We start from the raw sequence: 56,779 nt of genomic DNA, 5'->3' as shown, positions 1-56,779 counted from the left end.
ATGCCCCCTTGGACACCTCTCTTTTGGAGGTTTTTGGGCATCTCCAAATGGGCAGGACTGTACGTCTCTTGGTTGGCTTTGGAGAGCCCTGGTACTCCCCCGCAAGAGTTGGGCGTGGGAGGGCTCTTGGCTTCAGCTGCTGTCCCTGTTACCCAGTTTTATAGATAAGCAGAGGTTAACCCTTGAAGCTCCAGCCTGCTCAGGGCCTCTGCTCGTCTGATAGAGTGGTCTAGTGATCTGGAGTGGAACAGGTTAATGGATGGATAAACTTTAAGCAAAGCTTTTGCCAGCTGTTTCCAACTCAGCCAGTCATGCAGTGTTTCTTATGTCACAAATACATTTTTATTCTGTGTTATACACAAATTCACACAGAGCTGAGCAATAGGGAATGTAAAGTATACATTGTTGTGCCAAGGGACACTTGTTCATCGGGCGTTACTGATTTCACCTGTGACTTTATGATTGGTGGACGACCACTGAAAATGGGCAGAAAATGGCCTCATAAGTTTCTGCTACTTTATATCCTAAAGTAAACTATTTGAGTAATACATTTTTACAAAAAAATCCAAGTTCCAGCCGCAAAGGGAACAGTTTCTGCTTAAAAAGGCACAGTGAAATCCCAAAAGGTGCTGTACACCTCAGTGTAACAGCTGCTGCACGTGGCACATCTGTCTCATATTGACACAAAACCCAGTTCTGTCCCAGAAGGTTAGTCAGACATATCTGGCTTCAAAACTGTGCTCAAGAGATTTAGATGAAGGACTGGAAGTCTTGCAAATTACTAAAAAAAAAATAACTATAGAGAGGGGAAAATATGCATACTTGAAGCAAAAATGATGCATCAATGAATTATGATTATTTTACAATTTCATTGAAACCCTTTAACCACTTAAATATTAGAGTGGCATTAATTTATTTTAATTCATAACTTTTTTTTAACTTTGCAACAATAAACTTCTGTTGAGCTTTCAAGTGCAGCAGCAGCTCCCACTGAGGACAACGCCCGTGTCCATTATCTCGCCCAGCAGCCAGGATCCACCCAGTGTGATTAACTCTGCTCTAGTCTAGACCTCAGTGTCCCCACACGAACATGTTAACTACCGTCACTTCTAACACTAGGACGAGACACTCGCTACCCTCCCCATAGTAACAAAACATCGCCCCCTGTTGAACATTTCCACAACTGCAAGTTAAAAGCTGGTAAGACTATTTGTCAAGGCATCGAAAATGTAAAATTGAAAATCCAAATGTCCGAAATGCTCTCTGCCCCTCCCTCTCTTAAAAAACGTATGTATTATTATTATTGTTTTTATTATTATTATTATTATTATTATTATTATTATTATTATTATTATTATTATTATTATTATTATTATTATTATTATTATTATTATTATTATTATTATTAAGTTTATTTCAGTCATATATACCTTTCAAGGCAACAAGGAAGAGACGTTTTTTTTTTTTTACAATTTGACTGAAAAAGTTTTTAGGCAGAAGCAGAGGTTATTAATGCCCGCCTACTACACAACTTAAGCATGGTGTTAAGTGTGAAGAAAAAAAAGAGCAAAAAACACACAAAAAACAAACATATATTATATACATACACTGTACATACACTTGCATACATACATGTACACACATAGATGCATATACATACACATACATATCTTTTTTTTCCCCTTTTTTCAACTACAGCCATAACTCCCAAATATAAATACACATAATGATTTTTTAAACATAACAAAGGAAGTACATTGCTTAAGTTTGAGATCAACACTATTCCACAGCTTGACCCCTTTAAAAGAAATACATCTTCTTTTAACTTCTTTTATCGCTTTTGGTAACAAAAATCTGCATCCATTCTCAGACGCTATGAAAAACTTCTGCACACTGTCTGGGAGTGTTTTATTTTTTGCTTTTAACATGATTTGCATTGTTTTATAATAAATCAAGTCTCTAAACTTCAGAATATGAGAATTCACTTTTTTTTTATTATTATTATTATTATTATTATTATTATTATTATTACTACTACTACTGTTTAATATGATTATGATTATGATTATGATTATTATTATTATTATTATTATTATTTTTATTATTATTTTTATTATTATTATTATTGACTATGTGGATTTTTGTTTGCCTTACTTTTCTCTCCCTTCCCACAAATTATTGGTTTTAAAAATGAAGGCATAATTCTGACAAAAGTTGCTTCTTAAAGTTAGTTCTGCAAAAACATTAGTTTTTCATTTTTCAGACCCTTAAAAACAGTATGGACTGTGGTGAATTGGACAAGTTCAAAGGAATAAGATTTAGTTTTAAAAAAAAAAGGAAACACAGAAGAGCATTAAGTAGAGAGTGGAGTCGGGTTTCAGGTTTCAGCTCTGTGTTAACCAGGAAGGAAGAAAGGCTGCAGGTATTCAGGTGGGAGGCTGGACGCGCGGAGATCCTGCGTGGAAATGCGCCGCTCGCGGACAGGATGAATTTATGACCTTAACATGGCTGATAAAGGGCCTTTTTTAACTTCATGTATGATTTTCTACTTATCGATCGGAGCGGCGATTTTCCAAATTCTCGAGGAGCCAAACTGGGTATCCGCCAAAGACAAATATATCCTGCAGAAGGAAAACATTTTGAGGAACTATAAGTGCTTGACAGAAGAAGATCTCAATGAGATACTAAAGGTATGTTTCATGAGACAAAATGTCCATCTGCTATAGGATATATGTTCTTTTTAACTTTCTAGGGTTGAGATTCACTGTAACTTCTTATACTGTAAATGTATGAAAGTTATGGAGCAGGAGTCAGACTTGTATCTGCTTTTTAAATGAAGTCTACACGCGTGAAAAGCGTAAAAAAGTAACAAAGTAGGTCGTGTTTGTTTTTTGGTTTTTGTGTGTTTGTTTTTTTTACAGCAGAATAACCAGTTCGTCAAGGTTCAGAAAACACAAAAGGGATATTCATTTCATATCAGAAAAACAGTCAAATGTCACACATGAGTGTGAAGGAGACATGCACGGTCATGCACATATGAATGTTTGCACGAGGTGTGTCCACCTGAGGTGTTTTTTTCTTTCTTTCTTCTTTTAAATGGCTTGCCCTTGGTTTTTGAAAACAAGAATAAGCCAAAAGCCAGAAAATAAACAAGTCTTTCATCAGTGTCATTTAGGAAAAGTAACAACAGAAGCTGCGGTCGTTTGTAAATGGTTTCCCTGAGGCTGAACTCCTGTGTTTATCCATTTCAGGTTGCGTCAGAGGCTGCGGGTCAAGGTGTGGCCATCACTGGAGACAATCACCGCAACACTTGGGACTGGTCCAACTCTGTCATCTTTGCAGCCACTATTGTCACCACCATAGGTTCAGCCCTTTAACTCAGTTGTTTTTTCTTCCCTTTTCTCTTTTAACATTGTACCTTGTCTAAACTGTAGTTTTTACTGCTAATCAAACCTCATTGCAATCAGACCTATCATATGTTGAGTTTCATTCACAGCACCTTTTGTCAGTACATGAATATTTCTTGAAGATGAAAGTGGATCAGCAATTTTATTTCTTATTTTTGGGAAACAAAGGAAGTTAAGAAGAAAAGTGATATACACTTTTGTACCGTCCAAACTTACTCCCCCCATAGTCTTGTTGTTTTATCAAAGCTTTAACTACATCTTATTTTGATATTAAAAGAAGATACAAGGACGTGGCTCTGAAACGCAAAATAAATGGAATACCAATTCATGTAATTGCGATCATTTGTATGGGACAGTGTCCTTAAAGAGAGTTACTTCTGTACTTGGTTCTGGAAAGGTCTGTGCCTTAAGATGATCCAATGTGACTGATCCTGATTTAAAAAAACAAACAAATAAAAAAATCAGATAACTGTCGAATAACTTACTGAGTAATCATGGATTTTCTGTTTGTATCTTACTAAAAAAGAAGAAAACTAAATGATGTCAATCAAACTTTGACAAAACAACAAGACTCTGATGTTGAAAAACTCCTGCACTGTTCTGTACACATAAAAGGTTTCTCCGTCTCAGTTTGGAATTCCTGTCTCCTGTTAATGATCTGTAGGTTATGGTAATGTTGCTCCCAAGACAAAAGGTGGCCGTGTGTTCTGCATCCTGTATGGTCTGTGTGGGATCCCGCTGTGTCTGGTCTGGATAAGTGAGCTGGGCTCGTTCTTCGGAGACCGGGCCAAACGTCTGTCACAGGTTCTGATACGTAAAGGTGTTTCAGTGGTAAGAACCTGACTTGAGAGGTTATAATAAAATCATGGATTACAATCCACTCAACATCTATAAGTGGGGCCCATCTGAGATATAAATGAGCTGAAAAATCAATCTGCGACAGCAGTGGTTCCATATTGGCCCAGCGTTAATTGCCCTCTTGGGTTTGCTCATGCGGCTGCTCCATGTGGGACCCACAACCTTTGGACAATCCCATATGGGGCCCCGTTTGTTAGCCTATTCATTTCTCAGATGGGTCCCACATACAAACGTTGGTGGGAAATGCACGTTTCAGTATAAAAAATCTGTTTGTGTTTGTTCTCTCTCCTTTGTCAGAAAAGGGTTCAGTTAACTTGTACAGCCTTGTTCCTTTCATGGGGGCTGCTGGTGCACTTGGTGATTCCTCCATTTGTTTTTATGTCTATGGAAGGATGGAGTTACTTGGAAGGCATCTACTTCTCTTTCATCACTCTCACTACAGTTGGCTTTGGAGACTATGTAGCGGGTACTATTCTTTTTTTTTAAGAAAGCCTTGAAAGTCAAAGGTGCCTGAATTCATAATATTACATTTACACTTCAACATCAATTGTCATTTCAGGTGTGAATCCAGATATCCAGTACCCTCGCCTGTACAGAGTGTTTGCAGAGCTCTGGATTTACATGGGCCTTGCCTGGCTCTCCCTGTTCTTCAGCTGGAACGTCCACATGGTTGTGGAAGCTCACAAAGTGCTGAAGAAAAGACGACAAAAGCACAGACACTTCTACGATGAAGAACCCGTAGAGGACATAAAAACAGAGGACGTAAAGCCAACTGTTGTTGACATCTTCGACTTCCTCTCTGAGAAGGACAAAGACTACAGCGCCGTCATCGAAGAGATTGGAATGACAGCGAGTAAAAACAAAAAGGTGGAGAACATAAATCGGTCAAAGAGCTGCAGTGACATCTTGGCCACTGACATTCAGATGCTGGATCACTCGCCACGGCAAAGGCGCAGGATGAGTATCAGCGAAGTGTTTATAAATGCAATAATTGAAACAAGTGAAGAAGAAAACGAGTTTCTTTTTGAGGAGGAAAACATTAAAGAGCTAGAACATACAACATGCGTGAAAACAGGTGACGAGGTGAACGAGAACGATTCTGCTTCCAACTCTGAAAATGATGCTATCCACTTCACTGTACCAACAAAAGATGCTACAGAGGAGGAGAGTGTGCAGCATCCTGATGGTGGGGAGACAAGGTTTACTATATCCAAGGTAGCCGAGGGCCACGTGCCATTGAATAAAGATGACAAAGGTTGACAAAGGGTAAAAGAAGATTTATTGATCCACAAAGAGAAGAGTTGAGGTGCTGTTTGTGGTGGCATTAAACCTGCAAAATAAGGAACTGTTCTCACAAAATGCCCTATTAGTTTAAACTTTCATCACATTTGTGTCAACTTTCATCTTTTTTTATTGCATTAAATTATAAAAATGTAAAATTTCTAACCAAATACAACATTTTATTGTTTTTTTTTCATATTAGCTGCACTCAGTGAGCCAATGTAAATCATCTCTTTGCAAGCAGCAAATAAAGATATTTTCATCTTGCATCTCTGCAGACTGATACAAAATTCCAACAGTCAAAAAGATATATTGTAGATACAGAGTGTAGCGATCATCTCAGGTCGCAGGACAGAGCCTTGTGGAACACCGTGCCAATAAGCAACTTTCCTTCGAAGACGGCTGCTACAGTGGAGCCCATGAGCTCACGGCCGTCGTCACCGTACTCCAAGGTCACCACTGGCCGCTCCGAGAGAATGTCCTTGATCTTCAGGACCTGCGGGAAACATTATTACATTATTTTTAGGTGCATTTTGAAAACAATTTAAATGAGTGAATCATAGTGTGAAGAAATGACAAAAACAAGACACCAACCTCAGAACCAGGTGGATTTTCAGGATCCAGCTGTTCTGTCAGTTTACTGCCATTTGGATGACACCCTAGCCACAGGTCACCTGTCTTCTGGTCCACCTCGATGTTGTCACAAAGTGATCCAACGTTCACAGACTGGTTAGAAGCATTAAATAAAGAAAAAGCAAGAGGTGACGACGATTTTCTGTTGACCAGATCTACAGATCTACAGAACAAGTGGAAGTAATGTTTATTAGCTCATGTTCTATACAGTATGAGTGGTGTTAAAAGTACAGATATTTAAGGTGTCTGGAAGATTTATAACAATTTCACGTCTCTAAGTAAACCCATTCACACCTTGGGCCATATTAAAATAGAAAAATAAAGACAGTTTTATGGAAATCTGAATAGATTTCAACTGATATGAACCTCTGAAGAAAACAGAAACATGAAAAATATTTGAGAGGTTGAATCTTTTGCGTTTGCTGTAAATGACTGACTTTGTTGTCACGTTTATCAACATTTTAAGAAATGTATGCCATAGTTTTTTTTTGAGATTGCAAATGGAGCATCTGTATCGCTCCAGGCTTACAAGACAAAAGTACACATATTGCATCAGATCTGAATGGGTTTAAGGAGTGGGAAGCTACAGCGAGGACCTTAACTTGGCATAAATACATACCGACAGTGAGAAAACCACTTGGTTATAGCTTAATCTCAGTTTGGTTGACCGATAACTATGACGGAGTATTAGGGCCAAACTAAGACAAAAAAAAAAATTGGAAATTACGAGAGTAAAGTCATAATAGTATGAGAATAAAGTCGTAAAATTAGCCTTGCAGTCGACCACTACCAGACAGCTCCTGTTCCACAAAAGACGTACATGTATGTGCACTTCCTGTTAGAGTTCTCATAAATTACGACTTTATTCTCGTAATATTACGACTTTATTCTCATAATATTACAACTTTATTCTTGTAATATTATGAATTTATTCTCATAATATTACGACTTTATTCTCATAATATTACGATTTTATTCTCATAATATTACAACTTTATTCTTGTAATATTATGACTTTATTCTCATAATATTACGACTTTATTCTCATAATATTACGACTTTATTCTTGTAATATTACGACTATATTCTCATAACATTATGATGTTATTCTCGTAATTTCCAATTTTTTTGTCTTAGTTTGGCCCTAATACTCCATCGTGGATAACACACAAGACTGAACTAAGATCTTAATAATAAATGTGAAAAAAAGAAATGCATAATTACCTTAACGTACACCAACTGTTCACCATCTCGTCTCTCAAAAACATCTACCTCGTGATCCATGATATCTGAGACATAAATATACCTGGAACACAAAAAAGAAAATTTCCATTGAAAACAAACGGATGTGCATCATGAGTGATTGCTGTTCTGAGCTGAGTATTACCGTTTGTCCGGGGATATGTTGATGCCATTTGCGGACTGAATCCCAGCAGCTGCCTCCCTGACTTCCCCGGGGCTGTAGTACACCACGTTACTCCACTGCAGACCCACCACTATGCTCAGGAATTGAAGCCCATGATTGTGAAAATACTTATCATTGGTGGCATAGAAATGCTCTGGTCCAACTGCGACAACGTCATTCACACTGAGAAACAGGACGAGGAGGAAAATATAAGCCAACACCAAATATGAACACGTACAGGTAAATATTGACGGGTTAATTATTTGATAACATACACACCTGTGCAGTAAGGGATGAGTAATAGTTTTTAAGTGTACAAGAGTGTCCTCCTCGACAAAACGAAAGATCTCCACCTGGCTTTTGTGCTCAGGGTGATTCACCACGAACAAATACACAGCATCATCTGAAAAACAAAAGCAATATTCTTATTATTGTGTATTATAAGATGTGAAGGAGGTTGTAAAGATGTTTCTATCATTATTCAATATACAAGTTCAGATGATGCTGTTGCAAGGTTATGTATAGCTGGGATTCTAGGGTCAGAAATAAAGGACATTTTTCCTTTGTGCTGCTTGAACATATAGACTAGCAAATTCGGGAAAGTGAAAAGTAAGCAGAGATGACGCTAGAAATAAAGTGAAGACTAATTTTAGACTGCATTCCTGTGAATCCCTGAAAGTATGCTGACAATCCAAACCGCCAGCCCCCACGTTATAAAGTGAGCTACCTAACAAAGGTTTCTTTTTTTATTTCGCAAAATTACAAAGAATTTTAATTGATCACACTATTCATTATAGGCTAATTGCATTGTATCTGTTTTTATTTACCCTCATTGGACTTTGTTTTAAATCATATTTTTAGAGCACACTTAATTCCCAGCTATTTAGATCCAGATGGGCACGTGAACTTTATCATATTCCCTGAGAAGTCACGTCTTACTTGAAACACCAGGAATCTGGATTTGGAATATTTGCTTTTCTTTTTAAAAGTAAATGGCTTTGTATTTATGTCAAATAACGTATGTAGTTGACCTGCTTCATCCTTGTATACGCTGATGCCATGTGGGTTGAAGGAGCTGAGCTCCAGTTCTCCTTTGATCTGCAGCTGCACTGGAGTTGGCCTTGGGTGGAGAAGATCCAACATGTACATCTTTCCTGGATCATCAGAGAACCATGGCAGCATTGGATACTTCAACCCCTTAGTGGAAAACACCACATGCGAGACGTTGGCAGGGTACAAGGAAACCTTTGAGGAAGCACTTATAGAATGAAACCAACTAACTGGCAGCTGCAAATGACAGGCAGTACTGGAGTTGAGGGGGGATGAGGGGGGATGGCATCCCCCCCTGAAATAAAAACAGTCCAAATCATCCCCCCTGTAAAACTGCCACCCCCCCTTTCCATCCCTTATGTCATTTCATCAATGAATGTGGTATTACTGCTATTTCAACATTTAGTGTCACTTATTTGACAATTTTCACCTGTTTCAAGTAAATTTTCACTTGAAATTAGTAGGAAAAATCTGCCAGTGGGACAAGATTTATCTTCTTATTACAAGCAAAAAAAGATTTTTCTACTTATTTCAAGTGAAAATCTACTTGAAACAGGTGAAAATTGTTGTTTTTTCCAGTGATGAGTATTGTTTTAAGTGTAATGAGATTTTTTTTACTAAAATTAGACATTTTAACTAGAAATAAGAGAAATATTCTTGTTAAGATTTTGAGTTTTTGCAGTGATCCATTTTACTTATCCTGTGAAGGACAGAGTCATATTGATAAGTTCAGAAAACTGTTTTTTATTGTTGTGTTTTGATGTATTTGATGTAAGCCCAGTGGATATTTAAAGCTTACAGAAGGCTGCATTTAACTGCTGCTATGTAATTCCTGCAGTATTTCTGCAGGTGTTTTGGTCACTGCTATTATTTGTAATATATTATATTATTTGTAATCAGCACAAATTATCTGTCCCCATATGATAAAATCCACCATCCCCCCTGATTTGTTCTTTACAACTCGAGTACTGATGACAGGCAATAGTTTAGCAAAGGGTAAAGGGTTAATTAAGGAAATGTAAGTAATTCAGTTTCATGCAGCGCTGGCTTGGCCTTGACCATAAAACGTAACATACTGTGCTCATGAAGGCCAGTCCATCAAGTATAGTGATGTCCTCCGCTCCGTACTCTGAACAAAGCAAAAGTAATTAAAGCCTATGACGACACTCTGATGAAGGCCGAAGTTTCCTGTTGAAACATGTCAGGTAAATGATAACCTAAAATCCTAATCTGAGATAAAAGAAAAAGCAATGTTTTATTGTAAGCCAAGAACAAAATGAACTTTATTGAATTAAAAGTAAGGCTTATTCTTTTCAGATCTTACACAAAGCAGTCTTTGTCTTGCTGACACTTGACCTGCTTGCAATTATTTGGACTTCAAACTATTTAGTTGCAGACAGGTTTAGCACACAACTGAAGTCATTCCCCCCCCCCCACAGTATTCAACCACAGCAAAAGGGAGTATTGATTGTAATGAATGCATACCAATATTCCTTAAATAATGGCACTTGAGGTGTTTCACAGGCATTTCTCTGGAGAAAAGCGACACCGCCCTGCAGAGAAAACACAGGACTGACACAGCAAGCTTTAGACTAGGTTGATTACAGAGAGTCTGGTGAAATCAACTCAAACTACACTTTATCTGTCAAATGCAGTGGAGAGCAACAACTCTGAACTTTGAACATTTACAATCATCGGTTTACCCGCGTCTGCAATCCTCAACATGTCTAACCCGCTCAGAATAATGACTACTTACTTGAGTCTGTGAAAGGCAAATCCAACTAACATCCCGAGAGCTGCAACAGCAGCTGCAAACAGTGCTTTCTTCGATGCAGCCATGTTTGGAATGACAGAGAGGCACCTGAAGGCTGCTTTAAACCTGAATTATGGTTCTGCGTTAAGTCGACGCAGAGTTACGCCGTAGGGTCGGCGTAGCCTACGGCGTAGGGTACGCGGGACGCGCACTGTACGGTGAGTGTCGCCGCGTACCCTATGCCGTAGGCTCTGCGTTGGTGTAACGCAGAACCATAAATCAGCTTTACACTCCTTTACCACAGACAGAGCTGCAGTGCTGCAGGTGATCCTGCGCACTACAAGACTCATGATGACTATCTTGAAAATAAGTTATACATTTATATTAGATTTATTTTACTACGGAAAAGTATTAGGGCCATGCAAGAGAAAAAAAATTGAGAGTGGAACATTTTTTTTTATTGTGCACTTCGAGAAAAAAGTCGTAATGTCGAGATTAATGTTGAAATACAATTTCGAGAAAAAAGTCGAAATTTCGTGAATAAAGTCGAAATTTCGCATTTTTTCTCAAAATTTTGTCTTTTTCTTAACATTTCGATTTTTTTCTCAACATTTCGACTTTTTTCTCGACATTTCGACTTTTTTTCTCAAAGTGCATAATGAAAAATCTTCCTCTATAATATTATTTTTATTTTTCTCCTGCCTGGCCCCTAATACTCTTCCGTAATTTTACTGTATATTTAAAGTATACTCTCTTTTTCTTCCCTTAGCTATAAACATTCAGTGTTGTGATCAGGCTGCATGGTCCAATTAAGATAATTTCTTAAAAATGCTAAAATTCATGGCTGTATGAATGTGAAAAACAAACCTAGTTACAATGACTCATAAATACTGGACTGCTTATGTTGCAGTTTTGTGAAAAAGATGTAAGATGAGGATATTTTTTTTAAAGAAATGTCTTGTAAATTAGATTTATTTAGTCATAATTTGTAAGAAATTCTACAAGTACACTAAATCACAACATAAACCAAACTTTCAGCTTTAATTTCATTTATTGTTTTTTTTCTTGAGAAAAAAATAAATTTCAGCAGTTTAAGCACCCCTCCCCCATGAAAAAGTTCACATTTTTTTAATTAAAATTATATAAAAAAAAAAAAAAGAAAAAAAAAAAAGGTAGGCCTATTCACACTACAATACCAGAATGTAACATTTTCCCAAGTTCTTGTAAGTTTTATTAGTGGTTCACATATGCGGGTCTTACAATTATAAGCCTGAGTACCAGGTGGTTTAATACACTGTAAAGTGTATTAAACCACCTGGTACTCAGGTGTGCCGTTGCCCCGTGGCTCAGGTAAACTCCAGCTTTCCTCCAGCTTCTCCTGCCCGTCTGTCAGCACGCTGGAGCCAGCGGAGAGGTTTTCTGATTCTCTAATCAGATTAATTTGTAACAAACAAAACCTGAGGTAACTGACACATCATTCTTCAAATCATTACCACCCCATCCAGCAGAAAAAAAAAAGGTACAACTTGATTACCATTTCTTTTCAAAATACTGAATCATTCCCTATTTCAAGTCACAGCACACGGCTTTATGGAAAACACTGCCAATGAGTAACTTTCTCCCGTAGGTAGCAGCCACGGAGGAGCCGCTGATGACTTCACCATCATCCAGATACACCTGAGTCACCACCGGCTGATCAGAATGAATGTTCTGGATTCGGATGACCTGTAGACATATACATAATCATGAAGAAGAAACAACAGTAGATGGAAGACAACACATTGATCTGATTTTCATGAAGAAGAGACAAACCTCCGATCCAGGCGGGTCTTTGGGGTCAAACATAAAAAGCTTCCGTGCGTTAGTGTGACAGCCCACCCAAAGGTCACCGGTTCCAGGGTCAACCTCGATATTATCAGAGAGCGAACCCACAGCCACAGACTGTTGAGGTGTCATAGACAAAGTTATTACTCTACTCACCACAAAGCATGTTGATTCACTTCAATTGAAATTCTGGCATTTCATCATTTCACCATTTTTACTTAAATATTGAAAATATTACAGTTTATCAATACCACAGCTTAATGGTAACACTGGTTACGTTTAGTACATATGGCAGTATGTTAAACTTGAAATAATTTTACCAAGTTAAAGATTTTGAAACAAAGCAGCGTAACAATACTTCACTTGACTGATTAGATGCTGGTTTGGCTTTTATCCCATGGAGGGAAACATTTTTCTACTGTCATTTAAAACAAGTACAAATACAAAATATGTGATGAATATCTTTATTGATAATGAACCACATGCGAACACCTTTGGAATCTCTACTGCATGGCCAAAAAAGGTTACTTCAGCTTGTTAAATGGGTTAAAACCTCTCATCAGAATGTACTGCCTCAGTCTCAGCAGGATAAATCTGTCACTCTGTTTCAGACGGGTCACATTATTGCTCAGCACCAAGCAAACAAAAAAACAAACACACGCTGATTGATGCAAATACATAAATTTGATTAAAAACTGGCAAACAAATCATTCTGAAAACTGTAAGGATAAAAGTGAACTGCCATCCTTGAGGAAGAAATCTTCTTTAGGCTTTTCCCTACGGGGAATATGATTGTCAAAAAGACATTGAAATATTGGAGGTTAATTAAGCATTTTGCAAAATCTAATCAAAATAATTCAACAGAATCAATTTTAAAGTAAGGGCATGCAACCACTCAAGACCGTCACTGATTGCATATAGGTTTCTAATAGAAATAAAATAAGCAGTCTAACCTGTTTTTATTTTTATTTATTCTTTTTTTTTTTCTTTAAATTGCATGTTAAGACAAGGAGATGGAGAAACAACATCTTGTGTTTTTTTTACATACAGCAAATTGACAACAAATAAACCTTTGAATCTTTCATGAGGTACAGTATAGGGGCCAAACCTTTCTAATCCCTTTATAAAGCACTTGGAGTTGCTTATGTGTATAAAATGTACGATGCAAATAAAGTTACATTACCTTGCATAAACAGCTGTATAGTGTTAAACAATTATCAGGGAAGCTGATTTAAGAGAAAGAAGAAAAAAAAAACATCACTATACTTGGGAGCATTAATATTTCTGTCTGGAGCAGTGCTATAAGGTCAGGTGGTCTGGTGAGTCCAGATTGACCCTGTTCCTGAGTCAGGGATGCGCCAGTGTAAGAAGAGAAGTAGATGAAAGCCCATTTTGGCTACTGCTTTATGGCCATGGTGGGGTAGGCTAGTATTTGGTCATCTGGGGATCGTATTATGATCTGCGGTACTTAGAGTTGCTCAGGTTGCTCACCGTGAGGTCAGGTGAGAATCTGAATACACTGAATTACCAGGTTTTACATTTGATTTATATTTCTTCCTCCCAGGCATATTCCAAGATGATACCATCATCAGACTGAGACGGTGAAAGAGTGGTTCAGGAAGCATTCTCGTATGGAAAAGCCGTCACAGAGGCCAGAGCCCAGCCCTCTGCATGAATGCTCTTTACGGTTCAAGATATTTGCAAAATAAGTACATTTTGCAACTCCAAACAGAAAATACAGGTGTGGCAATTAATACACCATGAAAATAATGCCATGGTAAATGGGTACTCAGTGTCTCCCAACCTGGGGTCGGGCCCCCCCTGGGGGGGCGCCAGAGATCTCTGGGGGGGCGCGAAACTTCTTTGAGAATATGCAGTTGTAAAAATTATATTTGCACATGTTAAATAAATAAAAAAAATCATAACAAACCTAATGGAATACTGTAATCCAAGTCTGTATAAATCCACTTAGAAATATAAGTTATTTATCAGGATAAAAACTTAAAAACGTATTATTATATAATTATTCAACATTCAATCATACTACTACTCAGACAGGTTGTTAAAGGAAAAATGTTAAAAAATGTTGCTCTCATATTAAAAGAGAAATTTTTCAGAAATCATTTTATGTCCTTGCAATTATTTTTTGTGCGTATTTTATACATTGGTGACACAAAAGGAAGGTGAGAAAAACAAAGTACAGGGTAAGCCAAAGAGAAATGTATAAAAAAAACATAATTAATTTTTACATTTTTACAATTAAAGGTTTGTAACGAATAACTTTACTCTTTTGCTGCTAGTACGCACGGGTCGGGGGGCCCGGCTGGACATAGACACAAGTACGGGGGGCTCCATGGAAAAAAGGTTGGGAACCACTGCTCTAATTAACGCTTATGGTAGTCTCTAAAAAGAGTTAAACCTTTTCTTTTTTTGGACAGGCATGTACAGTAATACACTAATAAAATTAACTATATGTTTTTAACTGAAACTTGGCTGAGCACGGATGGACCAGTAGCTCTTATTGAGGCCTCGCCCCAAACCATCACTTTTCATTTTCATCCAGGTCTAAATAAAGAGGCGAGGGTCCAGCAACAATCCTCTCAACATGTTTTGATTGCAAACCAATTCAATTTGATCACTAGAAATCTTTTGATTACTATTCTTTTATTTTTAGTAACCCTCCTATTCTGTGCATGGTAGTTTATCGTCCACCCAAATGATGCTCTTCTTTTATAAACACAGATTTTTCAGAGCTGCTTTCCATTATACATAATAATAACAATAAGATTATCTTAGGCAACTTTAACATTCAGGTTGACAACCAGTCAGATCAATTTGCTACGACTTTAAGTTTATTAAATTGTATGAATTTTAAACATGTGACTCAGCCCGCTCATATTAAAAAGGCCATAATTAAGACTTAATTCTATCTTATGATCTCCAAATTAATATTTTAGAAGTTTTAGATGTTGGCATATCTGACCATTCATGTATTTTCTTTTGTATTAAATGATTTGATCTTGCAAGATCATTCAGAGCATCTTGTAAGGAAATGATATCTGATGACTGAAGTGGCTCTCTCTTTCACAAAACATCTACAATTGTTTTACCTTCCTCATGTGATTTCATTGTAGATACTTTCAACAATAAATTAATATTAACTCTTGATACAGCCGCGCCATTAAAATTAAGAAAAGACCACTACTAATCAAAAAGCTAAATGAATAAGGTAAATGAATAAGAGACACTTAAAAAGAGTGTAAGAGAGCTGAGAGAAGATGGATAAAAAAAATAACGATTTATTATCAGGTATTCCTTGAAAAAATAGCGAAAATAACACAGCAGTTAAATATGTAACAAGCTCACTCCGCAAAATTAATAAGTGATAGTCTGAACAATCCTATTTTTATTCTCTACAATTCATCGTTTATTCAATCCTGATCCTATGATGTCAGCCAGTGAGCCTTACATTGTTTAATGTGAACATTTTGTAGTCCACTTCACAAATAAAATAGCTACTATTCAGTCAAACCTTATACAATATCAAAACTTTCCAGAAAGCCTTTTTTCACACGTGGAAACACTGAAGAATTTAGTCCTGGTTCATCCTGAGATGCTGATTGAAGTTATCTCTCAAACGAAGACAGCTACATCCTTGTTAGATCCTATCCCTGCATAGTTTTATATTCTTTTATTTTTGTTTTATTGACGATACACTCACAAAAGTAAATTATTCTCTCCAGGTGGATGTGGTCTCAGCTGCTTTCAATACTAGTAAACTAAATGCCTCCATACTTGAAAATTATACACCCGTCTCCAATTTAGCATTTTTAAGAAAAGTTTTAGAAAAGCTTGTTTTTAAATCAGCTTAATTATTATATGAACACTCAGTTTGTTTGAAAAATTCCAATCTGGGTGTCAGAGCAACCACTGTACAAAGACGGCACTTGTAAAAATTGTGAAAGACCTCAGGCTCAATATGAACGAAATATAATTGATACAGTAGATCACGCCATCCTTCTAAACAGACGTCACAGTTTCGTCCGCCTATCTGGAACTGTTTTTCAGTGGTCTTAAGCATCTCTTACTGGCAGAGAATGCTTTAAGTTAGATCAGTTTTCATATTCAAAGCATAAATTGATCTGTGAACTAATTTCTAGAGTCCAAGAAATCAAGTAAAACACCTTGGTCTCATTCTGGACTCAGACCTAAATTTTGATGCCTACATCAAAACTGTCACCAAAAATGCCTTTTATCGCCTGAAAAACATCTGCAGAGTCAGACCGTTTCTCTCTCTCTCTCTCTAGCCAACACAGAGATTTTGGTTCATGCTTTTATTACATACAGACTGTATTATTGTTGTGCTCTTCTTTCGGGTCTTACCAAGAAAAAATATTTCTCAATAACAGTTACTTCAAAATTCAGCAGTATGTTTACTGACAAAAACAAGAAAGAGAGCGCATATTACATAAATTTAAAGGTCTCTGCAGTGGCTACCGGTTTCCCTCAGGATTGATTTTAAGATCATTTTACTAGTTTATAAAACTCTAAATAGTTATTTAATATTTATTTATTTAATTAATAGTTAGTTCTAAATACTTATCGGTCAGGGTTGCTTACATTTCATGACCTTCCTCAGACTCAATTCTTTTTACCGTTCCTATAATCAAAACAAAAACATACTGTGAAGCCTCCTTTTACTATCAGGCCCACGTTTGTGGAGCCATCGACCAGAGGACTGAGCTGAAAGTCTTTGAAAGGCAACTCAAGACTCATCTTTTTAATTTAGCTTTTATGATTCTTAATTTTTTTTTTAAATATTATATATACACGCATATTTATGTATTTATGTGCATAAATGATGATATTGAACATATCGTTTTAACTTTTTTTACTTACATTTACTTTACATTTTTACTTTTATTAATTTGTTTATTTACATATAATTTAAATGTATTTATTTTTTATATTTAAAAAAATTATTTAAAAACATCAAATAAATAGCAAGTACATGTTTAAATTAGGATATAATAGTAATTAAGTAGATCAATTAACATTTTACACACACACACACACACACACACACACACACACACACACACACACACACACACACACACACACACACACACACACACACACACACACACACACACACACACACACACACACACACACACACACACACACACACACACACACACACACACGCTTTGAACAAAATACATCAGTGAAATTTCATAATAGTTAAATTTTACCTTTACTGAGGTCACTGTATTATCTTCTTTCCGCTCCAACACGTGCACATTGTGGTCAAATAAATCTGCCACATAAAGATGCCTATAATGAAATAGAAAAATAAATAAATAAATAGAAAATTAAAATGCAGAATACAAGCATAAATGACTAAGCACATGAACTAGAACATCATTCTTACCTTTTGTCTGGAGACATGTTGATTCCGTTAGCCATGTAATAGCCCTCAGAGACCACTTTTACTTCCTCTGGACTGTAGTACACAACATTGGTCCAAGGCAGAAGGAGAACCATCCCCAGCATTTTTAAGAGCGCATGGGAGAAGTAGCAATCATTGGTGGCATAGAAGCTTTCCCTGCTCACCGCAACAATATCATTTACACTGGAGAAAAAATACAAAATAAATGTTTGAGATGTTACCATCAACCAAATACCCTTTATCAGTCAATTCAACATTTATGTATGCTTGGTGCTATTTAGACTTGTCACCTGTGGAGCAGCTCATGTTTTATGGTTTTCAGATGAACGAGGGAGAGCGTGTCCGCCACATATTTGAACACCTCAACTTGGGTTTTGTATTGAGGATGATTGACAACGAACAGGTACACTGTATTATCTGATAAATGAGGAGAGACAAATAAAACACAAATCCAGCTGAAACTGTGATTTTTAAATAGCAGGCATGTCTATAAAGGAAAAAAAATGACTAATCTACATCAAACAATGATATTAAACTGTAAATATACAATTCGGTCTGTTTAAGGTGTAAACTAGTCTGTTGTGATTGTGTGACATAAAGATTCTAAAATCCTCTGAGTTGACAAAGTCACACCCAAGAACATTTGTAATTACACAACAATACCCCACAGGTAATCCTGCAATGTAGAGCATGTTTAATACTCAACATGCACACACAAGCCCATTTATAGCAAAATATGGAAACTGAAGAGGGTTACTATAATAAGTCACAATGTTTACTAAGATTAAAATCGCTTTTTACCAGAGGGATCAGTGTATGCACTGATGCCGTGTGGGTTGAACAAATCCAAATCAAAGTTCCTTGGCATGCGCAGCTCCACTGGTTTCAGACGAGGATCTTGCAAATCAAGGGTGAAGATTTTCCCAGGATAATCGTTTGTGGTTGGTATTTCCGGAAACTTCAGTCCCTTAAAACATAAATATGAAAATATAATATATGAAATAAGCTATAAAAAAGAAAATTGCACAATAAATTTCACCACACTTAAAAAAAAAAAAAAAAAAAAACATGGTTAGTATCATTATTTGGCAAAACCTTTTAAAGTCAGATATATATGGCATTTTTATCTGGCAGCAGATTTCTTTGTGCATAGCTGTGTGTGAGTGACTGAAGCCTTCACCAGACCTCTCTGACAGTCAGATCTAACATACTTTATTAACGCCTGAAACCCGGATTCTGTCAGAGAGGACTAAAATCCCCAATAGTGAAACAAAAATTGACCCAAATGAGCCAAATTTTTATGTAACCAAAGTTATGTATGTGACCCCGTCAGTTATCATTGCGCTTGTGCTATAAATACTGCATGGTAGACGACGTCTAATCTCAACGATCTTCTCGTGCCAAGGAGGGACCGAGTGACCTGTGTGACTGGCAGTCAATAAATGTATCCTTATTGGTCAATAGGGGCCAAACCACTATAATATTTGTTTACACAAGTTGTACATTATTATTATTACATTTATGTATTTCAAGGGGAACGCAACGTAAAAAAAAACAAAAACTTTTTTCTGTGGCTGTGACCATTAATTTGAGTCTTTAAAAGTAATTTTGAACCAAAAGAAATTCTGATATAACCCAAAATTGTCACATTGTTTTGAAGGGGACTAAAATTTCTAATTCAGTGCAATATTCAAAACTGCAGTACTGTGACATCACAGACCAAACTAGACTTAAATTATTTCAGATTTAATTCAAGGAGTTTCAAAAAATATCGCAACTGCCATTTAGGAATAATAACAATTTGGAGCAAAGTAACTTCCTTTTCAAAGGATCAAAAGTATTTGTACAAAGTGACATAACTACAAATATAACAATCATTTGTGATACTTAGATCCGGTTCAGTCCCAGGTGTTAAATCAACCAATAATTCATCCAAGTATTGACTGATTTGGACATCACAATTCTGACTTTCCTTTCTAGAGGGGCTGTGTCAGACCTTCATGGGAGCTGGCTTCAGTTGTTGGCTGTTTGTGGGGTTTTCTGTCTTCAGTAACTGAAAAGCTTGGTCTGTTTTTGGTTGAGTTTAAGCAACTGACTTGGATATTGAAGAAAATTCCCCTTCTTTGATTTCCAAAAGTCTTGAGTTGCTTTAACAGTATGCCTAGGGTCATTATCCATCTGCAGTGTGAGGTGCCGTCCGACCAGTTTTGCAGAAGTTGGCTGAATGTGAGCTAACTATAACCCTGTACACAGAATTAATCTTACTACTTCTCTTAACAGACACAACTGAGCCCATTCCCATGGCAGCCGTACATACCCATACCATAACACTGCCTCCACCATGTTTGACACATGTTGTGTTAGGCTTTGGATCACGAGCTGTTACTTTCTTACTCCAAACTTTTATCTTTTCATCACTCTGATGCAAGTTTATCTTGGTTTCATCTGTACAATTGTGGTGGAAAATGTAGCCTTGGCCACTTGGATTAAACCAACTACTGAAAGCCATGTTTAATTTAGCCTTGTACAGAGAACAGAGTGTTCAGACTGATACTTTGTCCCTAAAAGATTAGCTCTGTTTATCTGAATTGCAAGGTAGAATCATCGTTATGCTTCCTTTGTTCATTGTCATTTCTACATTGAGATGCCTGATGTATGTTCTTTACCATTTGCATGCAGATGCTTAATTAAATCTACTGAAATCCGTCTCATCTTTCAAGTCTTGTTCTTGGTAACTTAGACGCATTCAGTTTCAGTCTAGATATTCACCTAGTTGGAAAGAACATATTAAAGAGAATTTAATAGGTTTTTCCACAACAATGAATCCTATTCGAGAAAATGGAAGCCTTCTTTTTTCTTTTCTTTTTTTTCTGGCCAAGGTTAATTTGCCTGTTCTTGAACGTTATCAGTGGGTTGCAATGTGTTGTAAAGCCTCTGTATTGACATTAATAAAAGGCATCTCGATTGTAGATTTTGATAATGATACTCTTCCATCATAGTTTTCCAGGTCTTTTGATGTTGAGCTTACTAGCACCCTGTCTCTTTTTAAGGAATTAACCAAACTGTTGATTTGGCCACAACCAAGATTTGAATGATCTTTCTTGTAGATTTATGTTGTTTTCTCAATTATCTTTTCTGATGATTGTCTCCTTCACTGGCAATGAGCTCCCCTTGGACTTCATAGCTTCACAGCTGCCAAATACCAACTCAACACCTGAAAACACCTCCAGACCTTCTACCTTATATATAATATTATAAATAATGTAAAAAAAAAAAATAATAATTTTGAGCCCTTGACAATGGAGGAACGTTGCTTAAAACAGCAGAAATAGCTAAAACCACAAATATCATATTTTGTGAAACATCTTAAATAAAAGCTGAAAGCTTAACCTTTGAGCAAATCTTGAGTGTTTAAACAAAAAAATACTTTTTTCTGCTTTGGAGATTTATTCAATCATGTGGGAATAATGCTGAGTGTATCCTCCATAACGCAACAAAATTACTGAAATAACAGTATAACATCCAAATAATCTATTTACATTGGGATGCAGTTTTAGGTTTTTCCGTTCATTTACGTTTATTATTTATCGTTATATTTTATCGTCTTTCATCTTCTCGCTGTTTTAAAGCTCATTCTTTTATTTGTAAGGACTTCGACCCGTTATGTTGGTTTTTAATGGGCTCTATCAATAAATGTGACCTTTGACCCATCAAGAGTAAGTTTTTTAAATAACTATAATGATATTCTAATGAGCAAATCTGTTTTTTATTGAAGTTTAACTTGCAGAATAGCAGATTTGATTGTGTTAAAACGTACACTTTTAACACTTACAGTGCTGATAAAGGCAAGCCCATTTCCAATGATTGTTATATCCTCAGACCCATGATCTGCAAGAACAAGGTTTTCACTAATAATCATTTTTACAATGTTTTAAAGACCTTCACCACATTTCTCGTGTTCTTTCTTACCCAGATTTTTGAGTGTAACACAGTTGGGTAGATGTTTCTTCTGCACCTCTCTGAAGGCGAGGCTCCTTTTGCTGCAGTTTCAAACACAAAGTTATATTGGAGCAGGAGAAACAAACTTTCCGCTAGAAAAAAAAACCCAAATCGTCCAGACAAAACCGCATCGCTGCGAATGCAGGTGCTTTCTATATACCTCAAATTGACCATCCTTTCTCCAAGGAGAAGCGATAGTGCTGCTATTGCCAACGAGATCTTTCCAAAGGTCCCCATTTTCAGGCCGTGGAGCAGTTTTACCTCAAGATTTAATCTTCTCCAGTTTCACAGCGACAGGAATGCCACCCATGCTGCGTTTGAGACTATCGGACATACGTGAACTCATCTGTTCAAGAATGCTCTCCACCCCTCGGAAGTTGGTACATTTTTGTATTTGTGTTTTGTGTAGTAATTAAAACAAAACAACCAAAAAAAACACTCCACTTGTTTATAATTCCTTGACTTATATATATAATATGCCTGTGGAAATGGTTAATACTACAGCCTGAATTATGGTTCCGCGTTAAATCGACGCAGAGCCTACGCCGTAGGGTACGGCGTACGGTGCGCGTCGCCGCGTACCCTACGCCGTAGTCTGCGTTGGTGTAACGCGGACCATAAATCGGCCTTAATGGTGAAGTTTCCGAATGCAGCATGATTCGGAGTGCGTGTTTCTCGTTTACGACACGCAGTCCCTGCAGTGGGCAAACAAAGCAGCACAAAAAAGACCAGATCAAATGATAAAAACGTAAAATACGGTCAAGGACACATAATGGTGCACAGCAAGGATACGCAAAGTGACTACAAGGGGACAAAAGGATGACAAAAACGAAAAATATGTTGAGTCTCAAAAATGGACCACATTCACATAAGATACAAAAAGACAAACATCAAAGTGACTCTTTTTGGCTCCAAAAATTGCATCCAGTGGCCACAAAGATACACATGATTTACCTTGTGACAGAAACACTAATTTTAAAAAGGAACACAAAATATCCAACCACAAGGGCCAACTTCATGTGCTTCACTTTTTATCCGTAGGACGGCGTGTCTGAGAATCTTGACCTCGAATCTTCAGAGCGCTGTTATAGATGTTTGTACAAGGATTTTATTGAATCTAGATAATTCATTGAGTGTTTCAGCAATTCTTTTTTTGTTTTCAGCGATTGCAGTCTTTGTGGGACAGTTCTGCACAAATGCCCCCCGGCCTGTTACTGAGGCCTGTAAAATGACTTCACAGGCAAACATGCAACAGAATTGCTGTTTAGCCTCTCGATCAGAACAGCTCTTCTGCCCAATGGCAGAAGTCATTTAGTTATAAGAACAATATCAGCCTCTGTTAATCCTGCAGCACGAACAGATCAGCTGCGTCCCGGTTCATGAAAGTTGCGTAGGCCTGTGAAAGCTCAACCACTCACTTTGTAGTCTTCCTGCTCTCGAGGGGAAAAAAAAAAAAAGACACAATGTCCCCTTCACCATAGAAAGGAGAAAATTTGCAACAAAAAAGAACCGCAAGCACCAACGTTGCTCCAGCTCATCAGAATAAAGCACACACAATTAAGTGTTTAGTGCTGTGCTTTGAACTCATTCACGTTCTTGACGCAACCATTCAACAAATGGTATACTCAATAACATGTAGTACCTGCAGAACCCTGTTTAAATTGTTTATTTTTGAAGTTGTTTTCCGTAGGTGATGACTCCTCCCAACATAAAACAAAAGGTTACAAAATTGTCTATGTAATCAAAATCATGTGTAAGAGACTTCATAAAAAACAAACATGGACACATACATACACATACAGAAGTGAAAGTAACATAAAGTTGGCAAACTATTGACCCCGTGAAACTCAGCATTGGGTGCATGCAACCTGACAATAACTGTAGAATATCTACAAAAGTCCAATTAAAGAATGATAGCATCTAACAACTTCAAAACACCAACAACTCCTGCACATTACATTGTGTGCAACCGGCGAGCACTGTTATGTGGGGCAACACCAGATTCCTGACTCTTGTTTTGTGAAGTCGTGTAAAGGTTCACAGTGTAATACAGCAGGATCCCCATCAAACAGCTTCAAGCAAGACTGTATATTTGGAACATACAAAATAAATTTTATTATCCATTCTCTTTATGTCTACATCTTATTAGAATTTCTAGACAATGGCATCGTCAAATAACACACCCAAATGAATTCTAGTAAACCTGACAGGTGCAACAACGTATTTCTGTCAAGCCCAGGTGTCAAAATATAACTGAATGTGAAAAGCAATTTTAAATCTTCTTCTTTGTTATTTTTCAACATAAAAAGGGGAGCCATGGTCCTGGGCCGCAGTGAGAGCTAGGCAGGACATGGTCATGAGCACACGTTAACACAGGTGAGGAAGTGGGTTCAGGGCTGGGCCCCGGTGGCTGCAGGGACTTGTGTGGCCAGAGTATTCGGGGCAGCAATGACAGGTGAGCCGGCGATGTTAGCCAGTGGCTGCGAAGAGGACATTGAGGTGATGCCTGCAAGACACAGAAGGTTCATTACCGACGTGCAAAGATTTGTACATACAAGTCACAGCAATTAATTATATTACTCCCTCTTCAACCACAGCTAAATGCTCATCTCAGATTAGCCTGTGTTGAAAAAAATCGATTTTCCGATTCTAAATCGATTCTCATATTAATTCCTAAAAATCGATTCTTATGTCTAAAGATCGATTTTTTTTCCCCCCCCCCCTCTCTCATCATTTTCGCCAGGTGAACTTTAATCCCAGTAGTCGGACACACAGTTTGTCATGACACTTCTGAAAAATGCCAGGTGCTTCATGGCAATGTGTGTGCGTGTTGACAGAATAAATAAAATAAGCTAAAATGATTTGTTTACTGCATGAACTGTTGCAATTTTTCTTTTTTGCACTTTAAATGGATATTGAAAGGCCTGTTTGAGTTATTTATTTCTTAGTTATTTCACAATAATTATTGTGAAATTATTATTTCACTAGTTATTTTACAGTCATATAATTCAGGCAACAGCTCAAAAAACATTTTAAATAACACTAAGCCAAATCAATATCGAATTGAATCATGATAATCGATTCTGAATATTAAGAATCGTAATCGAATCGATTCTTGACATTTGAATCGATACCCAGCCCTATCTCAGATACCATACCAGAAACCATAATTTTGCACAAAAAGGTGAAGATAAAGATAAACGTGTCACTTTTTAACAAGTCTGTACCTCCGAAAAGGAAAAGATGATGAGGGGACATCTGGAGGAGGATTACTCACCGGCCATCATACTTGAGGAGCTGACTGGAGTGGAACTGGCAGCCATCCCTCCAGGAGTCGCCCCCCTTCCCTGATCTTTAACGATGGGATCTGTGAACGTAAGAGGATGTGAGCTCCTCGTAAAAACCAAATGCATTAGCTGACACATTCCCGCCGCAGTGAAACAGCACACTCAATTGTGGTTTAACACTAAACACTCAAAACACCTAATTATAAAGAAGCAAACTTACAGAAGTAGGGATGATCCATGGCCTCTCTGGCTGTGAGGCGAACTTGATGGTCATAGCGCAGCAGTTTGTCCAGGAAGTCTAGAGCCTCTGTGCTGACTAGGTGTTGGTTCTCACTGTGCACAAACCTCTCCCATCTTTTGCGAGAATGTCTACAGAAAGAGCAAGAAAATTAAACAATTCTGCCACCGGCTGTTGAAGAAACTTACTCAACGACAAAGTGGGGACATAAAAACCCCAACGAGTGGTTCATAAAAGTCAAACCAGCCTTAATGTTTTACCTTCCCAGAATGTCATTGAACCGTGGATCCAATTCAATGTTGTACTTGTCAATGTAGTCATACAGGTCCTCTGTGCCAAGTACTTTTGCAATCCGCACAAGCTGCAAGTTTACAGAAAGGTTCAACAATTAAAGCAAAAGTTATGAATATAAAAATTAACTTTTTTTTTTTTTTAACACCAACAATGCACAAATTACAATTATAACAATATTTTCACATCCATTACTATTAGTCCAAAAACTGGTCATACATTTTTAGGTGCGTGTCAATTTCATCGATTCATCATATTAATAAAAAATGTGAGAACCCTGCAAGATAAAAGGTAGCTAAAGAAGCAACATACTGGTTTCGACAATGTAGTTGGTGCCAGATGAAGGTCACCTCACATCAAACTTCTGGGCGTATGTTCAAGATAGATGTATTCACCAACCGTGACACATTCTTACACCACACATATTCCAAGATAAAAATAATCAATTCAGAAACTCAAAGGAAAAGGGAGGTGGGCGTCTTTCAGCAGATCAAGGTGCGAAAAAGCAGACAGCAGTGTGCAGTTGTTAGTTTCTCCTGTTCCTATCAGTGCACAGTTGCAATTGTTCTCAAACGGTTTCATTAAATGAAATTGAAAAGGAAGAAAAAACCAAAAAACAAGAATATCCAACACCATGGGACAGTCACTGAGACAAACTCAACCAATAAAGAAAATGAATCCAACATTCATTATATGGTCAGGGTGTAAAAAAAACCTAGGCAAGTTAAGAAATTAATTGGGAAGGATCATTTCCAAATATTTGAAAAATCATTAATTCATAGGAAATTAAATAGTTTATGCAACCACTGTCTTGATGTATAACTTTCTTTTTGTGTTTAGCACGTACAGAGAACAGTATAAAAACTGCCGTGTCATTCTTACAGCTAGGAATAATGTAAAGTCATTACAGTGGTAATGCATCACTACTACCACAAGGTAGTACCAAAGCTCTAATGTTTGTCAACTGCCATGGTTCAACAAGACAAGAACATTTCTTAAGGTTACGTTCTGACAAAGTATGTGTGGCATCTGAGCTTAGATGGGACTAAAAATACCAACGACATGTAAATCCAGGTCTGGTTCACCCTCAGCACAAACAGATAGCATATCATAAGTCTGTTGTGCATTGCTATTCAAGATTAAAACACGCCAGATGTCAACAGTGCAGGCGCTGTTGCGTACACTGTACCCTTCCTGGATCCAAGACACAAGCACTTACGGCTTTGGGACATAAAACCCATTTACTTAAGAATTGCAACACAGTGGGAAAGAGAAAATGTGACCGCAAGACTGACTTCTCGATACCACAGAAATCATGCTAGCCATCATTCAGACTCAACTGTGCTAAATGTGATACTGAAGATCCTCGAGCTGCTTCTTACTTATTAAGCCAGCTGGCTGCTCCTGCTCCATCTTTTCATTCCTGATTCTCTCTCCAAACTCCTCACAACAACCAACTTCAAATCGCTGACTATCTCATATGCAACTACACGTAAGAAAACTTGTTCAACTATCCCGTCTCCAAGCGAGAAAGGTTGGGACAGTATCCCCTTTTCATTTAATTATTTATTCAAACAGGTTAAAACAAAAAAAATCTGAATACATAAAATGTATATACCGAAAAAACAAAAAAACCCATAAGCAAATTAAAGAGACAAATCTATATGTAGATAAATATTTCCTGTTTGAAAGGGTGTAGGATGAAGTTTCAAAAAAACTTTGAAGCTTCAAAAAACCCCTCTGTGCATTCCTCTGTCTTTAACCAGCGGAACCATTTGTAAAAGTCATCAGCGCTGACTGAGATCTTGTTCACATATCTTGGTGTGGACCAGATTATATTGCATCACTTTTCAGAAAGTTTGGTCCGCGTTTACAACTGTTGCTTTCCCTCCAGCTGAAACGTTCCACCACAAGCCATGGGACAATGGTCAGTACCATCACTGGTCAATATCTGCCCCGGAGGAGTATCATGTTTCCACGATAACCACTCTAAAGCAAAGCGATAAAAGCACAAAAACACACCAACCACACACACGATGGCCTATATTTTGCTCACAACTGCTCGTGTTACTTTCTACCGCCATGTTGGTGTGCATCATCACAACTCAGTCAGGTAGAGTACAGCCTGTGCTTAGATCAGATTGAGGCTGCGGACCGAACACACCACAAACGGACTGGATCGGAGTTTGCCAAGAGCCAGATAATTCCTTCAGAGATCTCAATATTGCAGCTTTGGTGCGCATCGGAGTACGACTGCTGGGTTCACAGTGACCAAAGTATACCGGACTCTGTCCAGAGTTCTTTTTGGCCAAACCAAATAATGCCAGAGTGAAAACACCCTGAGCACCTGCAGCTCCTGCAGAACTTCCCAACAGCTATTGCCCCATATGGGCTTATGTAGCTCCGTCTTTCGCAGCACATTAACAATTCTATAATACACAACTGCAACATTATCACTAGTCCGCAGTGAACTTTCTTCCTGAACATCAGCCACCAACAGTTTCTTGATTTTATTGCCAGTCTAGTTTCCTGTCGTCTCTTCTTTAGATGTGTCAAGTTCATGAATGACTGCTCTGGTGGATTGTGTTGCTTATGTGCGATTTCACCAACTACAGTATATCTTTCTTCAAGTTACTACAACATCTGGTCAGAACATGCTTAACACTGCTTTGTTTGAGACTCAACACGCTTTAAACGATCATTCTAGGTAAGGATTACTCAAGGTAATCTCACTGGGTGGGCTACTAGGTTGTAAGCCATGCTCGCTTTAGCTTTTGAGATGCATTTAGATAAAGTACCTTAACGCTAAACTAGTGGGTTTTGCCCTTTGAGAGGTTATAAGGATTACAAGTAATGAAGTAAATCTTGCTGTGCGAGTAAAAAAGAGGGGGGGATTATTTGAAAAACTGAGATAATTAGCAATTTTATACAATCATTTTGCATGTGATTCCCATGTTTAAACTACATTTGGATTTCAGGAAAAGTATCCTACCTAATTTGATAACATAAAAGCACGAGTTTAGTTTTATATTCAATGTAATACATTTCCTGTTATGCACGCAAAGATTTCATATAAATTTGAACTCAGACAGCAAAAGGGTTTTGTACTCAATTTGAATTTAAATAAACAAATAAAACTCCACCACACTAATCCTTCATTCAGTGTTGAAAAAAAAAACCCTGGGACAACAAATCAAAGATAGAAATGAGTTAAAACATCTATCCATTTGCCTTATCTGGAATTTGTTTTGTACGAAAATTGTTGGACATTGAATGTCCCAAATTGTCAGGTGGTTTAGAATAAGGCAACTTTTGTGGACTCATTTGGAAAGAAACACTGAAGCAGACATTGAGAATTTGCAATGAGGTCAGTGCCTGGTGCGAGGAAAAACTGGTGCGGCTGTGTAAAACTAAAAATACTGCATATTGTGGAATGTGGGGAATATAAAAAGCAAAAACAGAAAAGGCTCAAACACAGCTCTCTTTTGACTACAAGTCTGATCATATGCACAACAGGTCATTAAAAATGTTAAAAACTAGACTGCTCATACCTGATCATAATTGTCATGACCATGAAAGAAAGGTTCCTTCCTGAAGATCATGCTGGCCAGCATGCAACCCAGACTCCACATGTCCAAGCTGTAGTCATACATCTACAAATAACACAAAAGGAAAAGGCTTGAACTGTTTTCCTTACTTCATTTTATAAAATAGAGAAGAAAAAAACAAACCGAGTTATCCGTACTCCAACAATGTAAATGTTTAACCTCACCTGGTAGTCTACCAGCAGTTCAGGTCCTTTGAAGTACCTGGACGCCACTCTCACGTTGTATTCTTGGTTTGGGTGGTAGAACTCTGCCAAACCCCAGTCGATTAGACGGAGCTGGAAACACAAGATCAGTGTTTCAATAACTGTAAAAAGCTGGCACAGCTGTTGTGAAAGAAGACATGATGCACATGCTAATCGGCTTGTGACAATACCTTTCTGTGTTCATGATCAATCATGACATTGTGTGGCTTGACATCTCTGTGCATTATCCCCATACTGTGGCAGTAATCCAGAGCCTTTTACGTAAAAAAAAAAGGCAACAAGATGTTAAAACTTAAACTCTGGGTCTATATTGTTCTTTCAAGTAGAACAATACTAATAAAGGCTGCTTACCTTTAAGATTTCATACATGTAGAACCGTATGTCAAAATCTGACAAAGTCTGATACAATTGCTGCCAAAGAAAAAAATTCATATTAGTCACATGAAATATATGTACATAATCAAGATTACAAAGTAAAAAAAATACCTTGAAGTCTGTGTTGTTCACATGTTCAAAGACCAGAGCAGGGGTTCGGGACTAAAAAGAAAAAAAAAAAAAAGTACGGTACATTCTGGTTGATACTTGAAAAACTTATTTCAGACCTGACATTTTCAGAGAAAATTGGAATAAAAAATTACCACAGGATCCTTGACGATATCTAACAGTGAGATGATATTTGGGCCACCCCTCAGGTTCTCCAGGATCTTTATTTCTCTCTTGATTTTCTTTTTCTTAACAGGCTGTGAAAAAGGACAGGTTAGTATATCATAGGAAATCTAAAATCAAGCGAAAGAACCATCATTTGTTTATCAACGCAGGTAATCCATTGATTATCTTCATACCTTCAGTATTTTGACGACCACTTTTTCATTGTTTGTGATGTTTATGGCTTCAAAAACTTCACTATATTTGCCTCTTCCTAATTTTCTGACGAGCTGATAGTCATCTTGATTCCTAACAAAAGAAAAAAAGGTTAATAAATACGGCATAAAAACTCAGTAAAAAATGCTAAGATGAACTACCCAACAGCAAAATAAAAAAATCAAATAAAAATCAAATAAAGCCAAAACTTTACCCCCATTCAACAACATGGGACTCGTAGTCCCAGTATTCTCGAGGCCTCTGTGTGTTTACATCAGGGTAAACTCGAGACCGGCTTGGAACAGGGCCAGACATATTCTGCAAAGGATCTTCTCTAAATTTCCTACAAAATGACAGTAAGAGACAATATTTAAAAGATATGAATGAAAATCCTAACTTACTGAGGATTGTTTTTTTCTTTTACACCAACAAAAGGTTAAATATTGTGAATATTTCCCATGTTTGTATACAAAAATATCTTTACAATTAAATCCTTAAATGCAGTTTATATAATTTTTAGGAGGACGGCACCGTACCTGGGGGGTTTACTCCAGGATAATGGTGGCAGATAGAGGGCAGGAGTGGTTGAGATGCTTCTATGGTATTAAAGCTAAAAGTGGCACACAAAACAAACATTAAAGTAAGTAAATGTTTAGACTTTTCTACAATCCTGAGCAACTACTGCACCCTTTTGATGTACAAGTGAGGGGACCCCCCCTCCCCCCTTAAACATGACATTTTGTACTGGATGTTTGAAAAAATGTTAATCACATCCTGCCACTACTCACTAAAGCATAGTTAAAAGAAAAGTAAAAAAAACAAAGACGCAATTAAACCAAACTCTAGCTCATATTGGTAGTGGTTTTCCCCTGATATGATGGCGTATAAAATGGAGAAACCTGGATGTTAAATGGGGGGAATCCACCAGTCTAATCAGGAGGTACAGGGTTCAGTGCGGTCATCACTGGCAGCTGCAACAAATACCCTCCTGTTGGGAGGAGAAGAGGGCAGAAAGTAGGCTGATTAAAATCAATAAGAGTCAATTAAGCAAACATGAGCAAAGTGTGTGAGCTAACGCACGTAATCCAATAAATCCAGTGGAGGTTAACACTCAGAAACACAACCCACGCAGGGGACCAACACGGCCTCCCTGGTGAGGAATTAAACGCAATCTCTTGACCGTTTAATACTTTTATAAAAGACAGACAGACATGTAGATAGACAGACAGACAGACGCTGTGGCGCACGGCCCGCACCCGGCCAGCGTTACACCGACGCAGAGCCTACGCCGTAGGGTACGCGGTGACGCACACCGTACCCGTAGGCTATGTGCGTCGATTTAACGCGGGACCAAAAATCACGCTGCCTAAGCGGCGCGGCTACCCAGTTAGCTCCCAGGCAGCAGAGGGAAAAGCCGGCAGGACCAAGACACAACCTCCCGCTCCCAGTGCGAGGCTGCTACGGGCTGAACTGGGTCGGTTAATGTAAAATAACACCACAACCACCAATATGGTCCCTGTTTCTACCTCTCCACACACCGGGGTTTGTGAATGGAGCTGGTTATTCCGCAGCTAACAGGAGCTAGGCTAGCAGCTACTGAGCAGACTGCTGGCGAGGCAACGCCTTGAAAAAGACTCCCACAAACGCCGCGGTCGGGCGGTAGAGGGGCGCCCAGGGCGAGCCGTCGCTTCCCCGGGGGTTCTTCACACGCAGGGCGCAAGAGACGGGCTCTTAGACGACGTCGATTTGCCGATTAAATAACGCGATTACCTCTCAGCGTTGTGGGGACGTCAATATGGCGATGCTCGGGATGAAGAGCTTAGCGAGAACAGCCTCGCCGCCAGGGGGCGCTCTCTAAGGTTTACAGCCTCCGTGGGGGGATTCAGCTTCCTCTGACACCGACGGCTCTGCTTGAAGGAGACTAGAAAAAGTGCATTTGAACACTGTTTTTCTTTGATTGAAAAAGTGTTTTTTTTTTATTGAAGAGATTTTTTTTTATTAAAAATGTTGTTTTTTTTTTGTTTTTTTTTTAATATCTTTTTATTTCACAATAATTTTCACAATTCACATTTTCACATGCATGATTTCTATTATACCCACATTCCTACCCTCCCCATAATTACCCTAGGGAGAAAAAAAACATACATTAAGGGGGAACAAAATAAAATAAATATAAAAAAATAAATAAATAAATAAATAAAAAAAATATATATATAATGGCAGCAACAGCGATATCAAACTATACATATATCCATACATACATACAAACATACATACATATAAGGCACAAGTTCGAAAATAAAGATACTCATTGGGCCCCTTTTGGAAAAATTATCCAGTTTTTTATCCAACCAAATGTTTTTTTTTTTAAGCAACTTATTTTTTGATTAAATAATAAAGACACAAATGTCCTACTCATAATATGGCCCAAACACAAAACAACACTACTTCAATCAAAAACGTTGCTTCAAACAAAAAATTTCATTTCTATCAAAGAAAACATTTCCACTCACTCATCTCATTTCCAATCAAAGAAAAACAGTGTTCAAATGCATTTTTTGAGTCTCAAATATTTTTTTGCATTCAAACGTAATGTAATGTAAAGTACAGTTTGGGAGTTTGGGAGTAGTATATAAGTAGTATATATATATATATATATATATATATATATATATATATATATATATATATATATATATATATATATATATATATATATAAATATATATACATATATATATATAATTGTGCTTTTATACGAATGTACTTTTAATCTTCATGGAACCCCAGGAAGACTAGCTGGCGTTTTGCGTCCGCTAATGGGGATCCAAAATAAAAACAAAACAAAACAAAACAAACACTTTTTTTTTATATGGCAAGTTATTTTTTCTGTTTTACTACAACTGTAGCCTACAGTCATGGCCTTTGAGGCACAAATATGTTTACAAGTTTTCTACAGACTTTCTGTTTGCACTTTTGTTATTGCACTAAAAATGTGCATTATTATTACAGTATGGATGTTCTGCTTTCTTTCTATTGTTTTATATTAATTTATACAATTTTAAGTTAAAGCAGGCTAAAAAAATTCACCACACCTGGGGTGAAAGCAATCGGGTTGGCCGGCCCTGCCGATGAGGTGTCCCTTATTTATTTTTCAGGGAGTTGGCAACCCTAGTTGCCACTCTCAACCACAACATCACAACCTGAAGTTTCTTTTTTTTGTTCAATGAATAATCTTTGAAGTTTAAACCCAATTGAGGGTACTGTGATGATACTCAGTGCTGTACTTCATTATTTGAATGTTAATCTAAAAATTGTGACGTGATTGTTGTGGGAGGGGATTGCAGTTTTGTTTCCCTCTTTTTGTCCATGTTTATTTCTGTCAAAGGTCTATGATATAATTCAAGAAAAGCTGGTTAAAACTGATAATTTGCAACTCATAACAGAGAATGTTATGAGTTGCAAATCATTTATATTTACATTTAACTTACATTTCTACAAACATCAACACCTGCAACACATTTTATAAAGTTGGTGCGAAAAAAAATGTAAAAAAGTTTGCAATGCTATTACAAAAAACAACATATATGCAAATATACCAAAAAAAGTTAGATTTGAGAGGTTCAGAAATATTAGAAGCAAGGATTAGGGCATTGGAACAGCAGCTGCATTGTAGGTGTGGCTATCATATCAGTAGTGGATAGTGATCAAGTTGAGAGCAGATTAATTATTATAAAGAAACCAAAAAATAAATACATAAACTGAAAGAAAATGGGCAAAGACATCAGTTTAGTCTTGCCTAGTTATCAGCTGAAGCAATCCATATGAGATCCCAATAACTGCATCACTGATCACACCTGACCACTCCTTTAAAACACCAGACATCTTTTCTTATCTTGTTTGCTATTTGAGTACATATACAACAAATAGTTTAAGTGTTAGAATGCTCTGGACTGACATTTGCAATTTACAAATGGATGGGTACTGGACTTTAATCCTAACGTTTTTCTAGCACACTCATTCAGAGGAATGTAGGGCTTCTTTGCACATCTCTTTAGCATGTACTTTCTGTTTCCACCGTGTAAAGTTTAACTAATGTGCACATGAAAATATGACAAATCAGATGTGCAAACATTTTAGTTCTTTTAATCACAACACTGATTTGTGGAAGAGTAGAGTAGTGCTATAGCACGCAGTGCCAGTCATCACCATTGACATGTATGAAGACCTTGAGTAATCAACATAAACAGGCATAGAGGAAGTGCAGTGCTTTGCTTTACATGCTTAATTTGACATGAGTCAGGCAGGAAAGTGGCAAATAGTAATTCCATTATCTCTTTTTGTTAAAGTAGGGGTAGGTGAAATACGTCACATATGTATGTAACCATTTTTACATATTCATATACCAAAATACAAATAGTACACAACAGGATACACAATGCAACATGTAGCTACCTTGTACTGCTGATATACACAATGAAGCAAGAAGCAATGCTGTGTGATGACATGATCCTAAATCTTATAAGGGTGAATGTCCCTATTATCTTCTGAGATGAGATATTATCTACTAGTAATTAAACAGTGCCTCATTAAAATTCTGAGGAGGAAATCACTCCACGGGCTCAGGGAGTTTTCAAATGATAGTCAGTAACAACAATTCATTGTTATATCCTTAACATGCATGTTTAAAATCTTTCAAACAAAAACAAATCAATATATATGAAAGATGAATTAACACCACCACCTTCTCTGAACCTGCATATTTAAAATTAATTGAGGAAAAGTTGAAAATGGTCCTGTTGTCTTTTGTTACAAAATGTAAAAGTCATATTTATTTTTCAAAATCAGAAAATAAACTGGAAGTGACGGATCACCCAACGTTTCAGGTTTTTCTGGATTTTCAGGGAGGGCCTTTCTTGTTTCAACAAGACGATACCAAAACCATATTCTACACTCAGTCTTGTGGTAAGGGCAGTTGTTGATTTCTCAACGCCTGGTACAGGCCATGGTTATCTCTCACCTTGACTACTGTCATGCCCTCCTGGCTAGTCTTCCAGGTTGTGATGCAAAACCTTTACAAACGGTCCAGAAGGCAGCAGAGCATATGGTTTTTAATGAACCTAAAGGGGCTCACGCCACTCCATTTGCTAATTAATCTGCATTGGCGGTCAGTGGTCACTCAAATCAGATTCAGATCACTTCTGATGTTCTACAGAGTGATATTTGGGTCAGCTCCCATCTACCTCAACACGGTCAGGTTAACACTCGAGGTTGTTTGTTGCACTCCTCACAGGAATGTTGTCCGGCAGGGCTATCCCTACCCTGGCTTCTGTTTGCCCTCTACACATCTTCATTGGGTCAAGTCAGAGGGGAAAGCATATACAGGAAATCAACAATCAGAACCAACACTAAACTTAGATGCACTACAGTGGCAGCGGTGGATGTTTGGAATAAATTAGATAGAGATTTGAAATTATATACAACTTTAACTTTATTTAAAAAAACATTGAAAAGAAGGATGATTTCCTTATATTAAATTAATGAGTGGCTTGATGTTGATTTGGGTATTTATTTAGTTGGTGATTTGCTTTGATTTTTTAAGGATGAAGGTAACATGTAGACTGCACCTTTGTTTTAAAAATCTTTTTTTATTTTTTGAGGAATGTTTGTTATCCCCACAGAGGCAATTTGTTTTATTGGCAGTCTTTCTCTTACTTTTTGCTTTTATTTAATTAATTTAATTAATCTTTTTGAGGGTAGGCAAATAATAAGCTTTGCTTCAGCCTACCCCTTTTTCGGTCTAGATGTTATTTGTTTATTTGTATACTGGAAACTTTTTTGTTAAGTTTTCTTTGAACAGTGTATTCGTTTTCTTGTTGACAGTTTTATTCTTGGTTTTTTATTTTTATTTTTTTGTGTCATGACCGAAAATAAACTAAACTAAACTAAAAAACTAAGTCCTCCACCTCATTGCACATCCTTCTCTATCTTCAGGAAGCTCTTTAAAGCATATCTTTTTCTTCTTCATCTTCTCTCCTAACTGCCTAACAGAATTAACTAAACCCACTCTCCTTTACACTTTTATATTCAAGGTGACAATTCAAGGCTGTCATTTTGATTGTATTTTCTGATTGTACTTCGTAATTGGCCTTTTTCTCTTAGAAATTGCCCTTTACCTTTGGCTTCATTATGTTCCTCTTTTTGGAAGCCGCTTTGGATTAAAACTGCTAAATACCATGAAATGGCAATAAGAGTCTGTGTGACATAATCCACATATCTCTTCCATTGAAAACACTTTCACTGTTGAGAAGCTGAAATATTCTTTATCAAGCAAGAGTGGGGAGGCATTTTGTTTTCAAAACTACAGACAGTAGTAATTCTCATACAAAATGCTTATGGTCTGTTGTTAGAAAAACACAATGTGATATAAAACAAAGGCAATCTTGCTTACACATTTTTGTAAATGTGCCAGTGTCAAATTAAAAATACATTTATTTTGAAAGATACATTTTGGTCACAACATTTGATATGTTGGTTGTTCTTAGTATTCAGAATTAAATATAGGCTTCAAATCTCTTGAAAATCACTGCTTTATGTTTTTTTATTTCAGTTTTACAGACACAGGATCTATGACTTGTTTAAAAATGAAATGATTTATAGTGCTGCCTTTTTCAGGATAAATACACAGCTACATTTGACCAATGGACAAGGGATAATAATGACAAATACCAAATACATGGTCTGTTGCATTATTTAAAAGACTGTTTTAGTCTCAGAAGAAGCCTGCGGCATTCTCCAAAGTAACTGGCTACCTGTAATCAGCACATAATGGAGTGGAAGACTCAACTCTTTTTGAGGTTGTATGTTAAGAACAATTGTTTCCATGAGCTAAAATGAATGGACCCTTGTATACTAAACAGAAACTGGGCTAATTGTTGCTCCCCTGCACACAGATCACACAGTGTTCAGCACACAGATGTAGTCTTTGACCAAAACTCAGTCTGATACATCTGGTCGGACTCTATAATTACCAGGAGCAAGGATGTGATATGGCAGCCCATAAAAGCCCAACAGCAGTCTCACTGACAGTGGACACAGTGGACAAAAGTCAGCAATGAAGTTGTAAGTTGCTCATTTGCTTCTTTGTGTTTCACAATTAAATGTAATTCAGCTCTTAGCTGTAATTAAATGTTGCAGTCAAGTTTGATTCTAATCATGATTTGTTACAGCTTCCTGCTTCGTCTGCTGCTGCTCCCATTTACAGCTGTGTTGGCAACAGCCCCAGTCAGAGGTACATTAAAGACTAATGATAACGTTTTGTTGTGATCTGTCTTTCCTTTCTTTAACATTTTTTTTCTTCTGTCTTTTCAAGCCCCAAGACAAAACGTGTTGTCATTTCTAAATGGTGAGAGCTGCGATAACTTGTTTGTGTGCGTATATTTGCAAAATTGTGCTATTTGAGGGTATAACAATGTATGTTAATTTCTATTAATACAGATGCATTTGGCACAACTACAGAAGAGCCTGCAAAAATATCAGGTATGTGATTTGAAATACACTCAAAGAGGTTTGATTTTAAAACGAAGTGGCAAATGATGTCCCATGCACACTGCCCACCTCATCAGATCCTCAAAGTGCTTTTGGTTCCCTTTCCAAGAAGCATGCCACAAGATGATAAATGAAGAACAGACCCATGGCCATATTGCAGTCTATTATTTACCATTATGTTTAGACAAGACAGTGATATGCATGTTTGACATGATCTGATTGCTCTCCACTGTGATTATCGATATGGACTTCTTCATGTCTGCAGCACAAGGAAATCCTCCAAGTCCAGTAAAAGAGCCAAATTCTGAAGGTGAATTTTTAATGATAAAAGAGCATTGATGTCAATTATACATACATTTATTAATCAATATCTATTGCTGATTGATTCATTATCTTATTCAATAAATTGTTGTTATTGCATTTGAAACTATAGCACCAAACAGCCATGGATTTTATTTGAAATAACACCAAGGGGGTTTTTACAGACTCGTCCGCAGCAACATCAGCAGAGAGTTTCCCCATAGATGGATTTCCAGGTAGATGGGTTTTATAGTTTATACAAATTAAGGTCAAATATTCCATTTTAAAAAGTAATAAAATTATATTACTATTTTTTATATTTCAGAGCCTTCAGGACCTGATAAAAATGGAGGTGAAAGCAGAGGTGAGGTACCATTTGTTTTAGTTTTTACAGGCTTTATGATCCACACAAAGCCTGTAAAGGTTCATGTGGATGTTATACTGTGTAGCAACATTTTCACCCTTCACAGATGCATCCGAAGACCTCGACAGCCATGAGATCATGGTTCCTTTTCCTTTGGGAAAAGAGCCTGCTTTATGGAGGAGGACAGCAAGAGGGAAAGGCGACACGCAGCTGGCGGATGTGACCGGCAGACCGTTCCAGGACCATGCACACCAGAAGCAAAGCCAGATTCAAGGGCAGCTCCAAGCAAACAGGGAGAAGACTGATCAGAATAGTGAGGAAGGAATGATGATCGAGGCTGAAAGTTGGAGACAAAGCAGCGATTTATCAAGACAGGCAACAGGAGTTCAAGGAATGAGTGGAGGGTTGGCCCCAGATCGAAGCAGGGAGACTCCAGATTGGGACAGTTTTGAGGACAAGGATGGCAGACTGCCTGTGATGGGCAAAATTACACACGAGGACTATGATGGTAAGAGAAAATCTTGTATCGCATAAGACACAAAATAATATTCCAGGAATAATGCACACTGTGAATGATCAAAGGTGACATCTTGCATGCTCTTACAGAAACCAGAGAACACATCAGCTCTGAATTCATTTGGTATGAACAGAGCTCCCTTCTTCAAAAGAATATTAAAAAATACTGATTAATGATGCATAGGGCTATTCAGAAAGATCTTCCATTTCTTGTGATCTTCTTTCTCCTTTTTGTTGTACTTTAACACCTCCAGAGCTCAGCATCTTATCTGTTCATCAGCCAAGAGCCGCCTGACGATCCGGGGAGGTGCGTTCCCTCGGCTTCTCAACAGTGTTTTCTGCACACATCTCTGACCTGATTTAAGAAGCAACTCAAGACATAGTCCTCAGTTCAGTTCTCAGGTTTTATCTGATTATCGGATGAATGTTGATGATCTGTTCTCAGCGAATATGTAACAGTTATTTTTCCTCTTATTATTTTTTTGCCATTTTTTCCTTGTAATGAGTCAGGGACCATCATCTGTTGACTCACTGGAAGCTGACTGACTGCTTCCAAATACACTTGCTTTCTGGAATTTTGTCAGCCAAATTTAGTGCCTAAGATAGATCTTTCTTTTTCTTTTGTAAGCTGATCATCCAACTAAATAAAATGTTTTGGTTAAAAGCTGTTTTGAGTGTATTAAAGTTTCCTCAAAGTGAGAACATGATCAGACTCTGTGAAGGGTTTTGAATCAGAAATGTCAGAAATCATTTTGAAATACTGTTTAGTTGATCATTTATTACACATTTTTACATTTTAAGACAGTTTAAGAGTAATAAAACATGAACACTTAGCAATAAACCCACTAAATAAAATATAAATCACCTTTATGCAAAATATTTACATATATACTGTGTATAATTACTCACGATTCCACTGCAGTATAAACTGCAAAGCAAGATCTGTGTTGAGGCTTTTTTGGCTTTATCTATTATCATACAGTACACTGAGTATGTAATTACAGATATAGTTAGGAACATTGCAGTTGTAGGTTCCTTTTTATAATGTCATTTCCTCATTTCCTAAAGTGTCGAAGCTCGCTGTATATATCTGACTGGACTCCATGTAACTCCTACAAAAAACAAGCAAACAAAAAAAAACAAACAGTTAAATATAGCAGCATAAATAATACCCAATTTACAAATCTTTTTGACATTTAATGTCTTTGTTTTCTAAAAAGCAGCAATAATGTACCTGGTACGGAGATTCTGTGACTTCTGTTGACATTTTTTTTGAAGATGATAAAGGTATACTCCTTCTACCTGTTTAAAATGGGAAAATCGTCCAAGTTATTTTCCACTTGTCAGATCACCAGCAGGCTCACTGTCAAGCTAGCAGAGTTACACATGCTCACCATCATGAGAGTCGCGTTCCCTCCTTCGCTTAGCAAAACAGAACACAGAGATGATGAGGAAGATGGTGAGGATAATATCGGAGGCAATAACTCCAATTACAGACCCCATGGTTATCTGGTAACAAGAATAACACTCTGGGGAAAAACAAGGGATTAAAAAAAAAAAACTCATCATCATATACCAGAGTTTCTCCGAAGCAAAACGTTTAGGAAATCTACATACCGGTACCTTGCTCTCCTTCTGAGACTGTGAAACAAAAAATAAAAAGGAATAAAAAAGGAAACATTAACTACTAGTCACTGCTAAAATTATTCTGTCAAAACCCATATGGGACTCACCAAATGATGAACTCACGATACAGACAGCACCAGACATCTTTTCAAAGTTGGTGTATCACTGAGGTGGAAGTGAGTGGGAGAGTCGTGTTGTTTCACCCAGAAAAGAGGCGCCGGAGGCCGGAGGGCAGCAGGGTTACAGGGGGACAAACATCCACAGGCAGCGTTAGTGGCGTGAAGGGCGGTTAGCGTACTGTGTGACTGTGAAGGGAGGAGGGACGAGAGGACGGAGCTCACTCATAAAAGGAGGAAGGAAACCATTTCTGTTTTTATCTTATATATTTCATATTCATCCCAGCATCGCTGGCCTCATCTGAAAAGGAAATCTCACTGTGTAGCCTACAAGTGACCTACTGGGTTTAGCCCCCATTTATTCACTGCATGACTTTATATTGTCTTGAGGTAAAATAAGAAGCTTTATATTATTGCTTTCCTCCAGCCAAATTTCTGCTAAGGTAAAAGCGATTGCATCTCAGTGTTGAGCATTTCCTTTGGCGTGTGGTTTAGCGCAGGCAGAGAGTTTACCACGGTCATTACTACCTATAAGCCTTTAACCACAGGTTTATCTCGAACAATGCTGTCGTGTCAGCAGAAGAAAAGCACACCTCCACAGTCTTTCTATTTTTCATCATCAAAGAGTTTTATACTGTTAAGAATCGTTCTAGATTCTCAGAGGATAAATCCAAAACTGCTGCACATTAAAATTTGGATCTGTTTAGCTCAATATTTAAAAAAATAATCTTCATTCATTCTTACTTTTATGATTTAAGTTTAAAACAAAAAAGAATAACTCTAAACCCTAAACCTTATCCATCCAACTTTAAATCCTTTGTTGATCATAAAACAACATAAGAAATAAAAATGTTTCCTTTTAAGTTCCACTAAGTACTCATGAAAATAGAAATGGTTTATTCTTGTATAAGTTTTGGATACAGTATCCACCAGAGGCTCCAGTAAGCCCCCGTGACTCTGAATAGGGCTGAAGTGAATATAGAAAATGAATGGATGGATGAATTTTTGGCATTCAACATTTAGATTTTTTTTTGTCATACATACAGCACCCTTTATAAATATTCTTACCTGTGCATAAAAAACAGTATGTGACCTGAAAGCTGCGATAAAAGAAGTTTTTTACTTTTGCAACACCAGTTTAGCCATTGTCTCTTATCAATATGCAGTTGAAAGGGTTATCAGATCTGATCTGGTCACCAGTGCCTGGCATTTCACTCAAATGTCAGTTTTGAACAATAACAATAAGATTATCTGATAAAAGGAAAAGAAAAACCACACAACATGAAGAATGTGCAAAGCTCGCAAGTAAGTGTTCCCTACACACACACACACACACACACACACACACACACACACACACACACACACACACACACAAAACCTAACCAGGTAACCCATTTTGTAAACATGCTGTAAATTCCGTTTGTTGATCTGCTTTTAGTTGCTGTCCAAAATTAATTATAAGATTTTGCTGATCACATTGTAGCATGAGATGGTTTGGGTTTCACATGCTCAGATTGTTGAATTGTTTCTCAAGGACAAAAGGTTTCAGAAAAGATGTGAAACGTTATTCTTGACTCAAGAATAATAATTTGCATCTTTTCTAAAATGTTTAAGAATGACCTCTTGTGCTGTTGTTGGTTTCTACACATGTATATTGCCAAGAATATACAATATTCTTGTGAATATGATCCATCCATCCATTTTCTATACCCGCTTTATCCTTTGCAGGGTCACGGGGGTCTGCTGGAGCCTATCCCAGCTCATTACAGGCGAGAGGCAGGGGTTCACCCTGGACAGGTCGCCACTCCATCTCAGGGCCACATATTCAGACAAACAACCACACACTCACACTCAGACCTACGGGCAATTTAAAATGATCAATTAACCTACTATGCATGTTTTTGGACTGCGGGAGGAAGCCGGCGTACCCGGAGGGAACCAACGCAAGCCCAGGGAGAACATGCAAACTCCACACAAAAAGACCCCCGCCAGGAGCCAGGGAGTTGAACCGGGAACCTTCTCGCTGTGAGGCAACAGTGCTGCCCTGAATATTAATAAATGTTATTTATCATATCATTTTTAAAAGTTATGTATCACATTATGCCATGTATGTTTCTTTTGAAAAGTGTTACAAGCATTATAAAGAAAAATCTCACTCTCTTAAAAGGGTTTTGTGATTTATTATTGCAGGTCTACTAAAAATGAAAGTGAAAACTTAAATTTCATTATCAACGCTTAAAAACTGGACAAAAGAAAAACAAAAAACAAAAGAAAGTGTATTCTTACATTTGACTTGACTTATATTCTTTTTCAGACAGTTTGAAACCAATATATTCTTTTTCTTGTCATATTTTATTTTATAAATTTTTTTTTACATTTCAATCCTGCAAGTTATTACAAAATAGTTGATACATGATACATGAAAGATAAAAACAACCTTGTGCATAAAACTATAAAATGATTCTCCCTTCCCCTACCCTCGGATTCAACCACACACACACACACACACACACACACACACACACACACACACACACACACACACACACACACACACACACACACACACACACACACACACACACACACACACACACACACACACACACACACGTGTGAATATACGTGTGAATTTTTTACAACATTCTGTTTTGTTTCAGATATTGCCTTTGTAGTTTGCCCGGACATTCATATACACTTTGTTAGCTGTGGAGAGATGAAAAAGAGACAAAGGAAATGTTACTTATAACAATAAACATGATAATAACATAGAAATAAGCACAGAAATAAGATTACAAGGAATGGGAGTGATATAGAGATAGTTATACTTTTGTACAAAGACACTCTTAGCAAAGCCACGTAAACAGCCTTAAAAAGAAAATCGCAGAGATGCTCTGTTCATGCAAAACTCATTTACGGTAAGCAACACTTGGGAGGTGTTGTGAGCTTATTGTCACCTCCTCGCTTTTTTTTCCGTTGTCTGAACTTGTGTGAATTCCCCCTTCATATCTGATTAGTTTCCGGTCGGTCTGTCTGTCTGTCTGCTCTTTGTGTTTCTTTTACACTGAGCTGACCTGGAATCAGACCCGTCCACCTTTTGTGAACTGTGGCTGCTTCTGTTAAACCTTAAACTGTATAAAAAGAACATTTAACCCTTAGAGCTCAATAAACAGTTTGGGGCCACACTTAGCAAATTTGTGTAGTAATAAATAGATAACCCCTTATATGGACATTGTGGGTGTTTACAGATCACACCTTCCAGTTTTACTTTTTTAATTTTCTATGTGTTGTCCTGCAAAAGTTATAATGAATTGTATATTTTGCATATATTTTAAAACAGAAGTTGCAATAATTGTGCAGAATTAACAAAATAGACCGTATTTCTGTTATTTTTGTTCATAAAAAGAAAAAGTAAGTGAACTTTGAACTATGATGTATTATTGACATTTATTGACAATAGACAATATATGTTTTAACAAAGTAATGGAAAAAAGAAGCATAAAAGCTCCGAGTTAAGGGCATTTAATCACTGACTATTGCAACCAACATGTAGGTTAAACCTGCAGACATTTTTCTGCTGGGAATTTCCTGTGATTACTAACCAGATACTTCTGTATTCTATTGTTATCCGTATGTTTTACCAGTTCCCTGAAAGCAATGTCAATGAGTCCACAAAGTGTATTTTTTAATGATCTCACTAGGATATTTTCAGCTAATGTCTGAGGCTTTTGTTCCATTCACTAGCTTTTTCTCAAATACATCAGACCTTTGACCCACTTTTTCCTCCCCTCATTCTGAATCTGAAGCTTTTGGGCCTCCTTTATACATCATATACACCAGGAGGTTTTATAAAATGTAACAAAAACTTGAATCTGTTATCCGTTGTGAAAATTACAGATTCAGGTTTTCAACCTTTTTTTTTTTTAAAAAAAAGAAAAAAGATACCAATACGAAACAAGATTTTGAATGTATTTGCTAACCAACAAATTCAGAATTTGATCCCAGAAACACACTCAGAACCTTTGGAGATGCAAGTAAAGATTTAAGGTCCTGGATTACAAAACATCATGGAAGTTACAATCAGCAGAACAACTAACTAACTAAATAAAGATGCAAAACTTAAAAGATCTAAGACTTTAAGCATCTGCAGCATCATGAAAAGATTCAGGACTGAAAAGTTCTCTATGAACAAGCTGATCTAATGGATGGGAAGACAGCGGACACAAGTCTTTGTTCCAGCTTGTTTTAGGAAGAACAGACATCAGGTTTGACCTGCCAAGGATGAATGCAACTATTGAGGCTATTATTTGTGACAGGTACAAAATAATACTTCTGTGACGGTATGAAGGGTGCGTAAGGTCCAGTTGCACGGGTGATTGAAGATGCTTTTCTTTGAAGTGCTTTCTTACAGTTCTTAGAACTACTAGAGAAAGTTCATCTTCTTATTTGTGTTTCTAGCACAAGACATGTGGCCAATTTTAATTCAGCTCCCTTTGCCGTAATTCCTTGAAACAGTGTGATTGACTGATTTAAGTGGTACAAGTGTAGAGAGTACGGCTGAACATGCGATCTTCTTAAACATACAAACACTTGATTATAGCATGTTCACAGCTTAATATGTGGAGGACTGGAGCAAGTACGAGGCTTATGACATCTCCTCAATGGCCACTCTCTCTTCAAACATTTTTTTTCTGAATATGTTGCTGCTGTCAAATTCTTGATTTGTTCATATTTTAAGTTTGACAGTGAAGATATTGAAAATATTTTTTCTTTTTTCTTGTGTCTCTAAAAGTTCAAGTTAAGTAGTTCAAGTCAGATTTAGGGTTTGTAATATGCTAAAAAATAAAATATGCTATCCAACATAAAAACATGACTTAGCTCAGTGCACAAAACCTTACCATTATTTATCTTCTGACGCTTCATGGCACACCGGTAGGTGACAACAATGATGATGAGGGTCAGGAGCACATCTACACAGATGATGCCTGCTATTGTACCCGGTTCAATTCTGTAGCAAGGCGTAGTTTGATCTGGCAAACACAGAAGGAGACAAAGTGACAAAACAAGAGTAGGATGTGACACAAACCAGGCATAACTGGAAAAAATGATTCAACAGATTTGAAGTTCTCTGATTTAACTTTTCCATTGTTCATCTTTTCAATCTGTTAGTATAACATAACAAGAACAAATGAAATGAGTCTGATTTCAGAGTTGTGGTTCTTAGGCTACATACCTGTGAGTGCCACAGCCAGGTCTAAGTGAAAGAAAAGAAACACACACACACAAAACTGAATACATCAGAACTGACATTGTTTTTGGTTTGTTGGTTGCATCTGCGTGCAAAATTTCCATCATGCAAAACGTTGGTGGTTTCATCTTCCTGTGTAAGACCACTCTAATGGCGGTTTGGGGAGGAGCAGCAAAAACAGGCAAAGAAAAAGATACTTACTGCTGATAAAAAGTAAAGCAATGATGAACAATGTTTTGTATGCCATTGCTTTACAAGTCCACTCAGTTATGTGCCCTCTGAAAGACAAGGAGAGACAGACGTCATGTACAGTTCCACGTTCTTGTCCAATCTTTTTTTTCAAATTGTGTATGATATAAACTTTTAATTTGAATCATGTAAAATCTTTAAGAAATTTAAGCCTTGACCCATTTTCATTTGCACAAATTAACAAACAAAGCCTGTTTCAAAATGAGCCAGGCGTTACAGCGGGGGGGAAATTGGAGACAAAAAAAAGAGAGAGAGATAGAGAAAAAAAGATTAAAAGAAAACGGAAAACTACTACTTAAACGATAGAGAAAATGTCTAATATTTCCTGAGGTGTAAAGCAAAGATTGAACTAGGAACTGCATAATATGACAAACAGTCTGTTTAGCTGTAGCACATGTTTGACTTTGGTTTTATTTCATATTTATCTTAAACAACATTCAAAAACATTTTACAGATTCTTAACAGAAATTAGGAAGAGAAAGTGATGGCGAGTCAAGATCCTCGTACCTGTTCTGCTTGAGGTCATCTGCCTTCTGCAATCTGAAAAAAAAGGATGCATGCTGGTACTTTTCACTTTTGAGAGGTGACGTAGCCTTTTGAGACTTCCTCTTCTGGGCTGAAACACAAGAACAGGTACTGTTTTGATTTAGCTGTTTTTCTTCACAGATGGTTTGATTGTGACAAAGAAAGTAAAGATTGTCAGATAAGGAAGTACATTTTAATATCCATATGCATACCTGTCAAGTTTTGGATTTAAAAATAAGGAACATTTTCCGCTGTCCCACCAGCCCAACCAAAGTCCAGTATCCCTTACATTTTAAGACAGGTTTACAAGAAATCTAAAATAACTACCTGTCAACCACTTACAATCTACAATTATGTGCTCAGAATCTGATAGGCCTACCTTTGTTGATACTGAAATGCTGTGGACATTCCTATGTATGCAATTCCTATAATAGAACCTAAATAAAAACACAAAGGGGAATTAAAGCACACTTATTTATTTTAAATATTTCAGTTTATATACACATTGATTATCTTCAAGTGAAACATTTACATTTTCTTTTAATTTGTCATTTTCACTCATACGGCTCTCTGGTATTGACTGATGACACAGACGCATGTTTCTGTCTCCAGCTGCTGCTGCTGACAGACATCAGTCCTTCCCCGTGAGAGACACTGAAATCGCAGTTACACATCTTTCAGAACTCCTCTTAAGGAAAGTAAATTTGCCATCCCATTTTTAGAGATATTTACACGAAATCTTTGCTTTTTTGGGGAGAAAAGCCTTCTCTCTCGTTACATCCATCCATTTCTCTTGATTTTGTTGTTCCGAGTTTGCTCCATGGTTTGCTCCCGTTGTTGCCACTAATCTCGCGAGAGCTCTCACCCAGGCTACAGCAAGTGGCAGTTCTCGCAAGGCCAGTGACAATTCAGTTTGGAGAGGCACAGGAATGCTTTTCTAAAATTATATTATAATACGGGAAATTTACGGGAAAATATTAATACGGGAGGACGGATGGAATGAGTGGTAAAATACAGTAGTTTCCCGGGCAAAACGGGAGAATTGACAGGTATGCATATGTACTTATAAGCTATGTTTTGCTTTATTACTGACCTCTCACCAACTTCATAAAATTGAAATGGTTGATCTATATACAGCACCAACGAGTTCTCCACCCAAATGGGCACATTAGGGAACAGTGCATGGTTCAGTTTTTCAAGTTAGACTGGATCTTGCAGATAGAGAGTTGAGAAAGTGGGTGGGGGGTTAAAATGTCACCATTACATGCAGTTAAAAATTCTATCAATCATGAGAATTACACCCCAAATTCGTTTTTGTGCTTTATTTAGTCGCTTCAAAGTTAAACGCACATTTACATGAAGCACTGATCAGGTCAGATGCGGCTGAAGCCTGAATTATGGTTCAGCGTTGGCGTAAAGGCTGAGCCAAAAATCCGCCTTGATTCTTTGCGCTTCCTCTCATGCGTTTCCCTCATCGTGACAGCAGAGGGCGCTGCAGGGCTGCTTTTAAACCAGCGGGGTTTACATAAGTGGCGATCCCCAGAGAATCACTTGCACCACTTGGAGTCCAATGCAGTCCAAGTCTTGCACTGACTTAATATTGATCGTCTACAACTGGGCAGCCAAAGGGCATTATATTACATTATATGACCGCTCAGCTTTACCAACTCCTCTGACTTTACCAAAACCTGCTCTGCTTTGCTTTTGGCTGTTTTTGTGTTGATATCAAGCATAGCAGCTTCAGTGATTAATTTCCTTATTAGAATTAATGAGGTTCGGTCGAATGGTGATAAACCCCACCCACTGCCACAGTCACACATGCCCCTGTCTTGATTTAAGACACAGAGAAAGACCATCCAAGAGTAGTGTTTCCTTGAGCCCTCCCACTCTACACTCCCTTATCTGTCAACATTCTTTTATATTGCGCTCTATACGGCATGTAGTGTTTTGTCTTTTTCCAGTACATCAGAGGCAATGTGGGGTTCAATAACTGCCAAGGAAGAATTTGACACTCAGCAGGGTCAGGGATCTTTTAAATGCAAGTCAACCCCTATTTGTCAGCGTTTTAATCTAGTTGCGGTGAGGTAAATAGATTTCAGTGACGTTTCTGGTCTTTTCTACTTCTGCTCATAGAGCTGAATTAATTTGAAAATAACATTTATAAAAAAACCTGCTGGGAAATTGTGATGTGTTGCAGAAAATAGGGCGTGTCTGAAACTGAAATCACTCTGGATCACCATCAGTGCAATAAGGTGGTGTTTTTGTAGCTTGGCAACAGCAGAGCTGATGACATAACAATCAGTCAGCAAGTTTTGTAGATCTGCGTATATGGATATTGAGTAGAGGGGTGTTGGAGAGCAAAATATATTCCTACAGCCATGTCTCGATAAAGCATCTCCTGATTATTTATTTTACTTCCTCCCCAACAGCCCTGCTTAGTCTTCATCAGTGTTCCAAGATTTTCAGTTACAGTATGACAATGCCGAACAGAAACCATTTAAATGTCCTCCTCCTTTCTTGTTGTTTTTTGCTCTTACTCCTCTGTCTCCTCATTGTTCTCTTCAGTATAGTTGACATCTTAAAAAAAAATATTTTTTTAACCCTACTTGGGTTTGGAAAGCTCAGTCAGCTGCTCCCACAAATAAACGTTACTGTTGTAAATAAATGTACCATAAATAATAATGAAAAAAGCCAAAACATCCCATAGAAAATTATTTTTATCAGTAAAACATCCAAACTAGCATAGAAAAAGGTGGCAAAAATTAGTGTTTTAATGTAAAGCAGTTCAACAGGAAACCTCAGACGGTTGCAAAGAAGATCACATGACCAGGGGCCTGTACTACGAAGCGGGATTTGGGGTTAGCGAGGTAACTTCAGGTTTAACCCTGGGTTTTCAGGACTACGACGGTGGTTCACTTCTTATCGGGGCACATCGCCATGGTAACTTATGCTGAACAGCTAACCTGCTCCGGAGCAGGTTATGTTCGAGATACAGATCGCCGGGTGTAAAAGCACCGCCCACTGACCAATCAGCTCTCTTGGAAAATGGCATGCCCTTTCGAAGAGAATCCAGTGGAGCTTGGTGCGCGGATCGTGAGAGGATCCCTCCGAACAGAACGCGTATTCAGGGACCACCAAAACCCCTTTGCTTTCCCTGTATGAACGATCCAAAAAAATCAAGGAAAAAGGAAAAAAAGAAAAAAGAGGTGGAGGAGAAAATAAAAAATAAATCAATCAATGAATAAATAAAACAAATCATCACCCAAAATCCGATGTACAGTCAATCCAAAACTAATACCAATTAAATAAATAAATCAAGAAGAAATCAAAAAGAAGATGCATTTGTAAGGGGATAGCAAAAAAGGGATTTTCAATTTCGTCCCTCGAACATTCTGAGAAGTCACTTTAAAATACTAAACACTCCCCTCCTGAAAAAATAAAAAATAAAATAAAATAAATAAAAAAACCCAATTCTTTGGTACAGCATCAGCACAAGTTATCGGTCAACAACAATAGTTATAGAACCAATATATACAGGACTGTCTCAGAAAATTAGAATATTGTGATTTTCTGTAATGCAAACACAAAAACAAAAAAATGTCATACATTCTGGATTCATTACAAATCAACTGAAATATTGCAAGCCTTTTATTATTTTAATATTGCTGATCATGGTTTACAGTTTAAGATTAAGATTCCCAGAATATTCAAATATATGTTTATATCCCTATGAATTTACACATTTATACAGTCAGCGATCTTTTGCCAGCTGTCTTTCCTGCATTTTGCAGCTGCAACTGTGTTGCTTTTTGCCTGTATTATATGCCTATACTCATCATATTTCCGTAAAATTATAGTTTGCTCTTCGCTACTGAAATAAGCGGCTCTGACAGCGGACTTCTCCATGCTTGCGATTGGTCATGCGCTGAAAACACCGCCCCTTTTATGTGCACGCGCTCATATCCAGATTGGAGAAAGCTGGGTCGATCTACCGAGTTGATAACCCCCGTCGTGTGACCGCTTAGCGTGATTGCAATTGTCCCGCTTAGTGAATCTGGATAAGGAAAAGATATCCTGGATATGTTGAACTTGCTTCGTAGTACAGGCCCCAGATCTACTGCAGCAGGTTACCAAGTGGGGACATCTTCAACTTTTTCATTACTGTAATATAGGCAGTTTCAAATAGCACTTTAGGGAGCGCACTGAGTGAGCACTCTTTAATGTTTAAGAAGGCTGGAACCGGCTTTCTTAAGATTCCCATTGTTAATGCAAGTACCCATGGTGAGGCTGCTTTCCAATTTTGTTTTTACTGTTTAGCATTTTGTGCAGCATTTTATTGTACGCAATATTTTACATAAATAAAGTTTTATTTGATTTTACTAACATTATTATCAATGTTCTTACGTGCTCAACATGTGAATGAATATTGTTGCAATTTCAAAATAGAAAAGAATAGAATAGTAGACTTTATTGATCTCCCAGAGGAGAAATTCAGTCGTGCAGCAGCCAAAACACACACACGCTTTATACAAAAGATTTAAAATAGAAATAACCATAAATAGTAAAATAATAAAAAAGAGCAATATAAAAAAGTAGAAAAAGACTATGTACAAGAGAGAAAAAAAGTAGTAAACACCAAATAAACTATAATATAATATTTACAAAATATTTACAAATATTTACAAAAATACGTGAGGTATTAGTGGTTATTGCACTTTTAAAGAGACAGGTTTATTGCACAGATGTAAATGGTACTGGAAATGATGCCAGCAGCTTTTCTTTGGCTCCCTCGCCAAAACTGTGTCTAAATCCTTTTTTTTTTTTAAACAGAAAATTAAAGTTGTGCCATGTCCAGTGCTGGAGATGGACCACTGTCCTCTGTTTGGCCAAAAACATGAGAACTTCTGATATATTGACAATACTGAGCATGTATATATATATATATATATATATATATATATATATATATATATATATATATATCCAATATCTTTCATTCACTGCAACGTGCAATTATGTAAATACGGTATCCATCTGTATATATCCGTCTGTTATCTTTTTATATAGTAGTATTTCTTATTATTTATTTTTCTTCTTCTTCTTCTTCTTATTGTATATACCAGTTTACTGTTTATAGTGTGTTATTATTATTACTGTGTTATTACTTCTCTATTGATGCCTCTTGTTTTTGCACTATCCCCTTTGCTGCTGTAAACTGCAAATTTCCCCTCTGTGGGACTATTAAAGGTTTATCTTATCTTATATATATATATGTGTGTGTGTGTACAGTGGGGAAAAAAAGTATTTAGTCAGACACCAATTGTGCAAGTTCTCCCACTTAAAAAGATGAGAGGCCTGTAATTTTAATCATAAGTAACTTCAACTATGAGAGACAGAATAGGGAGGAAAAATCCAGGAAATCACATTGTAGGATTTTTACTGAATGAATTGGTAAATTCCTGGGTAAAATAAGTATTTGGTCCCCTACAAACAAGCAAGATTTCTGGCTTTCACAGACCTGTAACTTCTTCTTTAAGAGGCTCCTCTGTCCTCCACTCGTTACCTGTATTAATGGCACCTGTTTTAACTGGTTATCAGTATAAAAGACACCTGTCCACAACCTCAAACAGTCACACTCCAAACTCCACTATGGCCAAAACCAAAGAGCTGTCAAAGGATGTGAGAAACAAAATTGTAGACGTGCACCAGGCTGGGAAGACTGAATCTGCAATAGGTAAGCAGCTTGGTGTGAAGAAATCAACTGTGGGAGTAATTATTAGAAAATGGAAGACGTACAAGAACACTGATAATCTCCCTCGATCTGGGGCTCCACGCAAGATCTCACCCTGTGGAGTAAAAATGATCCCAAGAACGGTGAGTAAAGATCCCAGAACCACACGGGGGGCCTAGTGAAGGACCTGCAGGAACCATCAGTAACACACTACACCACCAGGGACTCAGATCCTGCAGTGCCAGACGTGTCCCCCTGGTAAAGCCAGTACATGTCCAGGCCCATCTGAAGTTTGCTAGAGATCATTTGGATGATGCAGAAGAGGATTTAGAGAATGTTATATGGTCAGATGAAACCAAAATAGAACTTTTTGGTAGAAACACAACTTGTGTTTGGAGGAGAAAGAAAGCTGAGTTGCATCCAAAGAACACCAAACCTACTGTGAAGCATGGGGGTGGAAACATCATGCTTTGGGGATGTTTTTCTGCAAAGAGACCAGGACGGCTGATCCGTGTAAGGGAAAGAATGAATGGGGCCATGTATCGTGAGATTTTGAGTGAAAACCTCCTTCTATCAGCAGGGCATTGAAGATGAAACGTGGCTGGGTCTTTCAGCATGACAATGATCCCAAACACACTGCCGGGGCAATGAAGGAGTGGCTTCGTAAGAAACATTTCAAGGTCCTGGAGTGGCCTAGCCAGTCTCCAGATCTCAACCCCATAGAAAATATTTGGAGGAAGTTGAAAGTCCGTATTTCCCAGTGACAGCCCCTCTAGAGGAGATCTGCATGGAGGAACGGGCCAAAATACCAGCAACAGTGTGAAAATCTTGTGAAGACTTACAGAAAACGTTTGACCTCTGTCATTGCCAACAAAGGCTATATAACAAAGTATTGAGATGAACTTTTGCTATTGACCAAATACTTATTTTACACTATAATTTGCAAATACATTCTTTAAAAATCAGACAATGTGATTTTCTGGATTTTTTTTTAAATTTTGTCTCTCATAGTTGAGATATACATGTGATGAAAATTACAGGCTCTAGATCCCATGGTGGACAGACGTGCTGGGGGGATAGTCAGGCTGATGGTGGAGGCACCATCAGCAGGAGGCACCTCATCCGAGAGACCGGACGGGGATATCGATGCATAGGAAGGCAGAGAGGTAAGAAGGAGCGAGGTCACCGATGGCCACGTTAAGGGGGATTTTGGAGTTGCCAGTGGAGTTGGTGTAGAACGGGGGTGATGTGACTAATGGTCTGGTGATGATCTGGGCAGCAGCGTTCTAGATTAGTTGGAGTTTATGGAGGAGTTTGTGGGGGAGACCAAAAAGAAGGGAATAGCAATAGTCCAGGCAGGAAGTGATCTATCTATCTATCTATCTATCTATCTATCTATCTATCTATCTATCTATCTATCTATCTATCTATCTATCTATCTATCTATCTATCTATCTATCTATCTATCTATCTATCTATCTATCTATCTATCTATCTATCTATCTATCTATCTATCTATCTATCTATCTATCCATCCATCTATCTATCTATCTATCTATCTATCTATCTATCTATGGCAGGGTGTAGGATTGGGGGGTGGTCTGCAGGGGAGAGAGGGAGTAGCGCACAGGTGGCGCGGGTTGGATCAGATTGTGCACAGGTGTATCCAATCAATCTCTCTTCCCTGCCTGTGTCTTTAAGGATGGTGGTGAAACGGAGCTGCCGGAGAGCCTGACATGACGGCTGCTGTGTGTGTGTGTGTGTGTGTGTTTGTGCACAAGTATCGGACGAACAGTGACCAATAAAGTCCACCATTTCTCCGCTAACCCACGTGTCCTCATTCCTGTCCGGTTACCCTGATAGCACGAGTTGGCTACACTATCCATCCATCCATCTATAAAACAAGAAGGAAAAAAACTGGAACGTGGATATATTTTTTTTGTGATTAAATCTGACCACATTTTTGGTTACTTCATACTTTTCTTTTCTTTTCTTACCACAGATATATCGTCATCTTGCCATTTTCTACTTGTTTTGTAGATAAGGGAAAAGGGAAACTTTGTTTGAACGCCTTGTTTTCAATATCCATTGTAGGGCCAGTTTCATAAACAGGTACATCTTAGAACCCACACATTTTCCATCCTTTCTTTTTTCCAATTTAAATTTCACTTTTTATTGCACTTTCTTTGAATTAATGCTCTGATCAGTTTCATTTTTTTTAATCTTTCACTGCTCTCTATCTACAGATGAAATGTTAGTCATCTGGGAAGAAAAGCAACATCCTTTGTATGTGTGTGTGTGTGTGTGTGTGTGTGTGTGTGTGTGTGTGTGTGTGTGTGTGTGTGTGTGTGTGTGTGTGTGTGTGTGTGTGTGTGTGTGTGTGTGCGTGCGTGCGTGAGAGAGAGCGTAACTGAGAGGGATGTTTTGATGTTGCTTTCTTTGAGGTGACACAGATGTTCTTGTAAAACTGTCTAGACTAGTCTCAATCCAACTGAGAGCCACCAATATTTAGAATATGTGACTAGAAGCTGCTCTTTGTCATATGAATAATTGATTTATATAACAATATTAGAATGAGTTTTAACACATTTGTTTTTATTTATATGAAAATGTTTAAAGTTATACTTTTGTTAACACTGGTATAAAATAGATACATTTCATAAGGACACAATGCCAACATTATTACGTAAACACCGAATAAAACAACAAAACACACAATCAACAGTTTATTATTAACTATTAGTTATGGTGAAATGTTTAGTATTATGGTATTTCATCAGTGGTTGGTTCATCGACTTACTTGATGTAGGCTGTATTTAGATACTACATTTCTCGCTTCTTAAAGTAAATCTACTTAATTCTGATGCTTTCTGTCACAATCAGACTCTGAAAAGCTGGTTCAGGCATTTATCTCCAGTAGATTAGATTATTGCAATGCACTTTTTGCAGGACTAACAAAGCAAGTGTTACATAAACTCCAGCTTATTCAAAATGCTGCGGCCAGAATTCTAACAAAAACCAAGAGGTATGAACACATCACCCCTGTTTTATCCTCTCTTCACTGGCTCCCTGTTAAACAACGAGTAGATTTTAAAGTACTTCTTATTGTCTTTAAATCTATGAATGGCTTAGCTCCCTCCTACATGGTTGACACGCTCACGGAATACCGGACAGATCCCTTAGATCATCAAATAAGAGTCTTCTCATCATACTTAGAATTCATGGTGCTTTCAGTCACTACTACACTCTCTGGAATTCCTTGCCGCAGGAACTAAGGTCTGCTCCAACAGTGCCCTCTTTCAAAAACGTACCTTTTTGCACAGGCGTTTGACTAAACTCTACATGGTTGGCTGAGTGATCACACTTTTGTTAAAATGAAATTATGGTTGTTATTGTTGTTTTTCTCTTGTCATACTTTTGTGTGTTTCTGTTATTGTAAACTTGTAATTTTGTTTGTTTGTTTATTTATGTATTTGAGCACATTGAGTCCATGCTCATCATGTGAAATGTGCTTTATAAATAAATTTGCCTTTTGCCTTAATAACCTCAATTACATTATTTTGTACTTATCTTTACGTTACATTGAAAGCTAAACTGAAAGCCAAGACTGCCTCCTAGGATAACATTAACCTTCGTTCATACTGAAGTACTACCACCAGAGGTGGGTAGTAACGAGTTACATTTACTCCGTTACATTTACTTGAGTGAATTTTGGGACATTTTGTACTTTTAGGAGTAGTTTTGAATCACTATACTTTTTACTTTTACTTGAGTAGATTTGTGAAGAATAAACTGTTACTCTTACTCCGCTACATTAGGCTACGTTGAGCTGTTACTTTTCTTTTATCCCTTTTACCCGCGTACGCGTCAATCTCATGACATCACTGGGTGATTCTTTGGGGAAAATGTTTGTTTTTGCATGTTTTGTCACATTTACACAGACTCAAACACACACAGTTTCTATGAGTTCATGGGCTTGTTCTAGTTCTGCCTGGTGAAAAAAGAAAAGTACAAAGGCTGGAAATTTTGTGCTACTTGTGCTTAATTTATTTTTTTATTCTGTTATTTTATTTATTTTATTATTTATTAAAGTACTTGCATTTACTTTAAGCTTATTTTAATTTAAACTATATTTTATTTTTTATTAATTTTAATTTATTTTATTATTTTATTGATTTAATTTGTCTGAAGATGATTATTTTGTACTTTTGTCTGTTTGAATGGTTGTGTTACTCAGTACTTGAGTAGTTTTTTCACCAAGTACTTTTTTACTTTTACTCAAGTAATTATTTGGATGAGTACTTTTTACTTGTACTTGAGTCATATTATTCTGAAGTAACAATACTTTTACTTGAGTACAATTTTTGGCTACTCTACCCAGCTCTGACTACCACACAGTC

General features: G+C 37.4%; 7 protein-coding genes across 9 annotated transcripts; 2 read left to right on the top strand and 5 right to left on the bottom strand.

Annotated features, from left to right (window-relative positions):
* The first annotated feature begins 2,406 nt into the window (after nucleotides 1-2,406).
* kcnk5b (potassium channel, subfamily K, member 5b) lies at nucleotides 2,407-6,231 on the top strand. The gene is made up of 5 exons (XM_061716609.1): nucleotides 2,407-2,690; nucleotides 3,252-3,363; nucleotides 4,072-4,238; nucleotides 4,563-4,731; nucleotides 4,825-6,231. The coding sequence occupies exons 1-5, from the start codon at nucleotides 2,505-2,507 to the stop codon at nucleotides 5,523-5,525; spliced, it is 1,335 nt and encodes a 444-aa protein (XP_061572593.1). The 5' UTR covers nucleotides 2,407-2,504; the 3' UTR covers nucleotides 5,526-6,231.
* LOC133429218 (serum paraoxonase/arylesterase 2-like) lies at nucleotides 5,522-10,535 on the bottom strand. Its single transcript, XM_061716610.1, has 9 exons — nucleotides 10,391-10,535; nucleotides 10,120-10,187; nucleotides 9,711-9,763; nucleotides 8,616-8,781; nucleotides 7,864-7,987; nucleotides 7,567-7,767; nucleotides 7,404-7,485; nucleotides 6,141-6,272; nucleotides 5,522-6,042 (listed from the first exon to the last, which is right to left on the bottom strand). Exons 1-9 carry the CDS (start codon nucleotides 10,471-10,473, stop codon nucleotides 5,881-5,883), a joined length of 1,071 nt encoding a protein of 356 aa, XP_061572594.1. The 5' UTR covers nucleotides 10,474-10,535; the 3' UTR covers nucleotides 5,522-5,880.
* Nucleotides 10,536-11,436: 901 nt separating this feature from the next.
* Nucleotides 11,437-21,968, bottom strand: LOC133440962 (serum paraoxonase/arylesterase 2-like). The gene is made up of 9 exons (XM_061718311.1): nucleotides 21,826-21,968; nucleotides 21,636-21,706; nucleotides 21,499-21,554; nucleotides 18,468-18,633; nucleotides 17,957-18,083; nucleotides 17,649-17,849; nucleotides 17,470-17,551; nucleotides 12,200-12,328; nucleotides 11,437-12,112 (listed from the first exon to the last, which is right to left on the bottom strand). The coding sequence occupies exons 1-9, from the start codon at nucleotides 21,900-21,902 to the stop codon at nucleotides 11,951-11,953; spliced, it is 1,071 nt and encodes a 356-aa protein (XP_061574295.1). The 5' UTR covers nucleotides 21,903-21,968; the 3' UTR covers nucleotides 11,437-11,950.
* A 1,254-nt stretch (nucleotides 21,969-23,222) lies between these two features.
* On the bottom strand, nucleotides 23,223-31,993 carry LOC133429176 (casein kinase II subunit alpha). Of its 2 annotated transcripts, none has more exons than XM_061716607.1 (15): nucleotides 31,924-31,993; nucleotides 31,053-31,141; nucleotides 30,690-30,763; nucleotides 30,368-30,496; nucleotides 30,135-30,246; nucleotides 29,931-30,032; nucleotides 29,779-29,829; nucleotides 29,644-29,703; nucleotides 29,463-29,546; nucleotides 29,254-29,364; nucleotides 29,033-29,134; nucleotides 25,451-25,551; nucleotides 25,173-25,321; nucleotides 24,943-25,032; nucleotides 23,223-24,171 (listed from the first exon to the last, which is right to left on the bottom strand). In XM_061716607.1, exons 4-15 carry the CDS (start codon nucleotides 30,466-30,468, stop codon nucleotides 24,056-24,058), a joined length of 1,179 nt encoding a protein of 392 aa, XP_061572591.1. In that variant the 5' UTR covers nucleotides 30,469-30,496; nucleotides 30,690-30,763; nucleotides 31,053-31,141; nucleotides 31,924-31,993; the 3' UTR covers nucleotides 23,223-24,055. The 2 variants fall into 2 exon arrangements, with proteins under 2 accessions (XP_061572591.1, XP_061572592.1); XM_061716608.1 differs by lacking the exon at nucleotides 31,924-31,993 and adding an exon at nucleotides 31,692-31,851.
* A 5,262-nt stretch (nucleotides 31,994-37,255) lies between these two features.
* LOC133440961 (uncharacterized) lies at nucleotides 37,256-39,508 on the top strand. The gene is made up of 10 exons (XM_061718310.1): nucleotides 37,256-37,275; nucleotides 37,383-37,444; nucleotides 37,526-37,558; nucleotides 37,651-37,692; nucleotides 37,967-38,011; nucleotides 38,187-38,237; nucleotides 38,327-38,365; nucleotides 38,472-38,873; nucleotides 38,972-39,005; nucleotides 39,136-39,508. Coding segments are annotated over exons 1-10 (717 nt in total). The 5' UTR covers nucleotides 37,256-37,267; the 3' UTR covers nucleotides 39,137-39,508.
* Nucleotides 39,509-39,658: 150 nt separating this feature from the next.
* Nucleotides 39,659-41,467, bottom strand: tyrobp (transmembrane immune signaling adaptor TYROBP). Of its 2 annotated transcripts, none has more exons than XM_061718308.1 (5): nucleotides 40,615-41,467; nucleotides 40,499-40,522; nucleotides 40,276-40,410; nucleotides 40,116-40,183; nucleotides 39,659-39,993 (listed from the first exon to the last, which is right to left on the bottom strand). In XM_061718308.1, the coding sequence occupies exons 1-5, from the start codon at nucleotides 40,649-40,651 to the stop codon at nucleotides 39,937-39,939; spliced, it is 321 nt and encodes a 106-aa protein (XP_061574292.1). In that variant the 5' UTR covers nucleotides 40,652-41,467; the 3' UTR covers nucleotides 39,659-39,936. The 2 variants fall into 2 exon arrangements, with proteins under 2 accessions (XP_061574292.1, XP_061574293.1); XM_061718309.1 differs by having other exon boundaries at nucleotides 40,505-40,522.
* A 1,343-nt stretch (nucleotides 41,468-42,810) lies between these two features.
* On the bottom strand, nucleotides 42,811-46,715 carry hcst (hematopoietic cell signal transducer). Its single transcript, XM_061718306.1, has 5 exons — nucleotides 46,631-46,715; nucleotides 46,076-46,152; nucleotides 45,860-45,880; nucleotides 45,525-45,656; nucleotides 42,811-43,332 (listed from the first exon to the last, which is right to left on the bottom strand). The coding sequence occupies exons 2-5, from the start codon at nucleotides 46,119-46,121 to the stop codon at nucleotides 43,283-43,285; spliced, it is 249 nt and encodes an 82-aa protein (XP_061574290.1). The 5' UTR covers nucleotides 46,122-46,152; nucleotides 46,631-46,715; the 3' UTR covers nucleotides 42,811-43,282.
* Nucleotides 46,716-56,779: the final 10,064 nt, after the last annotated feature.

This window comes from Cololabis saira, chromosome 3 (genome assembly GCF_033807715.1).
Source record: "Cololabis saira isolate AMF1-May2022 chromosome 3, fColSai1.1, whole genome shotgun sequence".
NCBI lineage: Eukaryota > Metazoa > Chordata > Actinopteri > Beloniformes > Belonidae > Cololabis > Cololabis saira.
This window is presented reverse-complemented; position numbering and strand designations above follow the sequence as displayed.

Excerpts from the sequence above, each read along its gene's own strand:
- LOC133440961 (XM_061718310.1), top strand. Across the intron at positions 37,559-37,650 it reads CGTGTTGTCATTTCTAAATG|ATGCATTTGGCACAACTACA; the intron begins GTGAGAGCTGCG and ends CTATTAATACAG. Across the intron at positions 38,238-38,326 it reads CCCCATAGATGGATTTCCAG|AGCCTTCAGGACCTGATAAA; the intron begins GTAGATGGGTTT and ends TTTATATTTCAG.
- LOC133440962 (XM_061718311.1), bottom strand. The coding sequence starts at position 21,902 with ATGGGGACCTTTGGAAAGATCTCGTTGGCAATAGCAGCACTATCGCTT. Across the intron at positions 21,555-21,635 it reads TGTTACACTCAAAAATCTGG|ATCATGGGTCTGAGGATATA; the intron begins GTAAGAAAGAAC and ends TTGTTCTTGCAG. Across the intron at positions 18,084-18,467 it reads TGCATACACTGATCCCTCTG|ATAATACAGTGTACCTGTTC; the intron begins GTAAAAAGCGAT and ends CTCATTTATCAG.
- tyrobp (XM_061718308.1), bottom strand. The coding sequence starts at position 40,651 with ATGTCTGGTGCTGTCTGTATCGTGAGTTCATCATTTG. Across the intron at positions 40,411-40,498 it reads AGAAGGAGAGCAAGGTACCG|AGTGTTATTCTTGTTACCAG; the intron begins GTATGTAGATTT and ends GTTTTTCCCCAG. Across the intron at positions 40,184-40,275 it reads GGAACGCGACTCTCATGATG|GTAGAAGGAGTATACCTTTA; the intron begins GTGAGCATGTGT and ends CATTTTAAACAG.
- LOC133429176 (XM_061716607.1), bottom strand. The coding sequence starts at position 30,468 with ATGTCTGGCCCTGTTCCAAGCCGGTCTCGAGTTTACCCTGATGTAAAC. Across the intron at positions 25,552-29,032 it reads GTCATGACAATTATGATCAG|CTTGTGCGGATTGCAAAAGT; the intron begins GTATGAGCAGTC and ends GTAAACTTGCAG. Across the intron at positions 25,322-25,450 it reads TTCAATGACATTCTGGGAAG|ACATTCTCGCAAAAGATGGG; the intron begins GTAAAACATTAA and ends CTCTTTCTGTAG.
- kcnk5b (XM_061716609.1), top strand. The coding sequence starts at position 2,505 with ATGGCTGATAAAGGGCCTTTTTTAACTTCATGTATGATTTTCTACTTA. Across the intron at positions 3,364-4,071 it reads CACTATTGTCACCACCATAG|GTTATGGTAATGTTGCTCCC; the intron begins GTTCAGCCCTTT and ends AATGATCTGTAG. Across the intron at positions 4,239-4,562 it reads TACGTAAAGGTGTTTCAGTG|AAAAGGGTTCAGTTAACTTG; the intron begins GTAAGAACCTGA and ends CTCCTTTGTCAG.
- hcst (XM_061718306.1), bottom strand. The coding sequence starts at position 46,121 with ATGGCATACAAAACATTGTTCATCATTGCTTTACTTTTTATCAGCA. Across the intron at positions 45,881-46,075 it reads TGCTTTACTTTTTATCAGCA|ACCTGGCTGTGGCACTCACA; the intron begins GTAAGTATCTTT and ends TCTTTCACTTAG. Across the intron at positions 45,657-45,859 it reads CCTGGCTGTGGCACTCACAG|ATCAAACTACGCCTTGCTAC; the intron begins GTATGTAGCCTA and ends TGTGTTTGCCAG.
- LOC133429218 (XM_061716610.1), bottom strand. The coding sequence starts at position 10,473 with ATGGCTGCATCGAAGAAAGCACTGTTTGCAGCTGCTGTTGCAGCTCTC. Across the intron at positions 7,486-7,566 it reads AACATATCCCCGGACAAACG|GTATATTTATGTCTCAGATA; the intron begins GTAATACTCAGC and ends TTTGTGTTCCAG. Across the intron at positions 6,273-7,403 it reads AACAGTTGGTGTACGTTAAG|TCTGTGAACGTTGGATCACT; the intron begins GTAATTATGCAT and ends GCTTCTAACCAG.